The 71533-nt window shown below is 39.6% G+C and overlaps 2 protein-coding genes across 2 annotated transcripts in view; both read left to right on the forward strand.

The window, feature by feature from the left end:
• Positions 1 to 608: 608 nt before the first annotated feature.
• PHF20L1 (PHD finger protein 20-like 1) lies at positions 609 to 50198 on the forward strand. Its single transcript, XM_010019048.1, has 19 exons — positions 609 to 709; positions 9527 to 9698; positions 9843 to 9927; positions 10827 to 10915; positions 16649 to 16856; positions 17518 to 17643; positions 21954 to 22036; positions 25901 to 26153; positions 28120 to 28305; positions 28513 to 28719; positions 36507 to 36563; positions 37739 to 37843; positions 39192 to 39356; positions 39744 to 39925; positions 41828 to 41927; positions 44083 to 44278; positions 44669 to 45038; positions 48334 to 48496; positions 49829 to 50198. The coding sequence occupies exons 1-19, from the start codon at positions 627 to 629 to the stop codon at positions 49969 to 49971; spliced, it is 2973 nt and encodes a 990-aa protein (XP_010017350.1). The 5' UTR covers positions 609 to 626; the 3' UTR covers positions 49972 to 50198.
• Positions 50199 to 58705: 8507 nt separating this feature from the next.
• Positions 58706 to 71533, forward strand: part of TG (thyroglobulin) — a gene marked incomplete at its 3' end in the record, with an annotated part of 20436 nt that continues 7608 nt past the window's right edge. Inside the window, exons 1-8 of the mRNA XM_010019050.1 lie at positions 58706 to 58772; positions 59983 to 60091; positions 60975 to 61072; positions 61292 to 61495; positions 61937 to 62096; positions 66322 to 66428; positions 67485 to 67628; positions 69298 to 69483. Of these exons, the coding sequence (XP_010017352.1) occupies positions 58706 to 58772; positions 59983 to 60091; positions 60975 to 61072; positions 61292 to 61495; positions 61937 to 62096; positions 66322 to 66428; positions 67485 to 67628; positions 69298 to 69483 (1075 nt within the window). The remainder of the gene's footprint in view (positions 58773 to 59982; positions 60092 to 60974; positions 61073 to 61291; positions 61496 to 61936; positions 62097 to 66321; positions 66429 to 67484; positions 67629 to 69297; positions 69484 to 71533) is intronic.

Below are 71533 nucleotides of genomic sequence, written 5' to 3' on the forward strand. Positions count from 1 at the left end.
ATAGCGGTGGCAGTCGGGCAGAGAAGTGATTTGTTTGATGGGGACTGAATTACCGAAAGGCATTAAGAGGCGCCTGTGAGCGGAACTTCCTTAGTGTTAGCTATGAATTGAGAGCGCATAGAAAGGGTTTTTTGTTGTGTTATTTTGTTTATTTCGTCTTACTTGCCCTTCAGGCTGTGTTTATCTTTAAATTTCTATTATTGGTGAGGTAAGTTCTAACTAGTTTTGACCTTTTCGACACCGGAGGAAAGAATGCGCCTTGACTTCAGATAGCTCTTAAAATTATGCTTCAAAAAGGTGTCCTGTTCTTACAATGCAGTACACCTCCAAAAAAAGAACACCGATTCTTTTATTTTATTTTTTAACTTAACGTTGGGGACTTTTTTTTTTTTAAGGAAAAGAAGTCTGACTGAAGAGACACGACTTCTGGGTTTAGTGCCTTCTTAGGGCCTTCACTGTACTTCTGAAAACATAAGTTAGTGGAGAGTTGGGATAGAAATTTCACATCTTCTTCCAGCCACTGGAATATATTTGCTGTCAGTGACGTGCTTTAGGCAGTGTTACGTGTTCTCATATGCCTTTTTTCTTCTTTTTTCTCCAAAGGTAGTGAAAAAGAAAATCTCAAGATGAGTAAAAAGCCTCCCAATCGTCCTGGAATCACATTTGAGATTGGTGCTCGCTTGGAGGCACTGGACTATTTACAGAAATGGTATGGAAGACCTTGTACGCTATGTGCTAAGAGCATAATTGCTTTGTGTATGTTGTATGTTTTGGTGTCTAGTTATAAGATCTTGTGCAGCTGTTAATTGGCTGCTTCACACATGAACTTTATGAATTTCCGTGTAATAAGTCCATTAAACCTGTTGGCTTGTAGGAAAAATTCTCTCTTCAGAAATCAAACTAAACTTTGCTATGGCTTTTCCTTTGTTTGCTTTTAGTTGCTTGTGCAACTGTAGTAAGCAAAGAGCATTTCCAGAGTAGTGTGGAATGCAGTGTCATGTGTGAGAGGATGGGTGTGTTAATGTGGTAAACTTCTGTGACTTAAGACTTAGGTTTAGTTTCAAGGCGTGTGTGTGAATGTGTTTTTGTGTTCAGTTATCAGACTTAAAATCATTGAGAGGCTTGCGTTGGAAGGGACCTTAAAGATCATCTAGTTCCGTAGGTTCATAGAACTGATGTTAACAAAAGAAAACATCCTTAATTGGAATTCATGGACTAGGCAAGTACGACTGCATTTGTATCAAACAGTTGGAGAAGCAAAGTGCTTAAAATGGTGCGTCTGGAACCACCCAGTCATATCGTGAGGAGGAGTCAAGACTCTAACATGGGAATTTGGGCACAAGGACCATGCTACACAGCATGTGTGTTGTGAAAGGAGCTGTTAGGTTGAAATACACTGTTAGGCCAAATGGTACTAATATAAGTGGGCTGCTCTCATGATGTGTACTGGCCATGCTATTTGAGTTTGAAGAATCACTGTTTTTAAGTAGATGACAGAGGAAGTTGGTGCTTCTACCCAGAAGTGTTGTAGCTGCTCTCTGATTAATTAGGGCTAAGAAACGTAGGAGCCTGTACCTGCTTTTCGCTTGCATTCCTGGAGAGCCAAGTATGTGCTTGTAAATATCTGATCCTGCTAACTCCCAAGTTACTTGATAGGGAAGTCTGTGTTTTATTTACATGTTTACTCCAGTAGTTACATGCTCTGTATAAAGAGTTGGGTTAAACTTTTTATCAGTAGAGCTGTGATTTTAATTAGAGCAAAAGTGTTTTAATAAATGGTCTCTAAAGGGAAGTGTGGTTTACAGAACAGTTCTTGTTCTGACCTGTTGCTGTAGAGTGGGTTTTCAGCATCCTGATTCTATAACTGAGTGCTAGGATCATGAAACCAGCTGAATAGTGCTATAAAGGTAGAATAATTTTAATAGAACTTTTAATAGCAACTTTTGTGAATAGAGAAAACTAGTTAATGTAGCTAAAGAAGAAAAGTTAATATGTAAAAATAGCTTTGGCTTAATTGTATCCAAAACCCATCACTGAATATCTAGTGTGTAGTTTGTATCAAGACTGCCCAGCCTTAAGGGTTGGGTGTCAGTTCTGCAGTACTTGTCTAGGCTTGGCCTGGTCAAGGCCCTGTCTTAAGCTCTGCAACTGAGTTACTTGGTATTTTCAGGCAGAAGAGAATTTATCCTTAACTTTCTAGGAGCTGATTCTTCATCTGTACTACTAGGTAAAGTTTATCTGCGTGTCAACCTCTGTGGTGCCATATACAGGAGGTTAATACTACAATCTTGCAGTTACAGCAACACTGAAAACAGGACTATTTCAAATGAAATACTACTCATGTACATAACCAAAGAGCCTGTGAGAGAAAGCCCACTGTCGTGTTCTTGTTATTAGGATGACACGGGCTGGAATAATAGTCCATGCGATTTTTTTCTTAGCCTTCTGTTGCTTAGGGGGGTGGTGGATGTTTTTTAAACTCTTTCTATATATAAGCTGTATGCATTCCCCTCATCTGCATGCAAAAATACATACTTCAAAGAAAATAAAGTTGCTGAACTCACATGAAATCTCTTTCTATTTCTTAACAAAACCACAGTTGAAGCTCAGTAGTATTGCTTAGCTCAGTCTTTCTATGAGTGATGAATTGAGAACACTTGCTGAAAAATAATGTTTGAACGTGGTTTATTTTTTGTCCTCCATTTTTCTGAAAGCCTGCTGCCGTTTAAAGTGTTCATGACCTGTTAAAATGTTAATCAAGAAAGGCTTCTAGAGGATGGTAAAAATGTAGTAAGGTCTGGTTTTGCTTTCTGAGGCACTTCTGCAGGTCTTAAATTTTCATCTGTGCAGTACTTGCTGAAATTCACCTCAGGGAATCCGGTGTTCCATTTGAATTCTGAAACTTTGGAGAGGGTATTGTGTGCCTATTTATTGCTTAAAACCCCTGTAATTTTAAATGAGGTAGTTTTTGCAGACAGTGGGTCACTGAGATGGTTTGGCATGAGCAACTACCGAGCAGAAGAAAGCCTGGTCAAACTGATCAGCAGAGACAGGCTGTCAGTGAGCTTTACTGGGGACATAACTGCAGTCTCTTCTTCATCGAGTGCACCAGAGCGCTGCTGCAGGGGAGGTCATCTTGCACAATGAAATCACTTGTTACTGTGACTGATGTCATCTACCTGGACTTCTAGAAAGCATTTCACACTGTCCCGCATAACATCCTTGTCTTTGAGCTGGAGAGGCATGGATTTGACAGATGGACCACTTGGTGCATAAGGAATTGGCTGGGTGAATGTACTCAAAGAGTTGTGGTCAATGGCTTGGTGTCCAGATGACCACTGATGTGTGGTGTCCCTCAGGGGTTGGTGTTGGGACTGATCCTGTTCAACATCTTTGTTGCTGACATGGACAGTGGGATTGAGTGTGCCCTCAGCAAGTTTGCTGACAATGCCAAGCTGTATGGCTTGGCTGATACATTGGAGGGAAGAGATGCCATCCAGAGGGACCTGGAACATGCTTGTGAGGTGGCTGGTGCCAACTTCATGAAGTTCAGCAAAGCCAAGTGTAAGGTCCTACACGTGGGCCCTGACAACTACAGTCTGTGCAGAAACTGGATAAGGAGTAGCCCTGAGGAGAAGGACTTAGGAGTGTTAGTCAACAAATAGCTCAACATGAGCTGTCAGCGTGCGCTCACAGCCCAGAAACCAACCATGTCCTGGGCTGCATCCAAAGGAAGTGTGACCAGCAGGTCGAGGAGATGATTATTCCCCTTTGCTTTTGTGAGACCCCACTTGGAGTACCTCGTTCAGCTCTGGGGCCCCCAGCATAAGAAGGGCATGGACCTGTTGGGGCAAGTCCAGAGGAGGCCACCAAGATGATCAGAGGGCTGGAGCACCTCTCCTATGGAGACAGGCTGAGAGAACTGGGCTTGTTCAGTCTGTGGGAGAGAAGACTGGGGAGACCTTATAGCAGTCTTCTGGTACCTGAAGGGCCTACAAGAAACCTGGAGAGGGACCTTTGACAAGGGCATGTAGTTATAGGACAGAGGAGAATGGCCTTAAGTTGAAAGAGGGGAGATTTAGATTAGATTCAGGGAAGAAATTCTTCCCTGTAAGGGTGCTGAGGTGCTGGCACAGGGTGCCCAGAGAAGCTGTAGCTGCCCCATCCCTGGCAGTGTTCAAGGCCAGGTTGGACACGGGCTTGGAGCAACCTGCTCTAGTGGAAGGTGTCCCTGCCCATGGCAGGAGGGGTGGAACTGGATGAGCTTTAAGGTCTCTTCCAACCCCAACTATGAATTTAAGTTCAGTTAAGCAAGCTGTGAAATGCAGCTCTAATCAAAATCAGGATCATCTGGCAGCTGTTAGTGAATGAGATGGGATTGACTTGATAGTAGACAATAATTCAATATAAATGAGATGATCAGGGCCTGGTGTATAAGACCTGCGAAGAAAGGGTGAGGAAACTATCTTGGAGAAGGCTAGAGGAGACCCACTATCAGCCTTCCAGCACTTACAACAATGTCATCAAGGACACTTAGCCAAGCTCTCCGCAGTAGTGTGTGGCTGAAGGACAAGAGATAACTGGCAGAAGTGAAAACAAGTAATTCAGGCTAGGTACAAGGCAAATCATTTTCCCCATGGGGCAGTCAAGCAGTGCATCAGGTTGCCCAAAGAGTTTGTGGAGTCTTCTGCATTGGAGGTTTTCCAGACTGGTCTGGCTAAAACTCTGGAAAACCTGGTCTGATCCCATAGCTGACTCTGCTTTGAGTGGGAGGTTGGACTTTTTTTGGTAAGAGGCTTTCTGAGGTCCCTTCCAACTTGGATTATCCTATGATCTCATCCAAAAACTAATACATGTGCACACACCCCCCTATGCCTCTCGCTGGCAGATGAAGCAGCAGTAGAACTGCAGATGTCTGCAAGTACGTGCCCGTTTGGAAGACTGGTTTTTAAGCTGTTAGCCCCCACAAGCAGGACACAGCCTTTTTAGAGCTGCTGTCTTTAAATAAGCTTCTTTTTTTTCCCCCCTGTCTTTTGTGGCTCTAGTTCTCTACTGGTTGTCCCATAAGTGCCAGATATTGCTTTGAGAAAACCAACCCTGTTAACTTTTCTTAGCCAATATTCTATGTTAATCTGCTTGATCTAAACTTGTAAGTTAGGTAATGAAGTACAGATATATGGCCCTTTGTGCAGTTCTGGAATGGAAACAGCTCACTAAAGTAGGTTAGTTATCAAAGCAATAGCACTTTGATTTTAGTATATTTGATTATTTGGCTAGATTAGTATGGAGGAGGCTTTTTGTCCTGAAAGACTTTGGGAAATCTTACTTTGTACAGTCCTTGCTTTGGCATTTCAATTGATTGGGTTACCTGCCAGCCAAGTATTTGAAAGGGCTATGAAGACTGCTTTATATTGATACACTACAATATATGTAATTAAAAGTGAGGTAGAAATAGATGTTTACAGATTTTGCAGATACCTGAAGGCTGTTTGTGGACAAATCAGAATGGAGGGTGTTTGGGTTTGTATCATTTACAAGGTGGAAGGAAAGACTTCTTACGCTGTTACTGTGAAGGCAGGAAGTATGTATGTTTTCAGACTTTGTAGGTGCCAACTTGGGGCAAATTTAGTAACATTTTTGCATCCATTTTTACAGTTTGAAATAACTTGTCCCACGTCACAGGACAATTCACTTCTTTTTTGGTCACTTTTGAAGGGTCAAAAGGAAGATGATGTAAAAATGAAGAACGCCATCCATGTGGCCGGTAATGCGTTGAGTGAGTTGGAGGAGAAAATGGTATTTTCTCTTTTACACTTACAAAAACTGAACACTTCCCATTAATTTTTACTAGATGAACATTGGAGCATTATTGTTGTCTGACCAATGCTTCATAGTGTACTTTTTGTAAGCCATAATTTTGCAGCTTTGCATAAGTGTTGCATAATTCTTATGGGTTGGAATCACTGGAACCTGAGCATGGGGAGTATGCAGTACATAAGCTGGGCAGATACCATCAGCTAACAATAGTTTTCCTGTTCTCTCTTAAAAACAAGAACAAAACTCCCTGAAATTTGGACGAGACTTTATTTGGGACTATTAAATATTATTTCTATTAAAAAAACACATCTAAAATTTTCAGGTTATTGTTTCTTCCCACAAAAAGAGCATTGTCAATATTGAACTGGAGTTTGGTGGTGTGGTTTAGGTTTTTTCCTGTGAAAAGTAAAGACTTTTTCCTCAGTTTTTTAGAGTATGTTTTTCTGGTTTTTACTGAACAAATGTTGGCAAATCTGTTTGTATACCAAATTCATTCTGATCCCTTAGGGTGGGGTACTTGTTGGGTGTGAATGGGGAGAGTTGACCTGACTGGAAGGTTGTTAGGACCTTGGACCCCGTTATCCTTTGGCGCTGTGGAGTGATGTTTATATTCCCCTTTCTAGTACTTCTTCATAATCCCTACTTGCAGCTTTGCCATGGAAGGGACTTCTACATCAAATTTCTCATGTGTATGAGCTGTAACCATCTTCATCTTCTCTGTACCCAATAAATCTAAACATTTCTCTTAGCCACAGTCAAAGCTTTCCTGTATTCACTGTAACTAGAATTCTTTAAAAAGGCAGATAAAAGGAATACGTTGCCATTTTCTCTTCTATTAGCAGGAAATTCATACTTGCCTTTGAAGTATTTGTATAACTTCGCAATATATGGAATGGATTATATTCAGTACAAGCTCGAACTATAACACCAGAAAAATGTTTCTGCGCAGTGTGAAATTTGTAATAGTAAATTCTGCAGTATATATGCTCTGCTCTTTTCCACTGTGGGATCAGCATTGTGAAATATTGTTGTTTATACATATTTGTGGCACATTGTGTGGTTAAATTTAGTGGGTATTGAGGGTAATAGCTTGTTGCTAAATCCATATAAAGTTATTTTGGGGTTGTCTAATAACCAATCATATATAGCTTGGTTGGCTCAGAGATTTGTTACGTCTTCCATCTCCGAGTTTGAATGTAGGTTTTGGATCTATTCATCTTGCAGCCATTGTCTTGTACATACATTGAAGAAACAAATTATTATAATAAAGCCATTATGTGATATGATTATTATAAGCTTTAACTGTGCAAAACCAATATAATGGACTTTGATTTAGAGCCAATAGTGACATTTTAAAAAGACTTTGAGAGCAGAAATTGTATTTATCAAAGAGAAATTCGCCAATAAATATCTGGTGTTGCATTTCCTCTATTGAGTGATTCCTAGTGAAACTTAATATTTTGTATAGTTTTTTATATTAACTGATGCTGGCTTTGCTCTTCTTGTTTTTTATTTTTTTTTCCCCTATATATATTAATGTTTTCATTCTTGGCTTGCTGAATTTTCCTTAATTTCCAGTTTTATGTATTTATGTCTAAGCTCAGCTGCTTACTGTATGTTTACTGTATATGTTACTCCCCCCTCTTACTCAGTTTTCTCCTTACAGGACAATTGCACCATATTTTTCTAGTTTATCCCTTCTATTGTCTTCTACACACAGGAATGGTGGGTGACTTTGCTGGTGATGCCTGGTGAAAGCTGCTGTCTGTAGCAGCAGTTAAAAATGTAGCACCATAATGGGAACAGAGCATTTGCATTGCAGATGCTTAGGAAAAGGAGAATTCCATCTTTTGGCTGATGATTCCTGAATTTAGTAAAATCAGTGTTGTTCTGCACTACTACCTGTCTGGCATGTGATAAACTGGAAATTTCTGACTGTAGTAAGGAAGGAAAGGGGGTTGGTCTTGTTGCTCCTCTGACAGAAGTCCCATGGAGTAGTTGTATCCTGAGAATGATTTTGTCAGTAAAGTGGCAAAGGAGAATCTGCAGTTTGAGACTAAGAGTTTATTTTGAAGTTCAGTGAGAAGTTGAGAACTTAAAAGAATGGCTATAAAGATATTTTGTGTTTCTGAAATGTGTGGACGAGAGAAACCCAGCAGGGAATTGGACTATCTATGCATTCTGATGTGAGGGTGAAATGTGGCTGAAGTAGTTGCAGTAGTAACCTAGAAAATGGGATTTTTTTCTCATTCAGGCACTGCTGAGGTATTTAGATGTTGGGAAGCTGTATGCATCACTGCAGCTGAAGAAGTATGGCTGGAGAAATGAAGAGCAAATTGAGATTGACACCTTTTGTTCTGTTGCATTGTTCTAGTCACTAGGAAATAAGGAAAGCCTGTACTTCCTGAGAACTTGTATTTTAATCAGAAGAGAGTGTCCAGGACTCCTTTATCAGCACTGTCAGTGTTTTGGAGAGAAAGTACTCAATATTGAAAATGTTGACAGGGTTCCTGTATATGCCAGTTGTTTCTAGCTGCAGGAATTTGCAGTAGGACTGGAAGTTGGGTGCTCAAGCTCTGCTCTCTTACTATTGCTCCACAGTAGCACTTTGTTAGAAAAACAAGTTGCCTCTTAACGAAAGACAGGTGTCCCTTCCCTGTGGTCTTTCTTTTCAATACATGTTTTAACTTGAGACCATCCCTAACATAAACTGGAGAAAGCTTGATCATCTACTTAACTTTTAGGAGAGTCTTTGTACTTTTGAATCCATTTCAGTACTTTGAAAGGCAGCAGAAGCTGAATTCTTCCTCATTTCAATTCTCTGCATTTGATACAGTGGAGATAATAGGATCTAATAATCTTGGTGAAGCAAGTTGTGTGACAGAACCAGTTTGTGCCTTGCTCCCATACTACAAACATCACTTTGGGGAAACAGAAATACTGAGACGGAATAATAATTGCTGAAGTTAGAGAAGTTTGCCTTTTTTTTCCCTGCAAATGTAATCTTAACCTTTATGGTTCCAAAACTGTATCTGTGGTACACTCAAAATGAGATGCCTAAGACTTGTACTGGTTGCAGCTCATTCCTGATTAGTTCTGCTGAGCACAGACAATGTTGGCTGAGAGTAAAATCCTTGTGTTAAAGAATCCTGACGTATTTATTTAAGCGCATGTGGAGTTAATGATTGCTAAAAAATAGTTACTATGAACCGAATTTAATGGCAGTGAAATCATAGAAGCTGTTCTGTTGAACATTCTGGGTTTGATTAGTTGGTTGGATTTGTCTAGAGTCAATGGTAAAGTAATGAATGCTCTATTAGTATTATAAACTCTTTTATACCCTTTCCACCCCCAAGCAAACACACACTTTTACAGGATTTTGCTTTAGACAAACACAGTTTTTAAAACTGATAAGCACAAACTTCTAATGCGAGTTTCAGGCAGTTTTGGTCTGAGAGTTTGAGGTTTAAGTCTGTGTATGATCATTGACCAGGATGAAGCTGATGACCTGTTACTGATAAGTATAGATAACTCTTAAATGGTATCCTATTACCAATTTAGTAACTTCATCTTTTTCACACTTGGAGATTTCTCAGTACAAGGTGTTCATACAGGTTTCTAAAATGCCATGTAAGCATTGTTTTATGCAAAAAAGGTAAAAAAAAAATAAAAAGCTTTGAGATTTATCAGTTTAAATTTATCATTCAAGGTATCCATCTCGTATTGAGAAGATAGATTATGAAGAGGGGAAGATGCTGGTCCATTTTGAACGCTGGAGTCATCGCTATGATGAGTGGATTTACTGGGACAGCAATAGGTTGCGACCCTTGGAGCGACCAGCATTAAGGAAAGAAGGGCTGAAAGATGATGAAGAATTTGTTGTAAGTGGCACATTTATTTAATCTTTGACTCTTTTTTGTAAAATGCCCTACCTGTTTTCTTACATTAAATCTATCACATTTAATTATTTTAATAATTTAGATATTTCTCCTAGAAATATTAATGACTAACTTTGTATAAAATAGGATTTTAAACCTGGAGAAGAAGTACTAGCTCGTTGGACAGACTGTCGATATTACCCTGCAAAGATTGAAGCAATTAATAAAGAAGGTATGTCCTATTTGTGCATGGTCTGTTGGTAAGGACTGTTTGCATATATTATGCTGTAGCTGTAGTCTGTTTATGTGCCAGGCATATATAGTTTTTCTCACTGCCTCAATGTTAAGTGAAAATGTTTCTACTCTGTGCAGTTGAGTTAGAGCTTTGACTTTTATCTGTGTAAAATTGGGAAACAGGTATTTCTTCTAGAAGAAAAAATGCTTTATGTTTCCTCAGTGGTGAGAATAATGTCCTGTGCACAGTGTTCCAAATACTTTTGTACTATTGTTGATTTAAAACTAAAGATATATAGTAAATAATACATTATAATACATTTTATATTATATACAATATATATTGTATATCACATACTACATGATATATATTAGTTATATAATGTATTGATTCTAGTATATAATAATGTTATCTTTATGTTCATAATTGTTTTAGTAATGGTAGGTCTCTAAAGTTCTGTTTATTGACGAAAAACCATGGAAATAGGGAAATAAAGGTTAACACTTTAGATACAATATTTCACAATGGTCGATATTTGTAATAAGCATTAGTAGAAGTTTTTGCTGTAGTTTAAAGCAAATGAGGATTTGATTGTAAATCGAACTGTTTTCCTATTGTGGCGACTTAAATGTGACATAATTCTTTCAATGAATTACAAGCAAACGTGACACAGAAGCTTAAACCTGCTTGAAATTGTCCAAATGGGTAAAGAGTAATGATAGAAGAACAAGGTTTCATTGAGATTCAATTTTATCTTAAAATTCTATATCCTGACTATAGGTAACACCTGGTTACTGTGTTCATCCAGCCTCCAAACATTTTGCTAAAGCTTTCATAGTAACAAGGTGTGTTTTGTTTCTTAACTACTCATAATGATTACATCACTCCTTTTCTAGGAACCTTCACAGTACAGTTCTATGATGGTGTTATTCGATGTCTTAAGAGGATGCATATCAAATCTATGCCAGAGGATGCAAAAGGACAGGTAAGAATAATTTAGGTATCTCTTTGTTAGGTTTTATATAGATTCTTTTTTTCTTTAATAACTTGAGATAGAAAAAATGTCTAGTTTTAGATTATAGTCTTTATTCTAGGTCCTGCACTGCCTTGCTTCACCAGTTTTATGGATGATGCCCCAGAGTGTGCTGCTCGAGTAGGCTTGTCTCTATCTGAAATGCCTGGCTGCCCTACACTCCACTGCCAACTAATCTGTTCCCAGAGTTTCGTCTTGCAGAGTTCACAAAACCAGGGGCATCCAGAGACTTTTTCCTTTGGTGTCCTCCCAGTAAAAAGCTACAGCTTGTCAGTAGTCTGTGCTGCTGGGTTTTTATTATTATTATTATTTCTTCACCCCATCTCTTTTGTTTGCTACTGTGGTAGCTTTTTGCCCACATGTTCTTACTGACATGACTGTTCTGTGGGGGTTTTCTCCCTTGTATCAGAACTTTTGGGGATTCAGACAGTTACATATGTCTTTATTTCTGATAATGTCCAGTTGCTTAAAGAAGAGATGCTGAGTAGTAGCTGAGGGAGGCTGTGGAGTACATAATTTAGTCACTAGGAATATCTTTACTTGCAAAGGAAAACAACATTGAAGACTGAGATTAAACTGAAATCCATAGTCACACTAACACTGGCTTCTTGCTGCAGTCTTACAAGAACTATTGAACCAGTATATAATATTTCAATAATGCTTTTAGTATGACAGTAAGATAGGAAGCTAGAGTATATAATTTTACTTCATGAAAAGGAAGACTTGGTTAATGTGGTTGTGACTGAACTGAAATAGCCCTTCTGTGACAATGTAAAGAAGTCCCTTACTGTGTCCTGTGCTTTTTCTAGGGAGCGATGTTGTGTCTAATCTTGAGTTACTACTCTTAGGCCACAGGCATTTTCAGCTTTAAAAAGAATAGTAAATCCATTTCTTAGCAATTATTTTGATGTCCAAACGTGCTTGGTGGCAGCCCAGCTCATCTGCTCTTTCTAATTTTTCTCAGTAGTTGAAAGTTAGGGTGTCAGTCTCATGCATCTCAGGGGCTGAATGTAGGGGGCTTCAATGAAGTCTCGAGAAAGAACAAGGGGGCCAAATTTGCCCTTTCTGAGATTGATTTTGCAAAATTAGAGATAGACATGAAGTTCTGCAGCTTTCAAAAGCAAAGATACTTTTTTCTGCAACACTTCACACATCATTTTGCTGTGGTAAAAGTTTGTTTTTAAAGATATTTTTGTGGTATTTAAGAATAAAATCATAATCACAGAATGATTAGGGTTGGAGGGGACCTTAAAGATCATCTAGTTCTAACAAATAATTGAAGATTTGGTTTGAAAATCAAGTTATCTGAAACTGAGCTTTGTCTAAGAGTAGAACTCAAATGGCTGTTGTTGCTTTTTTGCATTATTTATTTTATAAGGACATTTACTAAAAATCATTTAAAGCTTAAAAAAAAATGCCAGGACTGTACTTGATTTGCAAAATAGTGAAGTTGGCAGATCTAACACTTCATTCTTAGTTTAAACCTATGACTTGGGGTTTTTGTTTCCAACGAAAAACAAAAATACATCTCAAGAGATAAGTGTAAGCTTAAGGTACTTGAAGTTCTAATGTAAGATCTGTTTGGAAGGTGTGTGCTAAGCATGTAGAATTTGAATTACATGGAGACATACAGACTAGTTAATTCTTTGATTTGAGCTTAGCGTGTCTTAAAGGAAAAGATTGTAAACACTGTAACACTCAAACTATTTGAGTTTCAGCAGAAGTGTGTTTTATCAAGACTCAGCTGTGAGGATGGATTAAAGACTGGAAAATATTTGTGTGGTTCAATGCAATGAGGCTATAGGTTAAGTTGCTGTGCAGATAAGCGCAAATTTGTTGAAACTACACACAAATGTGGCTAACGTAGAGAGAGAAAATAAAGGATGGGGGTATTGAGACTGCCCTTGTGAGAGCACATGTGAAGTATTCGGATAACTTACTTTTTCTGTTTCATGTTTTTTGTTTTATCTTCGATGTAATTAGGCGCGCGAGAGGGAGCAGATAGCGCCGGAGCTGAGATTAGTGACGGAAATCGAACCAAAAGAAGTGAGTTTTGAGGAGGGTTTTGAAGGAGAGGGAGGGGACTTGGCACACAGGAAGAGGAAGCTGAGGAAAAAGCATGGATTTGCGATTGGGACAGAGGAAAACAAGAAGATGTGACAGGAGACAATGTGAGCCAAGATGTAGGTGGGGCAGACTGTTTAGAATTGGAAGGTGAAGGTGAGGAATCCAGGCTTGCTGTGGAATCAGCCAGTCAATAGATTGATGATGTTTTTATATATGTGTATGGATGAGTGTGTGGGAGCTGGGAGTTGTGATGTGTCAGGAGAGGAAAACCAGTTGAATCTTTAGTACTGTAGAGAAGCACAAAGGTGGTGGTTGTAGGCAGGTGGAGAGTGTGTGTGCAATTCTGCTATTGGTACAAGAGTTGGATTTTAGAAATTATTCTGGTTTTGCCTTCCCACTGTTGTAGGTTTAAAGTTCTACGAAGGAATGTTTTAAAATACAAGTGTTGTAGCCAATGGATGTGTAAGGCTGTGGGTAATTTCTACTAACGTATTTCTTGATCGTGCATTTTCCTATGCTTTGATTTAGTGAATCTAATAAGCAAAATGACAGCTTTCCTCAGTAGTGATAATGTTTTGTCTTCTAACTGCAGTGTCCCATAACTTCTCTCCTGTCAATTTTCTCAGCTTACTTGAAAGGTGACCTTTAGTGAGAATAAAAAAGGGAAATGTACATTTATATTTTTATGATATATGTAAATGAGAAATTCACTGGAGTGAGATCCTGTGGGAAGTGGGAAATCAGGCTGGATGGCGCAGAGTAGCTAGTGCAGTTACAAAACCACAGCCAATAGAGGAACAATGTTAAGGCATGAGGGAGGAGTAGGGAAAACTTCTCTTAGGAGGATTTTTACTTTACTTAATTTCTAATATGTTCATATTTGGGCCCTTGGCTTTGTGTATACTGAGTGCTCTGGGGAAAAGTCCTGCTACGAAAGATTTACAACTAGTTTCTGTGATATCTGCTATACTTAGTGTCCTGCTGTAGTGGTTGACAGAGTAGATATCTTAATGACTGAGCCAGATTCGTGAGTTCATTGTGCTTTAGGCTCCCACTGTTATTTTCTTACTTCTTTCTAAAACTTCTGAAAAAGGCACAACATATCTTTTTGAAGGACAAGTTCCTGTGCTCTTCAAAAGAAATGTAGTCACCTTTAGCATCCTAGGTGCTGAATAGTTCTCGCACATCAGGAGCTGTGCAGGTGAGCAGTTACGCAGCAGGAGTTCAAGGCTAAAAAGCAGGAATTACCTGTGTCACTGTAATGAGTGTGTGTTCACTCTGGAGCCAAAATAAAAATGGAGCCAGAGGCTTTCTGGTCCATTCAGAGTCACAGAATTGTTGAGGTTGGAAGGGACCTCTTGAGATAATTTTGTTCACCCCCTGCTCGAGGTTCTCTTCACTGAGTTCAAATTTACATGTTAATCTAGGAAAAAAGTATAACTATCACCATAATTAATGTCTCACTGCTTGGGCTTCTGGATGCTTAACCTTTGTTTGCTTCATTGTTTTGTGTCCTGCTGCCCTTTGTAAGCTCCATGTCTTAAGGAAGGTATCCAAACAATGAAATACAATGCAAACAAAAACACTCCTTCATGTTGCACCAGAACAGCTACTACTGGAACAGGATGCTTAGTTCAGCGTGCTCCTTGAAGCTTGATGTCTTCTGAAAGCTTCTGACTTCAGGGTGCTTAGCTTGACTGAAAATAAAAGTGCTGTTTTGATGCAGGCCGCACTTCCTTTGCTTCCCACTTTTATCATACGATCAAGCTCCAGCCATATTACTGATCCTCTTCATCCCTTGACCAGGGTACAGTGTAAGACTTCTACTCTCAGGTGTTCCTAACTCCTCACCAGCACAAATAGCTCAATCCTTTTTTTGTCCTGCTGGATGGGCAAGGCTCTGGATGGACTGGAGCTAACGTGTGTGCTTGTTTTGCTGGCCAAAACCAGGTATGTGTATTTCTGGTTGACTATGCAGCTGGCAGTTAAACACGCTCTTTGTGGCTGGCACATCACTAAATGACCTTGATAGTTGCCTGTTGTGTAAGCATTGCCACAGCACTTCCAAACTTTGCTGCTGCTAGCTAGACTGAGCATATGCATCTTGCACTGACAGTTTGGACACGAAACACTTGATCTTAGAGGAACCAAAACTGTTGGTGTTTCTAAGTACATAGCTTGATGCAAAGTAGAAGCATAACCTATGTAAAGCAGTGATTAAAAAGCATTGAGGTATGGAAAGGAAAAGCATAAAATGAGGAAAAGTAATGCTCTATATTTTGTGTTATGCTTTTCTCATACATCAAAGAAGGCAAAAAAACCCTCAGTAGAACAGAAGCTGGGAAGACTTACAACGTGTAATGAGTGGGACAGAGTTGTGTCGAAACAAGGTTTATAAAATCAAGATACTCATATGATAACAACAAGGAAACAATCCAGCATAAAGTATAGTCTGTCTGCAGCTGGGGAAAAAAAACCCCTATTTATAAAGTGCACATGTGAAGCTAAGCAAATATTGTCTTTATTATATCTTTTTTATATGTGGCAGAACAAATCTCTAAATGCTCTTGTAGCCAAATCGCCAAGTGGTAAATTAATTATTGTTCAGACCACTCAGATGCTTAATTCTTGCTGGTGGAGGATGAACATTGCTCTTGGTGTTTATATCACATACAACTTCTCCATGGAAAAATTCTGAGCATTCATGTTATAGAAAATCTCGAAAATTACTTTGGTAAAAAGGATCGAGTTAAAATTTTTGCCATCACATTGATCCCTGACACTCAGGAGACATAAGGCAGGGGTCTGATTATTCCATAGTGGAAATTTCTTGGCTCAGTTTTGGGAATACTTAGTTCTCTCCATTGACTTCGAGGGTGGCTAGACTTCATCTACATGCCAAAAAGTAAATTAATTTGGGCTGTTTATTCTGTCATTTACTCTTTGAATGTTTCTGTATGGTCAAATAAGCGTTGTCCAAAATGGCACTTTGATTACTTTCAATGTGGATTGTGAAACTCAGTCATATTATAGAGCACTTTATTGAAATTGTTGAATTAAAGTTGTAATATGTACACAGAAAGAGTCCTATCTGTAGTTACTTTAGAAACACAGGTACAATTAGATAAGAATTGCCCCTGCTTTATCAACTGAATTTAGGAAAAACTCTGCCCAATCATGCAGCTGGCTGGACCATGCTTTGAGTTGATGGTGCTTTTGAATAATAGTTAAATTTGAGCAACAATGGAATTGGTGTATTTTCACAGCCAGAAGGGTAAGAACAAAGTCAGTGTTGTGGGTTTGGGAACTCCTGGGTTTCTCCAGCTGTGACACATGAAAATAGATAGCAGGGAACATGTGCAGCCACAATTTTATACACAATGGTTTTTTTGAAGGTTTTCTCTTTTTGCTTTTTATCCATGTGGCATACTGATAATACTTCAAGTTTATGTAGGCAATTTGGGAAACTCGTTTTACCACCCTTTGAGTAGTAACCCTAAAAAGACATTCAACTGCTCTTGAACATTTCTAGATGAAGTTTCACGGGGTTTATAAGTATTTTCTATTTGAATCTCAGGCACTTTTTAATACTTACTTACCATTTTTTCCTTTTTGGAGGATTGGATAGCTTTGGTCAAAGCTGCTGCTGCAGCAGCAGCCAAGAACAAAGCAGGAAGTAAACCTAGAACCAGCGCAAACAGCAATAAAGATAAAGAGGACAGAAAATGGCTAAAAGTTCCTTCAAAAAAGGAAGAAACCTCAACTTCTACAATCATGCAGGAAGTCCAAAAAAAGGAAGAGGAGCCTACATCTAGTGATACATTTGGTAAAAACAAATTCTGTGAAAGATAAAAGTAGGTTTTTCTATAATGTTGAAGTAGAATTCTTGTTGTTAATTTTGCAATGAAGTCATAAGTAGTATTTCTAGAGGAAGATGTCCATTTGCTGTTATGATAGCTTTGTCATGCGTAACATTGATCAGTTCAGAAGCAATTTTTATCAGGTAAATCTAGTTTGGTTAGCATTTACTCCTTGTGTAGAAACTTCTTACTAGCTCTAACAAGAGTATAACGTAGGGGGTTTTAAATGACTTTGTACACTTTGATTCATGTTCCTGCATCTTTTGTTACCTGTAAGATAATCCCTCATCTTGTTCTAAGAAAAAAGCCCCCAAACCAATATGGATGATATATCCATAATTAGGGATGTTTGATACTATTTCTGGGTTGATTAGAATTTGTTCATTTTAAGTCTTTAATACTGATTTCTCATATATTGAGTAAAAATTGCATTTTTGAGGTAATCTGCATCTAATGCTTCATTGTGTAATACTGCATCTTAACACTGTGTAATTTTCATCTTTAATAGAGTTTTAAAGTTTCTTTACAGCAGTATTTGAATAGCAATTCTGAAATACTGAAGTGTTGGTGGTGTTATGTATTTATTGAAATGTGAGTTTATTAGATTTCTCTTCTGTTTAATAGTAGGATTTCCTGTAGTGGATGTTCCAAAGATGGCCTTTGTGCAGGCAGAGAGCACGTTATCACACAAGAGGAAAAGTAATTTAGGCAACTCATTTCAGGCAAAGAGAGCTCGTCTTAACAAGATCACTGGTAAAATACTTCTTTTGTTGTTGACTTTTTCCTTTGTTAATGGAGTGAAATATACATGTTTATGTCTAAGGTACTGAAGTAGATCAATAATAGCACATCCATGAGACAGATATTCACTACAGTCTTTTACTCGTTAGCAATTTAAGAGGGAGACATAAAGGTTAATCTACCTAGTTCATAATTGTTGTTTCTTAGGAAGGTAGCCATCCTGAACTGATGGATTTCTTGAGTAGGTTTTAACTCCAGCTGCACAATTTTCTCCACTTTAGGGTGAATTTGGGGGTTGTCCAACTTCTTAACAGGGTCATAACCACTGTAAAGCTTTTGTTGGCTGTGGAAAAACTAGATGTTTTGTCAGTTTGTCATAAAGTGCAACTATTGCTGGAAAGAGTTTACAGGATTATCTTTTAAAAGTGTACAAGCCTAGCTACAAATCGAAGCAATGCAGAGTTTCAACTTTTTTTCAGTGTTTCAAGGCATTCATTCCCTACATTTGTTAGTCAAAAGTATAAATGGAAAACAAGTATACAGCTATAGAATACCTTTTATATAACAGGAAATGAAATAATAGATAATTGGCCTTATCTTTACAAGTTGGAAAATGCATTTTATTCCAAAATTTAATAGAAATTTAGTTAACAGTGGAAAAAACTATTTCAGTTTGTAGCCCTCCTTCCCCATGCCTCCCAATAAGCAAATTGTGCTGCCAGCATTGATCCTGTCACTGTTTAGGATGAGGCAACATGTTTGCACCTGTGTTGGGGAAGTATCAGATGCATTTCAAAAGATGGGTGAAAAAAAGTTGTGAAGTCCTCCCCCTGTAACAGAGGGGCCTTTGGACAGATGGTAAGGTACAAGTGCATCCCACTCATTATCCTAGTAACTACTGTTTTGTGTGAAGTCTGGCAAACTTCTATGCTACAGATGAGAGGGGTTATTTTGGTTTGTTTATTGTAGTAGATAAGGTATGGTCCTTCATAGAAAAAGTGTTGTTTCTGTAAGATAAAAACCCTCCTGATTTACTAAGCTGTGTGATGAGGTGGTTCTCAGATTTGTTTTGGCTGGTCCAACCTTTCATCGGTCAGCAGTGGAGGACACTTAGTTTTCTTATGAGCCTGGTTCTGTTTCATTGTCTTAATCAGCACTTCAGTCTAAAGGAGAAAACAAATGAAATGGGCTAGTATGGAACATGATATGAAGGAAGCAGCTTTCAGAAGAGCCTGTCTTCTGCCACCAGGATTTTCTTCCCTGGAAGGCTTCTTACTTGGTACCAAGTTTAGTTAACGGGTGTCTGATTTATCAGCCTCATTGCTACGCTCCTTTGCCCATACTGTATACATCCTCAGTTAAGTCTCAATTTAATTGCTGCCATGAGCAGTAGAAGATTGTAAATATGTGTCACTAGTGTGTGTACATTCATATATATATACATGTGTATGTATATATATATCTATCTCCCTGCTAATTTCCTTCCTTTAGCAGCTAGTAGCAGAAGATACCTAAACCAGCTGAAAAAACTGTGGCCCTAGAAATGATATTTTTATGTGCTTGTGGATACATTCTTTTTTCCTAAGGAGCTTTGTGAGAATAATAGCAGTCAGACAGGCTCACGTAGACTGAACTTAATAGTCAGTAAACATAATCTTGCAGCCATTCTAAAAACAGTGTGTCTATCTATGAAATCATGTTCCGCTAGCAGACAATATGTTAACTTTCAGTGAAAGTGAATTAATCCTCTCTAATTACAAGATGAAATTTCTCATGCTTGGCAGTTACTTTGCTTAACTGTTCTCAAAATAGCACTTTTGCAACTTGCACCGTAGTAGTTGTTTTTATTGTTGCATATAATGAAGTATTTTGCGAATGTAACTGCTGATGATCAAACTTTCCCTTGCTACATGCTAATTTCTTATGCTTGAAGTACTTGTAAATTGTCATTTGTGTCTCTGGGATGAGTTTTTAGATTTGAGGGAAGGTTGGGATTTGTGCTGGTCTACCCATCAGAATGGCTACCGAAGAATGATAAAGCATTGTAGCTGTTAGGCAAACAGACATTTACCAAATGTCTTATGGCTGTTTTGGGGAAATAGAGCAAATAATGTGGTTGTAGGAGGCTGTTTGAAGGGTACTGCTTTCTGGATGTCATTTCAGCATTCAGTAATTGTTGCAGAAGGTTCTCCTTTCCACCACAAGGGACACAGCTCCTTTGTTCCTTTTTCTTCTGCTACTGCCACTGGGGGAAATTGTATTTCCCAAAAGGTGAAGGATATCACCTGCTAAGCGTGTATTAATGTCTTCTTCAAATTAGATTTGCCTTTGTTGGAATGTTTGCTTCCACATCTCCTGCTGCAGTGTTGATACCTGGAAGAACAGCTAACATCTGCAGCAACCTTACAGAACACTTCTAGTTCACTGTGCCACCACATGCTTTTTATTTGTTAGGTGGTGTTTACTGACAGAGGATGGTGAACCTGTAGCTCTGCTGAGGTTGTAGATTGTGGAATTGTTTTGTCTTTCTACAGACATGGTAATTGGCTAGAAAGATACTTAATGGGGTAGAAAAGAAGAAAATAAGAAGGGTTATGTATTCACAGGCTTGACAGATTCTGGGCTCATTTTATGGCTTTACTTTCTGAGCACAGAGCATCAAGCTGGAAATAAAAATCATAGAATCATAGAATGGTTGGGATTGGAAGGGACCTTAAAGCTCATCCATCCAGTTCCAACCACCCTACCATGGGCAGGGACACCTTCCACTAGAACAGGTTGCTTTAAGCCGTGTCCAACCTGGCCTTGAACTCTGCCAGGGATGGGGCAGCTCCAGCTTCTCTGGGCAGCCTGTGGATTGTAGAACCACAAAAGCTGCCTTATAGACTATAGTTTGTTGTTTAGTATTTAAAACTCCACTTTAGTTAGATAATTATTTCATCCTTTTTAGTGTAGATGCATGATTGTCAATATGAAGAACATTGCTAATTTTGCAACTTGATTTCAACCAGATAATTTGAGTCACAAATGTTTATTTAGGTCCATAAAACCTAAATCTTTTATGAAGCCTGATGGAGAATTAGTATCTTACCTGATAGTTTTATTCATATGGATGTAATAGGGCTAAGTAAGTTTCTGCTTTTCAGTTAACCTATTTAGGTGTAAAATCAGTTAGTTTACACCTTTTCTTGGGGACATGGTGTTCTGAAAAAGTTTTGTTTAAAACATAACTACTTTCCAGTGAACTGAAGCATAACTTATTCTAACATAAAGAATAAATGAAACAAAGCACCTAGCATTTATTGTGGAATGCTGAAATGTAATAGCTGTCTAACAAAATACCACAGCTTTTTGTGTGTGCTTGTTTTTAATGTCCTACAGGCTTCTCTAAGTTATAGTTCCATGGGCATCGTGCACTGTAAATTAATTTCAAGCATATCTAATTTTTCATGGAAAGCAATAGGAATTCCCTGTGCATTTGTCAAATCAGGTTATTTTTGAGAACTTAAATTCTCCACCTCCAATATTGGCATTCCCAAGGATTAGTAGAGTAACTTTTATTCAGATTTGTGTTTTTCAGGTTTTATCAGTTGTGCTTTGTCTTATGGCACAGAACTTTGTCTTCATACTTAGGTAACTGAAGTTATTGTGTGAAGCAGAACTGAAACTATTGCTATATGCTTGGCCAACAACAAACTTTCTTGAGTTTATATTGCCTCATCCTTTACGGATTTATTTCCTTTTGTAGTAATAGTGATATAGTATGAGCCTATGAATAAGTGACATATTCTGATGTATTTGCTCCCAATACAGTCTTGTTATTGAGGTAATTTGGGAGCACCACGGCTGACTATTAATTTGAAAATTAAAATCTTTGTTGTATTCTGTCTAAGAAAGGTTTTGTATGTGTTAAGAAGTAGTAATATGAATTTCTTAAAGACTGGAAAGGGGAGAGATAGCAAAGTCTTGTAAATAATTTTAATCTCTCAAAATGTACTTACATATCATAGGCTTGGTTTTAAAGGCCAAGTGTTTGGGCTGCAGAATGATGCCGAGGCATTATTTTACAGTTTATATTTTCATCTTCTTAGTGGAAACACCAGAGAAGTACCTCTTGTGAAAGGACACCATTATGGGAATGTCCTTTAACTTTTTGTTTCTTCTAATTTAAATTGTTCAGTTTTATGTGGAGCTGCTTCAGAGGGAATTACATTGTAGATATAAGCAGTTCATATTTCTTGTCTCACTGTTTTGCTTTGTTTTCCACAGATTCTTGTTGCAAGCTGCTTCTAACTCTAAATCTTTGCAACTTCTCTCCTAAGGTTTATTGGCATCCAAAGCTGTTGTTGCGGATGGTGCTGAAAAAAAGGAAGGCAACAAAGAAACAGCTCCAGTCCTGGAGCAGGTATGAAATGGTAGAGTTTGATTCTTTTGCAAAGTTCCCACTGGAGTGTGCCATGGAGATATAGTACCTACAACATTAAAATTTGCCCCTTCAGATATAACAGGGAACTGAAAATTGATCTTATGTTTACATTTCTGGCAGAGCCAGAAGTACAGAATTTAGTTGTCTCTAAACACAGTGTTGACTTGAATTTCAGTAATGAGCTTTTGTGTTAGAAAACTTAGAGAACCATAGAATCATAGAATGGTTTGGGTTGGAAAGGACCTTAAGATCATCTAGTTCCAACCCCCCTGCCATGGGCAGGGACACTTCATGCTAGACCATGTTGCTCAAGGCTCTGTCCAACCTGGCCTTAAAGAAACCCCAGGAAACAGGAAAATGAAGTCTCCATGCAACAAATGTGAGGAGACCAGTGTCCCAGGGTCCAGTTTTATAGCTGGAACCATGACTGGCTTAGGAAAAGGCCCTTACACAAATTAAATTTGTGTTTGAAACAGGGTTTTTGACATCATGTAGAACTTCTTTTAAAGGAAGTTTCTTTTATATTGTAAGAATTTGGTGTTGTAGGCTTGTATGTGTTTTACGAACTGCTCAATGAGCCATACGTTTTGCAAGGGTGTGTATTTTAATAAATACAAAAAAGAAACTTTTAAATAATGTTAAGGGTCTGATTTTTAAACCTGCATGTTTGCAGGACCTGAAGGCTGCCATTTTATCTTTGGCTTATTCCATTGTGTTCAGGCATTGCTTGACTCCGAGTTGTGCATTATCTTGCATATTAAAAGGGCTGAATGCCTAAGCATGGTAAAGCAAGCTAAGGATGAACAAGTAGTCTTGATTCAGGACATCTTTGTTTTCCAGTGATTTAAATCAGAGCCTTAATGTAGTTTTAATACAGCTTTTTTGTATTCATTTTCATTCTTCTTTAACAGCAGCATGTGAGTAAACCAGCCTTGCTGCCCGCAATTCTTTAAAAGAGCAGTTCTGTTCTTAAGCCCCGGCACACTCTATGAACAGTCCCTACCCCAAACTTTATTTGCTATTTTGGTTGTACTGGTTCTTTAGAGCTGATATATAATTGCATTGCTGTGGTTTTTCCATTGGCCTTGTCAATGGAACATGGTTTTCTGTTTTTAATGCTGTCACTGTAACGGCGAACCGAGCCACTACGGTGTCAATGCATTGACTGATATTTTGCATAAAGGTTTACAATGTATTGACATGACATTCCATTTCTCCAATTTTTTGCATATTAAAGATGCTATGATTTTTTTATTGCTACTGTGTGTGATATTTTCAATGTGCAAAAAACTGTGAAATGGCTTACAGCATGTTGTTTTTGGAAGACTCATTACAATGTAAATCTTACCATGCAGAATCCCATTGCGGTGAATGGGACTTTGTGGTTTACATAGACTGTGTATGCAACAGTATAAACTACAGTGCATATTTACTAAACACTTTTTGTTACTTCTTAGACTTAGTAACTCGGCTGTTTCTGTTTTGTTGATTAGATATACAAAAGATGTCTCTGTGATTGTTTACATGCTAATGGTCTGAAAAACCTCATTTTTGGAAATACTTAGGAAGCTCCTTTAAAGAGGCATCGAAAATCCCAAATTGTCCTATTCCTTCGCTTCCAACTAAAACCAGAAACCTCACAAACATTTACATGATTAACCGTGGGGAGGAGAATTTTTGAGCTTGAAGCTTTTTTCACTGAGTTCCTCCCAAACTCCAATTAAAATGGCCGAGTTAAAACCTTCCCAAAAGGTTTTCCAGTAGCAAAGCTGACATTCCTTAGAGGTTTTGTCTGCTATTGCTATAAAATTGAATGGGTAAAAGATCTTGTAGGGTTTTTTAATACTGTCATACAGAACATGGTAGAAGTATTCAGGCCAATAGCCGAAAACTGACTTTGTTGATGGAAGTTGATTTTGTTTCTATTTATATATTTTTAGTTTACAGTTGTCTTAAACCCAAAACCTCAGACGATTAGTTGCAGATACAGTAGTTTATTTAACTGTATTAGGGTATGTCATGTTATATTTCCTTTGGACCAAGACCTGATTAGATGAATAACATTACTTCATTAAGGTTTTTAATGTTAATTTGTCCTGTTAAGAGGTTAAGCACCTTATCAAAATATTAATTTAATTTTTTTAATCTTGTTTAAATAACTTTGTAATTTGAAAGTAATGGATGCTGTAGTAATGTCTTTCACATCTGTGAAGATGAACAATAAAATTGTTTATTTACAAGTTACGACTCTAATTAATTTCTGGTAATACCTCTCATAACCAGCATAGGTATTCTCTACAGTTCATGGAATAAACTGCACTTAGTCCATGTGTAATTGAGTTATTCAAGGTAGAACTGATGCCTGCTGAATGTGGGATGTTTTGCACCGGATCTTTACATGATACTTCCAGCAAGCTATTCATGCAGCATTCAGGGGTGCCCTTTTACAGACATAGAATGTGCACTTGTGGGTTTTTGGTTTGCCCTTTTTTATTTATTTATTTTTTTTCTTCTCCATTGGAAATTTTCCAGTGGGAAATAAAACTGTGATTTATAACAAAACCCAGTAATACCCTCAGGCCCTCAGAGATGTGACTTTTTAGTTTGGATAAAGCGGTGCACACGTTCTAGAAATATCTTTCTACTTTGTTCTTTCCACTTTGTTCTGGTTTTATTTAGATGGTACAATGCTGTGTGATGTAACTGGGACAAGAAAGGGGACAGGTTTAAGAAACTGTGTTCAGATATTGTAGCTTGCCGTTATTGGGCAGGCTATAACACATGCACAGTTTATTCAGTAAAGTAGGAAGAACATCCACTTAAAAATCCAAAATGCTAGTGTCTGTCAATGCATGCTAATTGTCTGAAATAATACTTTCACTATGTGTGTTAAGAAGGATGAAAATTGATGAAATTGGAAGGCTGCATTATGTGTTGGGTTTTGTCTCTTCCCCCCCCCCCCCTTCAAAAACTGTTTTAACTCTTTATCTGCTCATTTTTCCCAACAGTTAGAAATCTGTTTAACCCTGTGGTGCTAGAAGTTGTGATTTCTTCCTCTGTTTGCACAAACATATAATGTGATGAAATCCAGACTCCCAGCACTGAAAGGGGTTGTGTGAGAGGTTGTTCAGTATTTGGAAACTTTTTATTGTTTTCAGCCATTCCTTAAAGGAGCATTATCAACTTTTTCAGGTTCTGCGCTAAACATTAAATCTGTGTTTAGTTTTCCTGAGGAACTTTTTATCTTGGCAACTGTTTTTAGAACTGCAATCCTCTGAGCAAGGATTGCTTGCTCGTAGCAGTGCAAAAGCCTGACAGAGTTCAAGAAGTATCTGGGCAATGCTTTCAGTCATATGGTTTAGTTTTAGGTAGTCTTGTGAGGAGCAAGGAGTTGGACTCAATGATCCTTATGGGTCCCTTCCAACTAGAGATATTCTGTGATTGTACATCAGTGTACTTGTACACTTGTAACAAGTGTTCTCCAAGTTACGTTTTGAGACAGCACTGACAGTCCTGGTCTACCAAAGATGAAAGAGACAGTTCTTCTTTGTTGAATTTTTCAAGTGAGAGTAGAGGAAAAATGTTTGATTTCAGGCTTTTTTGCAGGTATTAGAAATACTAAGAAATGAGGGTGTTCTGAATACTGAAAATACTTGATAGTGCTCCTTTACAAGCAAGAGTTTAATGTGATGCATTTTAAATAGCTTTCATTTGTACTGAAAATAATGTTGCTTTAAAATGTGCTTTGAATACTAAAGTTGCTTTTAAAAAGATCAAAATAGAATACAAGAACTACAGCGAAGAAACTGAAATAAAAGTATCAATTTTTTATTATTTATTCAGGAGATTTCACCTAAACCACAAAGTCAGAAAAAAAATGAAGCTGATATTAGCAGTTCTGCCAACATTCAGAAACCTGCACTGTTATCCTCAACTTTGTCTTCAGGAAAGGCTCGCAGCAAGAAATGCAAACAAGAATCTGGAGATTCTTCTGGGTGTATAAAGCCCCCTAAATCACCACTTTCCCCAGAATTAATACAAGTCGAGGATTTGACGCTGGTCTCTCAGCTTCCTTCTTCTGTGATAAATAAAACTAGTGAGCACAGACATTTTAAAAACCATACCGTAACTACTTATAAGAGATCTACAGACTTTGCTTTTGGTTGTAAATGGCTATTGCTTTTAAAAATGAATCTGCTTTAAATAAAAGGGCCAAGTGGGAGAATTAGGGGTAGCTCAGTATTTTAAACGTCAAGTCACATAATAAGGCATATGAATTACTCTACCGGAAATAAGACATTTAAATAATACATTTATATTTATAGTCGTGGCTTTTAATGGTTGGCTTTCCCTCCAGCTTAAATCTCCACATTAGTATTAACAGTGATAGAGGAAAAATCAACCCTCCCTTCTGAAGAGGCCTGATTCATTAAAAAGAAAAGACATACACCTTGGTTGTGGACCTTTCCTTCTCTCAGAAATCCCGCCTTCAGCAGGCTGATGTGCTGTGCCTGTTGGCTGTGGTGTTCTTCACCTTATGTGATATTCCCTCCAAATATGATGTGAAAGAGAAGATGGGTTCAAGATCTGTGGTGAGGTTTCTTTGTCTCAGAAAAGTACCATGGGTGTCCAGCTTCTTAACATGTGTGACTGATTTGCAAAGTACCAAAGTACTGGATATCAGCAGAACAGGGGAAGGTTGATGCTGCATCCTTGAGTAGGCTATTTTTTGTCAATATTAAAATATTCCTATTTATTTTTTGAGATCACACTAGGTTTTTAGTGTTGCTTAGTTAGGGTCAGGCTCTTTCTACCCTGAAGAACAGGCCAAGAATTAAAAATAAATACGGGTTCCAATAAGTTGAAAGCTACATTTTGGTTTCATTTTTAGAATAGTGGTTGAGGATGGAAGATTAAACCTGCCTCATTTGTTCCCCACAACCTTGTTATGATATTTTTCTCTTAAGAGAGAAGTTTCTTTTAATTTCTTTCTCACATACAGCTTTAAACGAATGGGAGTGGGAGGGGTGCAAATTTAGCCTTCTTTCTTTATTCAGGATACACTGGTATAAATTGTTTCTTATCCCCATAAATCTTTATTTTATACACCTTCCCTCCCCATCCCTAAACCAATGGTAAGTAGTTTTCCTTGAGCATGTTTGTATTTCGGATTAAGTTAGGCTTCTCTGTAGCAATAGTTTAAAAATCAGGTAATTTAAAACTTGGTTACTTAATAGCTTAGGCCTTGTTAGTGCTGTCTTTTAGTCTTTTGCTTCTGAGTCTTTACCACCTCTAATGGAAATTCAGTTTTGCTGTGTCTTTATTTTTATATCCGTACATCTTGGACTCTAAAACTGCTTAAGAAAAGGAGAGAACAGTGATTTACAGTGGAATAATAACTTAAATGCTTTAATAAGGCAAAGGTTTGTGAAATTGGAGAGGTGTAGGGGAGTGTGGGTGTTTTGTTTTTAATGAATCAGGCCTATATTAACCTATATCAATCCTCCCTTCCCCTCTTTTTTTAAAGTACAAGGTTCTTGACCCTTCTTACTGTGCCACGCGTTGGCAGTGTGTGCTTGACACATAGTTGGGGTATTGATATCAGGTTAGCAGAAGACAGGAGGTGGGATATAAAATTAACCACTGTTTTTTGAGTATTTTTTTTTAAGCTGTATGTTAACACTATCCATGACTTTTTAGATCCTTAACTGTGATCGTATGTTCTGTTTACTGTTAAATCCTATTGCCCCCTTCCATTATAAGTAGCCTGATCTCATGGGTTATATGGGGGGTTGCTTACTGTAAACCAACAGCCTACATCAGTGGGGAAGTAGGTGCCCTAATAATGTATAATAAGCAAAAAGCAGACTCATGTCTTGAGCATAACTCTTTTTTTGCTCCTGGTAATCACAGTCTTTTAATTACTCTTACCAGTTCTGCTGTGATTACCAGCTTTGCAAATAAGAGCTATTTAAAGCACTCCCCATCTTTAGATCTCAAATACTGCGGTAAGATTATGGTATATCTCTCTGCTTCATGAACATTGAAAGATCTCTTTTTAGGTCCATCACAGCCAGTGAATTCCCCTAGATCCTACAAACATAGCCAACGGAGAAGAAGATCACAGCGTTTAGCCACTTGCTCCTTGCCTGATGATTCTGTAGAAAAAGTTTCTTCTCCCTCTTCAGTTACTGATGGAAAAGTGTTCTCCATCAGTGGTCAAAACCAACAGTCATCAAAATTGGAGGGTAATGTATCTTAATCTAATAAAGAACTGCCCAAGAGAAATTGAATCATAAAAATGAGACCTTTCACGGTTTTCATCTAAGGGGATATTTTTGACTTACCGTAGCTAAAGCTGAATGCTGTTCCTATGTTATGTAACGCTGCAATCCAAACTGTTGTTTGTTGGACCTATGTATCTTTTTTAATACTACATTTTTTCTTTTATGTAGTACCTGATGTTGCTCATATGTCACTTGAGAAGCGTGGACCATGTCTCCCTCTTGATTTAAGCCGTAGTTCGGAAGTTACAGCACCATTATCCACAGAATCCACTTTCCGTAATGAATATCCCAGTAAAGACAAGGAAGATATTCAGATGATTACATATCTTTCTTCCAAAGCAGTAACTGATGGAAGAGTAGCTACAACAGCGTCAGGTAAAGAGATTCAGTATACAATCAGTTAGGTCTATAGTTGTAGGGTTAAAACGTGCAAACTTGCAACTCCTCCTGGGGTCTGTCCATCTGCATATTCATCTTCCTCTGGCTTTGAGCTGCACTAGCACTTTTTCTAACACACTTTAAGGAGGGTCTGAGTTTATGGAATATACAAAGCAATATTTATTTTAAAAAGATTTGATTTTGTTAAAACTCGTAAAAATAATCTATGAAGCTACTAACATACTAACATACAGTAAATCTAGGTGTACTCACTTCTTTGCGGCTTCACCTTTAAAACTTAGTAGCGTTTTCAAAGACTGTCACCATTCCTCTACCTTTGCTTCTGTTTGCAGTGGAAATTTTGTCATTTGCTTGCTATGAAATGATTATTGAAAATGTTTATGAAAAATCCCCTAAAAATTACATACATAGTCTTGGTTCACCCTCACAGAGTCAGCATAGAGCCCAGTACTGGAACTCTGTGCTGCCTCTCACTTTGTAACAGTTTCCTGGCTACCATGGTTTAAGTGAATCACGTGGATAGAGGCAATAAAGAGATTTTAGTGTTGATATAGTGGTTTGCAGACCCTTAAAGTGGGTTGTTTTCATCCAGTGTATGTTAGGTGTCTTTTTTCATCTGGGTGAGTATCATAGCATTTTTAATTGGCTTTCAAGAAGGAATTCTCTCATAAGCCTTTTTTTTTGTTGTTATTTTGCATTTAAACGAGAAATTAGTTCAATAAAGTAAGAGGAGAAAAAAATCCCATTATTGTACCTTGCTGAGGAAGGTTTTGGTAAATATAATCAATGGTAAGGAAGACAATGTAACCTTGAACTATGAAATTATGACACTCAAACTATAACTTAGTCTTGTTCGGGGGTGGAATAACAGCTTTGCATTAAGCTGCAGCGCTCACTAGGGCAGTGAAGTATGCTGTTTAGTATGTATAGCCCCTGCTTGGGTGTCTGCTCACACTGACAGTGTTAAGGTGATTGCTTCACTTTAAAACAAAAAACAGGACTCAGTAGCAAAATAGCTACTGAGTTGTAGCAAAGCTATTTACCTGGTGTAGCAAAAGCTGGGTAAGGATTCTGGGATCGATATTGTGTAGATTAAAAGAGATGGTCGTAATTACCCTTTCTCTTTCTCTCTTGTGAAAAATCTATTAATCTCTCAGACTAATTTGTCAAAATAAGGGCTATGGGAATTTCTAATGAGATTCCAGTTAAGCTTTTAAGAAAAATATTACTTAATTTCTCAAGTGAAACCGCGTGACAGTCTTCATTTGCCTTTGATACGTTGCATAGCAGTAGAATAGCACATTCCTGGGAAAATTACTGTGTCTAGTGCCACTAAGAGAAGTGCTTTTGGGAGATGTATATTTGCCCACTCCTAGAACATGACTGTAAAAGAAACTAACAGCATCCAGCTACCATCTGTTTCTTGTTTATTAGAACTGGTTTCAGTTACCAGGAATTTAACTTCTAGTTTTTCTGATATGTTTTCTGGATCATTTAATGTGGAGTTCTTAATGCTGGCAGGTATTTATTTTGCCTGCTTCCATCATGGCTTGCAGTCTGAGGGAGCTGGTTCTAAACCCAGCATCCATGAGTACACCTGTAGCTGTTTATTTGTTGAGCTGGGTCTTGGCCACAGCCGAGTTTTTAGTTAAATAATATGTTTCAGTTATAGCCACCTTTAGTTATGACTCTAAAGTATTTGGTGTGTCCATGCACTTTGTGTTAGGGGAAACCACTCCCTAACAAAACTTACCTGGTATTACTACTTGAGCCCAGAATATGAAGATGGAAGCACTTGCAATCAGTGCTGGAGAATACAGTTTATACTGCTTAATGGAGCTTTTGGGGATCTGTATAATTTTAAGAGGTCTCAAAGAACTGATTTACCAACTGCCTTTTGTCTTCTGGGTTTTTGCCTTCTGGACAGGTCTGTGTTTTGTTCCTAATTTTCATATATTACAGTTTTCCTCCATGCAATCCATATAACTCTGTCTTGAGTTTTCATACCAACTTCTTGTCCAAATCTTAAGAGTTTTCAGAAGGATGCAGCCCAGCATCCACTTGAGCAGTATAAGCTTTGTGGGCTGAAAGACAAATGTAAGCAGTTTGGTATCTTAAATCCAGAGATTTCGTGGAAAGTTTTTAGGGAATCAGCTAGGTTGGAAAAGACCTTTAACATCATCAAGTCGAACTGTTACCCCAGGACTGCCAAGTCTACCACTAAACTGTGTCAGTTTTGGAGCTAGCGGCTTCTGTCAGGAATACCTCTAGGACTAACTCAAGTTCCTGTGTCTTTTGGGTTCATCTCGGTCTTTTAACTCTGGTGAAACTCATTTGTCTCATAGTCTTCTCATAGGAAGAAAAACTCAAATGTAACTTTTAAGTCCAGGTTTGAAACCTCTGTAGGTACTTTACACTTCTGAATAGCTTTTGTTGTGTTCTCTCTGTTAGAAGGCATGTTTTTGCTTTAGACATGGCACAGATTCTCAAGTCGTGTTACTTGAGATTCACTCATAATTATGCCAAATTCTTGCATGCTTCAGGAGAATGAAAAGAATCCACTCTATCCCTGCTTTTCTAATGAACCTGTTTAAGCAGTTGCAGGCTAATATATAAAGGAGAGGTGCCCAAAGCTTTCCTTTCTCATTCCTGTCAAAGCTTGAAATCACTCAGAAAAGTTAATTTGCATTATTCAGGAATAGCTGCCTGCCTAAGTGTAATTTGGTATGCTGCATTATTTAGTTGAGGCACTGTGACTCTAGCCATTACAATTTGAGATCCCTGGTGTAAAATCCAAACTATAGTGTAATTGTCTGCCTTTTAAAAATCTGACCAAACTATTTAAAGTCTATGTCCTTTTATGACATTTCTGCTGTTTAGATTTTATTGACAGTCTGGACAGGTCTGATTTTGACAACACAATAGAATTTGCTGAGTGCATTTATGTTGGACTTGATGTCTTCATAATCACTGAAGTAGATAACTGTAGATACGTTCCGAGATTATGGAGGTAACAGAAGTACTTAGACTGAAGCAGTGTCTGTATGATCCCTTCTGTGAAAGAGCTGTACTGTTTTAGACCCAGGGATGTAATTTGTGGATTTGGAAGTTTAGGCTTCTAATGGAGTCTATCAGTTGAGTCAGTTGAATTTTATGTTGCTGAAAATGATGTATTGTAAAGACTTTTTTATTCAAAAGATACTAGGTCTTTTTCAGGGGGGAGGTATGAGGTGCCCTGAAGTGCAGAAGCATAAATGGCAGCTCATTAACACGTAGATCTCAAAATCATTGCTCTAAATGAACAACTTGTCATTTTGTAAAGGCAGCACTGATCAATCCCTTCAGTCCATAGGCTACCTGGGAGTACAGTGCATGTTGGTAGGTACTGGTACACTACCAGTTAATTATGGAATGGAGGTACTGCTTTGCCTACGCTGTTGTATGGGCTTACTTGGGATCAACTGATACTGTACACACATAACGAAGAGTCCTTGCTTTCATTTGTCAAACTGTCCTTTCTGACACTTAGCTTTTCATAGAGTTTCAATTCAGTATCAGGCGGAAATACACGCAGAGTACTGCAGTTACCCCAGTTCTGGCTACCTGAAGTTCAGATCTTTCTGTAGTAGTAATTCTCTCTAAATTTGTGATAATTTTTCTTGGTTTCTGTAACTCTACACCATTTGTGTTTAACTATTATGTAGTGAGCAAACATAATTTCAACAAGCAATCTGGGGTTTATAATTTAATTAAAAGGAAAATAGTTATATTTATGAATATCGCAATGTTATTAGCTGTTCTTTCTTGTTCTAGCTCAGTCTAGATGATTTTACTGGTAGGGTAACATTAGGTTCACTATATGGAACACATTTGCACTTACACTAGAAGAAGGGAACGTATATTTTTACATAATTTCATGGATAAGTTCACTGCAGCAGGAACAGAAATGGCTGTTGGACAAAATTGACAGAAAATGAGATAAGTTGCTTTTTAGTAAACTCTTGTCAGTGTTATTTGTTACCTGGCTTTTAAGAGGTATCTAGACTCTTGTGAACTAAAGCTCTTGTTACTTTAGAGCTGTTTGTTTACCCCAAACACCCATTGACAGTCAGCTTTGCTCTCTGATTTGAGTATCTGCCATTCTAATCTCTGCCCTGAAGTTCCCAGCTGATTCTTTGGGTAGTTAGCTGAAGGCGAGAAATTTCCATATTCTTATCCTTCCAAAAGAGATTGTTTTGTGTAGGATCTGGTATTAATCTGTGTATGTATTTAAAGGGCATTTAGATATAAAATTCATCCTATGCACTGGGAATTCAAACTACAAAATTAATTATGATAGAACCATGAATCGTGATGGTCATGTTATGATTTCAGTTCTGTTTTAATGCAGATTGTGATGCCTGTTAATAGGAAAGTTGAAACATCAAAAGCCATGGAGTAGACTATCATGCAACCAAATTAAGTTACTTCACATTGGTGCAGTTTAATGTGGTGAACTGAAATAAGCAGTCCCACACTGAAAGCCCATCTGTGCTGCTGCGCTTGTGCTTTGGGCTTGTGGCGCTTCACCATGCCAGACCAGGAGAGATAGCACTGGGAAAGTGTTATAAACCAGGCTGGAAGGTGCTGTCGTTTGCATTCATTTTCAATCTGAAATCAGTCTTCTGGTGATAAAATTGATATTAGAACATAATTAGACATAATTAGTAGTTTATCAAGTCTAATCTCTAAGCATCTTTCTCTCTGCTGAGTGTTAATTGCAGAGCTCCCACGCTTCCCTGTGTGGGAGATGGCTGACTTGACTCCACCAAAAGGAATAAAATTGCAATTAAAAGTAACAGTTAAAAATATGGTAATAATGCCATACAGGAAGTCTTTTATAAACTGGTATTTTTCTTGCTGTATTTGTTACTTGCCCTTAAGACTGTGATTGCTTTGTCTAATTCCGCGGTTACTTGTAAGACACAGTGATTGAAAATCAGGCTTTGCAAAACTTAACACTTTATTTAGGATCTGAGAATTTGAGATTCTCAATCTAGAATGATTTCTGATTCATAAAAGTAAAAGCCAAGAATAATGTTGTAGTGTATGCAGACACTATAGTAACTTCTCTTTTCAGGTTACTATAGCAAGGCGGTCTGGTGAGCTCTGTCATTGAGGTGGATATTTGTGTGACTGTAGTAGATCTCTGCCCATCATAAATATTCTCACAAACAGTTATTTAATTACTAGCCGATTACTTTGTCAGATGTGCTTGTGTTGAAAACTGAGATTTCTTGTGTTGTGGCTGTGAGAGCACGTTTGAATATCTGAGGTCAGGATTTCTTCTGAATAATGAAGTTTAAATACTGATTCATCTAATATCGAGACTAAATTTCCCTTGATAGTTTGGATGGAGTATTCTCCTATCTTTTCATCAATATGGCAGTGACCTAACCAAGTTATATGTGCATTTGGGCGATCCTTTTGTGCTCATTTCAGAAACAAGACAAGACGTTGATAGCATGATGATGTGAAGAAATGTCACTTTTCTTTTACTGAGGTGCTAAAATATACTCGCTGTTCCACAGATGGCAAAGCAGTTCATTCCTGTAGCAGAGACAAATGTTAATTAGGAAACCCAAGAAAGGCATAATTTGGATAGTGTTTTGTGTCAGTGATAAGTATCCCATCAAGCTAAGTCCACTTGAAATACAGGCAAAGGCAAGAGCCTGAATGGTCTACCAGTCCTGAAAGGATTATGGTCTTAGGTGAGGTGGCTGATTTGAGGTAGTGGAAAGGCTCTGGTAGCCTCAGCTATGGTCGTGCAGCTCATGTCTCGTGTTAGCAGCCAGCACATGGAACTGAGCAGCTGCTTCTGGCTGCTGGCTAGGTTGCATGGCATGGCGATGTCTTGCGTCTTGCAGCTGGGAACATCTGGCATGTAAAAGGGCAGTGTGGTACATGAGGTACGACTTCCCATTGCACTTGCTGTTCCCGCAGCTTTCTCACTGTGGCATTTGGATTATTTTTCTGAGAAGGCTGTCTAGGAGATGGAGTAAGTTTCCTGTAGCTAGTATGTTGTATTGTAGCAGAATTGGGTTGGTCTGTCCACGCCTGGAAGGCAGCTGTTGGAATCAGCCCTGAGATGTTCTTGCCTTTTCCCCAGAATCCTTTTCTGACTGATGAATTTACTGAATTACCTTAAAAGTGCTTATTTAAATGCTTTTTCTTGTTTTATGACTGAATATTTTGTAAGAAAGAGAAAAGAAGGGGAAGCTCAAAGAGCCCATTCCAGATCAGGTTCATATTTTGTATTTTTACTATCTTGACTGCTAGTAGTTATTTGTCAGGCCACTTCCTTTTTGAATACAGCTCTTTAACCCACAAGGGTATTTTTACAGGCAGGTACTTTTGTTGGGCTCATAGGTTGAGATACACAACTGCTGCCTCCAGGTGTTTACAGCTGGCATTCAAAACCCTGAACCCCATATGAGTCTGTAGAGGTGCATTTTTGTACAGTATGTCCTTGGCAAGGGCCTGAAATGTCCTCAATTGTCTAATGAAGGTTACATATAAATGAAACTTAAAGTGCTCAGAATACTGATGAACACAGTAATAGTCTTGAATGACCTCAATAATGTTATTTATAAATAACTTTTATTCTAGTTTATTTGACAATTGTATTGTCCTATTTGGTTATAAATATTAGAAATGAAGTTGTAAGTTTTGTCTTGCCATGTTATTTCCTAATTTGCATCACAAATTAAAGATTTAAAAACAACTAAATATTTCGCTGGATAAACTTTTCTGAATAGTGCAAGATAAGAGTTGTCAGTATATGATCCTGGATTCTGATAAGTAACCACAGCATTTTGCATGTAATTCAAATGGATTAAATACACACAGGAAAGACAGTGAATGATTTAAATGAGTGAAAATTGCAGTAAGTGGAAGTGTAAATCTTACAGCACTAAAAATGTTGTACCAAAGCTTAGTTTCACTGTTCATGCATTGGAATGTTAACTTAAAAGATATTGACAATGTCAGCACCTTCAACCCTTGCTGCTGAGGTGGGTTTATATTACAGTGCAATAAAAGGGAAAGAAAAAGGCTTAAATGTAGCAGCAAAAGTACACTTTAAACAGCGCAAGTAGTTTAAATGTGAGTGCAGATTCCAAAACAAAGAAAGCTTGTGGCATGTATTGTCTTGTATGTAAGACTAAGACAGAGGCATTCATGTGCAGTAGTTATGTGTTAAGTGTGATGATATTATTACCAATACTTGACATTGCAGTGATCTGACCCAGCCAGTGACCTGGCTGCAGTCCTTACGGAATGCCTAGGAAATCTGTCTTCTTGTTTTCAGCACCCTTGTCCCAAGTACATGCCTTGCATCTGGAAATGCCTTTCACCAATAGTCTAAAGTTACCCAAAGGGAATAGTAAAAAAAAAAAGAGGTCTTCCACATCAGTGAGCTCTGAAGGGACAGAGGTACAGTGCTCTGTGCCCATAAGGGAGAAAAGTTTTGGGAGTCTGAAGGAGGAAATATTAAAGAACATGATAGAGAAGGACAAGCATTCAGAAGTTGGTAAACTACAATGCTTTTTGTTTCCAGTGCTTTAGACAATGAAAATAATTGTAAAGTGACATGGAAAATACTGTTTATATGTTTCTTCTTCTTATGTACCGTTAGGGCTTTTTATGATCTAATGGCTTTTACAAGTAAGTGGGTCATCAGCCAGACGTTGCGCTTATGTCATGTATTCTTCTTCAATTGGCAGGTGCTGTGAGAATGGAGAGAAAAGGAAAACTGGAAGAGAAAAGTTCTTCAACATATGGTATGTGTGGAGCAATAATATTTTTAGGAAAAAAAAGAAAAATTCTCTTAACACTTGATGTCTCTGAAGAGCGAATGTTAAAGCATGAAATATTTCCTAGGCCCAGCTGCACTTCTTTTGTTTAGGTCTTAAAAATAGTTTGGTTGCTTGAGTGGTAACTGCCTTTATTTCCTTGTACTGACCAACTGGGAGGGAAGGGGGAAGAGGAGAAAACGGTTCAGTGTTACTAGCAAAACATTTGGCAATTCTTGAAAGAAAATACAAACTAAGAGGGCTTTGGTCTTATCCTGTGTTTTAAAAAATAGAAGAAAATTATTAGAGATGGACAAGAATTCGTAAGTGATTTTCCTTTTGTTTTTTCCACAAGGTAACAGTTCTATTTCTGTATTTCCAAAGAAGAAAATAAGACTCAAATTTATGTGCAGGAAATCCTTAAATACTGACTTTAAGGATTTATTTTCTGTAACAAGTCAATTTCCTCATTATTTATCTCACCGATTACTTAGAGAATGATTATGGAGTGAAAATGTTGTGGGATGTTTGTCTGGGGAGAATTAACAGGATATAATAGCATGTTTCTGAGACAAATTGCTTGTCCTCATGCATATAGCAGCAGTGGTTAGAAGTGAAGCATGGTGTAGAAAATGTATCGTAAATTTTAGTCAGAATCAGTTTTCTGTGGGCATGTCACTGTGTAGTAGAAGGCGCTGACAGCATCACCCATTTTGTGATACTGGAATTGCCTTCAAATGGCTTTCTACAGGCCTAATAAGTGTTTTTAAGACATTCCTTTCTTTTTAGTTTGGAATTTTGTACTTTTGAAAGCTTTTTCTCTTGCCCAAGCCTTTTTGCTACAAGCGGTAAGTAAAACAGATGTTACAAGCTATCTAAATAATGTCACTTATTTTGTGTGCTTTGCTATATCTTCTTCTGCTACGATATTTCATTTGGAAGTACTTAAAATGGTAAAATGCTATTTGTTGAGAGAGATTCATTTGACCCATTCTACCAGCAATTAGTGAGACATGCTCAGGATATCAACTAGATTAACTGCATCATTCTGATCAGACTAAGCAGCTGGAATACTTGATTTTGGATGTCATGTTTAGGTTAAACAAATGAAGCAGGTAATGTGGACTGGTACTGCTGTGTTAAAGTGTTACATTCTATTTCAGGTAAAAAGAAAGAAAAGGAAAAGGAGAAAAAAGAGAAAAAGGAGAAAGATCATAAATCAAAACAGAAAAAGAAGAAGAAAAAAAAGAAGAAATCTAAACAGCATGGTAAGTTCAATTTCCTTTTTATTTTTCTAAGTAAGCAAAACCACTTGGTGTGTTTCTGGCATTAAATGTTAAAATTTGTTTCTAAAGAATGCAAATGTTGAATTTTAGAAATTCCAAGAATAAATGTTGAAAGGATCCTCTTTATCCAAACTGATTCAATTAGAGAATCTCTTGCAAATTAACATGAGAGCCATGTTCTTGTGCCCAGTATTTGCTTTGGTTTTTATGTTGTTGAGGTCTTTTTTGCCAACTTTTCTTGCAACGGAAGCTTGGCAGAGGTACCATGATTAAGTTCCAACTTCTAGGGGCCATATCCAATGCTTGTAAATATTAGGAGAAAACTATATACCTCCCAATGCCCAACAAATAGCAGTCATATATCTAGATGCAGAAAGCAGTGTGAGTGAAACATGAGCTTTTTATTCTTTGCTACAGTGAGGTTAACAGCCATACAACATGAAGTAATCAACTGCTCACTGACTTGACTCCTGTACAGTCAATATACTCAGGAAATGTGGTAGATAATTTATTTTTGACACAAGGAGACAGTAAATATGAAGAGTGGCTTTATGGAAGGTGTTTAGGAGAGAAGCATACTGTGGAAGCCATTGCAAGAAAACTGTAGCTTTTGGGATGAAAGTGTAGAAATGTGATTACTCACTTATATTCAAAGTTATAAGAGGAGCAAATGGGTAGCTGCTCTTAGTTATCATTTGACCAATGTAAGACAGACATGGACCTGCTCAAGTGGATCCAGAGGAGGCAACGAAGATGACCAGGGGCTGGAGCAGCTACCCTGTGAAGACAGGCTGAGTGGCTGTTAAGCCTGGAAAAGAGAATGCCCTGGGAAGACCTTGTAGCAGCCTTCTAGTACCTAAAGGGGTCCTACAGCAAGGATGGGGATGGATTGTTTGTCAGGGAATGTAGTGGTAACAGCTTTAAATGGAAAGAGGGTAGATTTAGGTTGGATATTAGGAAGAAATTCTTTATTTTAAGGGTGGTGAGGCATTGGAACAGGTTGCCCAGAGAAGTTGAGGATGCCCTATCCCTGGAAGTGTTCAAGGCCAGATTGGATGGGGCTCTGTACATTCAGAGATGGGAGCTGGGGGGAGTTAAATGGGTAATGCTTGTCTTGGCTATTAAACTTCATGTTTCATACTGGATTTTTTTAAATATAATATTATGTAGAGCTTCAGCATTTCATATTTAGTTTCAACATCTTCATATCGCTGTGTTGATATCCTTTATTTCTGAGTAGGATGCTGCAGTATACTTAATCTTTCTTTTATTTTTATTTCTTGCATTTGTCAAACTTTGCTTTTGTAACAGCAGCTTGTTTTCTTTTCAGATTATTCAGATTATGAGGATAGTTCTGTTGAGTTCTTGGACAGGTGCTCCTCTCCATTAACACGGTCCTCAGGGAGCACTCTGACTCTGCGCAGCATGTTCTCAGAGAAGAATACATCGTACCAGTATCCAAGAGCTATCTTGTCTGTTGACCTTAGTGGAGAAAGTAGGTTGGCTGAAGAGCAACTTTCAATTTGTAGGTTTAATAATTTAAGAAAGAGATTTTTAAAGGCAGTAATTTGGTTAATCTTCGGGGCTGGAGCTATAAATATGGTAACTGATTTATGCTTCATCTATTTAAATCAAAATTCTTACACTCCTCAAGCTGTTCTTCATTGTACTTGCTTTGGATAAGAGTTGTTCCTCTGCTTCTGAGGTGATCATGTTAAAAGTCTTTTGCAGAATTCTTCAAGAAATGCAGCATGCCAGCAGTGTGTTTGAGAGAAATTTTTCTTTTGCTGTATAAGGGTTTAGATTTTCAACTGATGCCCTATATTTCTGTAAGTTATTGTGTCTCTGCACACACAGTTTCACATGTATTTATTTTTACTAGACCTTTCAGATATGGAGTTCTTGGATGATTCCTCTACAGAGAGTTTGTTACTTAGTGGCGATGAATACAATCAGGATTTTGATTCAACTAACTTTGAAGAGTCTCAGGATGAAGATGATGCTCTAAATGAAATTGTTAGATGCATTTGTGAACTGGATGAAGAAAATGGCTTTATGATTCAGGTAAAGAAATTTGGGAGTATTTTTTGTGTGAATGTCTTGCTTGTGAAGGTGCCCTTTTGATGTATTGGGAACTAAAGTTACGTAGAGAGCTGTAAGTAGAAGTGAACAATAACAAGATTATTTCTACATTCTGCATTTGGCATTGCTTTGTTTGATGTAAGCGAAATTATAACTTTAGGATGGATTTTCTCTAAGAATTCAATATGTAGAACAGGTTTGTAAGGAAAGGTAACTCTTTTCTTTATAGCCAGTTAGTAAATCTGGAATAAAATCTCCTTTCTTGCACACGAATCATGGCTTCTGTCCACAAACCATCCTGATTATACCAGCCCTTCTGGTTAGGCCCGTGTGCTTTGCAGTACCAGTTGTAGAAATGCCTCTGCTCACTCTCAGTGTGCCTCAGCTGTATGCAAGACCTCTGCTGTACAGTTAATATCATCAGTACTGTGATGTGTGCGTGGTGTGCATGCTTCATCTTCAGAATAGTGCTTCTCAAACTAGAATAACTAGCTGGTTTTAGAAACCACTAAGAATGTAATCTTACTTGGTAGAGAAGAGCAGGAAGAAGAGCATATGGTGTCTGCACAGCATTCAGGTGCTGATGGATTGTAAATCCTGCTGCTTCTTGATTTGTACTCCAATGAGGGGAGCATTTCCCATCTAGTAATGAACAATTTAAAGTCTTTGTCTCAAGGAATTCATAATACAGCGATTAGATCAGATGAAAGCAACAGTGAGGAAGAACTTGGTTGTCAGTAACTTTAAAAAAGCCATGAACTTCCTGTGTTTTTATCCCTCACTCAAAAACCAGGTTTGTATTAAACTATTGATGTGGTACAGTTTCTATTGAAAATATGGAGCCTTTTTAGTTGTGATTTGAAGGAAGCAAGTATGGCTGTCCTGTGTTACTGGACTTAAAGTCTTTTGGAAACGACAGGAGTTAAAAATGAAGGACACAAAGACTGACCCTGGGAACACACTGAAATGCAGTGCTGTGTTGGAGGAGCTAAGCAGGAGTTCAGCTGTGGTCTTGATGTGGAAAAATGACCTGGTGTAGAAACCTGTGGAGAGAGGGAGGGAAATTGTAGCCCTTGCAGTATGACAAGAGGAAAGGTGATTTTGGTGCTTTGAATCCTCAAAAGCAAAGAGGAGAGACTTTCCGAAGTAAACCAGCAGTTACTTAGGACACAGGCAAACGCTGAGTTGAGAAACTGAAATGTATTTTTAAGTGGTAGTTTCCTGCCCATTTCTTGAGCCTGATTTTTTTTCCTCTTCATGCCTTGTCTGACTGAGAGCAACCAATTTGCTGTTTCTAAGCCCTCATGTCGTACCACTTCTATTTTGCTCTCCTATTCTCTTGTTTCTCCTCTTTCATTTTCTCTCCATTTTCTTTTTCTTTTAGATTTTCCATTGGTGCGATATTAAAAACACATCTTTCTAGCGCACTGGAGAGATGCTTTGTAAATATAAATATTTAAACTGAAGAGTTTTCTACTTTTCACTGTTATGCTGTAATGTATTACATTATCTTTCTACTTTACTGTAATATTATACTCCTGTCTTAAGTTTCACTACTAAATATGTAGGTGCTAAAATATTGGATTTTGTAATAAAGTATTATTAAATATTACATCTTTGGTTTTTCTATGGTTTGGTTCCCCCCACCCCCCGGTCTGGAATTTGTGGTTGAGGTAACTTTCAGAACTAGAGCTCTTCTTTAGCCTGATGTCTTTGCCTACCCAAACACAAATTGCCCAACTAAAATAATCTTACTCAAACCAGCTGTTTAAGTTAAACTGCTGTTCTCTGCATTTTGACCATACAAGAAATAGCTTCTGATTTTTGCATCTATGATCTCAGTTTTAGTTTTTGCTTCTGTTTTTATTTTGTTCCTGGTGGCAGTGCGAAGAGTGCTTGTGTTGGCAGCACAGTGTATGCATGGGACTGTTAGAGGACAGCATTCCAGAGCAATACATCTGTTACATCTGCAGAGATCCACCAGGTACGGGCAAACCACTTTTATGTGCAGCTGTTTGCTTGGAATTTTTAAGCAGAGATGTTGTGCGTCGCTTAAACTGTTAAAGCTTTGTCTATTTTGTGTTACCTGTCATATTTCCTTGGCGCAAGTGATTCTAAGTTTGGCTTTTAGCAGAGACTTACTTTCCTGTTAGTAGCACCTTATTCAGCTATACTAAATCTTATTCATGATCTCAATTACCATTGCTTTACTTCTTAAAACTTAATTCCTCCAAACCCTTAGTACTTTTCCATGTTGGTGTAGTCTGAAAAGCCTCTTAAATCATTCTTTTTTGGCAGTCCATTTGCCTATACTTGGAATCACACCCATTCATTTAAAGATCTTTTAGAAAGGACTCATCTCCCCAGTACACTCAGCTATGCTGAGGATGCCAGTTCATATTAAGTGCAATTTTATAGTGTTTGCATTTATAATGTGTAAAAAAAGGTGTGGAAATGGAATATGACAATGAAATATGGAAAGAAAATATGAAAAGATGAAAAAATCTAGCACTTTTAATGGTAAAAGTGCACAAACAGCACATCTTGGAGGTTGTTAGGGTAAGTTTGGTAAGAATTAGGGAAAGTCTGTTTACTTCTAAACTGAATTATGTTGGATTAGGAAAAGGCTGATTTATAATTATTCTGTCCATAAACCCATTTTTCCTAGCAGTTACTTGGAGAAAAAAAATACAATTTGGGAGAAAGTTTTTAGTATTCTTCCTGATAATTGATACAAATGCAAAGACGTGTCTCCTGGTGAAATAACCAACAGTCCAGGTGTTTCAGAAAGGCAGCGAGACAACACTCCAAAACTTACTTTTGTTCTGAACTTAGGAATTGAAACCTGAAAAGTGTTTGCAGGGTGTAAAATAGCACAGTTCCTATTAGTTATTTCTGAGAAGAAAATTCAGGAAAATAGAGCTGGAAAGATGTGACTTTTTCCATTTGCCCCAGTCTGAATCTCAGTTGATGATGTAGAGTCTTGTTTGATAGTTCTGTGTGGTGTATTCTTTGAGCAGTCAAGCTTTTTCTTATTAAAACCAACTAATTTGTCTTGTGCTCTTTCCCGGCGCTATACTAGGTACTTTGTTATCCGCTGCTATGCAGAGACTGTGTCCCTAATTTTTACCTTCTCTCCCTTCCTAACCATCACTTCTTTTCTTTCTATGTCAGGAGAAAAAGGTCATTCACAATGTCAGTATTTTAAAGTGTATTGGGATAATGGGCAGAAAGGAGATAGACAGGGTATTCTCCTGAAAGGTATGAAGGGCTTCCATCAACCCGTTCTTTGTTCTGTGTATGATGATAGTCTGATATGAAATTGAGTGTAAGATATTGCAGTCACTCTGTTTGTCCAAATTCCTTATTGTAAACAGTAGTACTGGAATAATTAGCATTATACATCTCTAGTTTTGTTTTTTGGCTTTGCTGGTTTTGTTTTTTTGAATAGTTATGAAGTTACTATAGAAGCAGTAGCTAAATACTCGTCTGTGCCTGTTAGGTTAAGAGTGTAGATGTTGCCATAGCATGGGAGACCTAGGGGTGCACTTACATCAACACCCTGTCTAGTAGTATCTGGTAAAAGGCACCTCAAAGGAGAGTGCAAGAGCTCTGCTGTCAGGTAACTTTGAAATGTCTGCTTTTCATGAAGCCTTTTCCTGGCTTAGTCTAATAGATAGATATTGACTTCAGTATTGAAACAAACCAGCTGGTTTGGATATGTCTGTATAAAATCCACTCTGACGTTTTTCTTGGTAACTTAGTTTTCTTTTCAAGTAAGTTGCAGTGGTTAAATAGAGAAAATGACAACTTAAACAATTTTTTTGTCAGATTGATCATAGCACAGTTCTTGGTATCCCTTATTTGATTGCAGAGGTGATCAGATTTTATTTTCAAACACCATTTAGAGAGGACTTGAGATTTTAGGTGTATTTTTTGGTTTTGTAAGTGTTAAGAATTTCCTCTTAATCCATGAAAACTAAACTTTAATTTATTAATAACGAAATCCTGAATCATTCTTTCATGTACATTAAGAGACATTTAGGAGATTACAGCATATATTTATAGCACTCTAGTTATTTAAAATTAGTTCTGCTGTGGCTTCAGATGGCCCTCAATTTGTTTCTTGCTTACCCCAGGTCAGAGGTGGAGTGCCAAATATCTGTATGATAAGGAGTGGCTAAACAATGGACACATGTGTGGATTATCGTTTTTGAAAGAAAACTACTCTCATCTTAATGCCAAAAAGATTGTGTCAACACATCACCTACTGGCAGATGTATATGGTGTAACTGAAATACTGCATGGATTGCAGTTGAAGATTGGGATATTAAAGTAAGTATCAGTCCAGCGTTTATTGTCTCTCTTTATGCATTCAGGTAGAAGAGACTACCATTATTCCATATGTAGTAAGCTCTCACATTAAAGTTCTTTCTTGTATAATAGTTCAAATACTTCAAGTGCAAGATGTAGAGTTCCCTCAGCTTCAGTGGGAGTTGTGTTCAGCACAGTATATTAGGTTTATTAGTGATTTTTAAAAAACTATTATTTTTCATAGTCAGTTTAGTGTTAAAGGGACATTCTGGATTTATTCTAAATTGATAAGTGACCTAGGAATACTTGCATGGTTCATAATGGTGCTTATCAATAGCTGTGATCCAGCAGAAGTGAACACTTAATAGTTCATTCTCTGTAACTTGCTTTTTTCCCTCCCCTTTGTTGCAGAAATAAGCATCACCCAGACCTTCATCTCTGGGCTTATTCAGGGACACGAAAAGAACAAGAACAAATAACTGTTGGGGTAGAGAAAAAATCAGTGACTTTGCCAGATGCTGTTAATCCAACTGAAAGGACATGTCGCAGTCATAACCATAAAGAGCCACCCAGTATACCCAAGAAGATGGAAGAAACGTACATCACAAGTGAGCACAGTTACCAAAAACCACAGAGTTTTGGTCAAGACTGCAAAACAGTCACTGACCCTATGAGTTCAGATGATGAAGATACAAGTAGTTTTGATGAAGATCAGGAATTTCACACAGAGAATAAAAACTGTTTACAATATTCTTTTAAAGATGGTGGCATGAATGAGCAGGTAAGTATCATTCTTCCTCTGGGAAGTTTCTTAGTTGGAAAAACATGCTCAAGCTGATAAAACTCAAGCACATACAAGTATTTAGAAATGTTCATTGCCAGAAGTCAACATCTTCTGTCAAGTAAGTCAGCAGAAATCACTAGAAGCAAAAAGTTGGATCACTGGAATAGTTTCAGGTGAAGTATACCCATTTCAGCTGGTGAATGAAATGTGAAGTATGGTTAAAGTACTGCCTCTGCTAAAACTGTTTATGCTCAATTCAGTGGTTTGGGTGGGGGAAATTCCTATGCTTAAAATGCAAGATCCTGGAACAGAACTTTTAGGTGGTTTTTGCACAGTGAGGAAAATGGGTTTCTTTTTTCTTCTCAATTCTGTTTTCTACATTTTGGGCTTGTGTTGTTGTTTGTTAAACTGCTACTTTTGTTATTATTGTACTGTATTCTTTTTACTAGCAACACTATCTACAATTCTATCCGCAAGGAGTGACCAACAAGTTTGAGTCTTTTATATTGTGTATTTCTTCTCATTAAACATTTCACAGGTTTTTAGTCAGGATTATATTGTCTGTTTCAACATCTCGGGTTTGCATTAATGGTTTAAATCTATTGCTTTGTGGAAGAGGTCTGAAACTTGTTAGTCTAGTTCTAGTGAAGAGTTCTCTTTGAGCAAAAACCCAAAGTGAAACAATCCTTTCTGTTTTCTATAATACCAACTGTGTGAGAATAAATTGCCCAATTCATCCCCATTTTGAAATACGATTTCTGATGTGGAAGAAATGAGTAAGATATGTCTCTCTTTCTTTTAGTTTTAAATGCGACATGTAAGCTATATAGGCTGAACAGGAAATTATGGCTCATTCTAGATAGGAATAACTTTGTTAAATTGCATGATTATATTTAGTTTTATAGTAAGGGGACATGCAGCAGTGTGAAATAGACTTTCCTTCAAACAGTAGCTTAAATAGTATAAATAAATCTAAACTTAAAAGTAAATATATGTGAGCAGTGAAGCAAAACTAATGTTTCTTTCAGATACTAAAGCATATATCTAAAGCTCTCTGTTTTGGGGGTAGTACTAGAGTACTCTTTCCTTTAGTACACCTTGTTGTCAGTAGTCAGCCTTGATACCTGAAATGAGGCTTTCTATCTAGACTTAATATGCATTGAAAAGCTCTCCTTGGTTTCTTCATGAACCTGTTTGTACTTGCCTTAAAGCCATGAGGACGCTGAGATTGAAGTGCCAGTTCACCTCCTTGTCAGAGTTTTGGAGCTTTGGGTTCTCCTTCTAGCATCTTGCAAAGCCTCGAATATTCTGCTTTACTGTTTTGTTTTGTCCTAATCTACAGTTCTGTGTTACATACCCTCTTTTCTCTTATAAACAGTATTCGGGTTGATTATTATCAAGGCCCTTTTTGGACTATGCATCATTTTTAAAATTATACTTTGTTTCCTTGTTCTTGCTTTTGAAAGAATGAGCCTTCCCCACCTGAATCTCACATTTCCTTCTTCACAAGCTGGATCCTGTGCTCTGCTTCTCTTACTGCCACTGCCACCACTGATTGCCTGCACTGATCTTAGAGGAGAACCTGTTTGATCTTGTGATTTTGTTGCTTTTCTCAAGGAGCATTTACTAGCCATTTGAGTAAATACAGAGGTCATTAAAAGCATGTGTGTGTGTGGGGGAATTTTGTATGGTGGTGTTTAGAGGTTATTTAGCTTTAAGATGTTCTCTAACAGTGCAGGGGGCATCTAAAAGAATCACCTAACCAGATGATCTTGGTTTTAGAATGATGCACTTGGGTCGTCATAAGCACTGGAAAAATGGCATTCGTGCCTTGTGCTTTTAGAGAGGGTCTGAAAATTGCAAGAAATAAGGCATCTGTTCCTTATGTTTGAAATACCCTATATAAGATTAATAACAGTTTGAAGAGTGAAAACATTGTGGAGGCAAACCTGATGTCTTGAGAGAGGAAAAAATTTTATTGGAAAGGTTTGAGAGTTCAGGGTCTTTATATGACTTTTAAAATCTCTCTGTGATAAATAACTTTAACTTCTTTAATGCATATTTTGAGTATTAACCATACTTGTCCCCCAGATTTTCTCATAAAGCTGCCATCAGGTTGGCCCAAGTTTGATATGGGTTCTTTTAGTTGATTTTAAGTATTTTTGATGGGGTATTTTTTCTTAAGAAGTAACTTAAAATCCATCAGTCTCTATTTTCTTCTCCCCCTCTCTTCTCACTTCCTGTTCTTGACTGAAAGAAATACTTTAAGAATAAAATGGTGTTTGGCGTGTTTTGTTATGTGATGTGGAAAAAAATTAGCTGAGGACTTCATCAGAGAAGTGTATTAATACGATAAAATTAACTTCTTACTCTGGCATTTGCTATGAACTGACACTGTGAGCACACATATCCAGCATTCTGGTTCCTAAAATAGAATCATCAATAGTGAAAAAACATCAGATCTGAAATCACAGTGGATATTAAATAGGAACTGTGAATCCTGCTAATTAGTGGAGATACTGAACATTTAAACTCATTAAATCTGATATATTTCCTTTGGTCATTTTCATTAGCTGAAATGCCAAATACAGAAAGAGGAGGAACTTGCTATGAGGATACTAATTAATTCAAAGCAGTTAATCTTCCTCAGAGACTACATTTGCATAACTGCATATTTTTGCCCTTGTAACTATCCCCAGGCGTGTTCAATTCTGACCCAGACTTGTGCTTGCAAGTTACATGGGGCCATAGCGATGGCAGGAAGAGAAGTCTTTTGTCCTAATCAACAAATAGAAGGGCCAGCTTATGTGTGCAAAAGAGTGCCTTTTGACATCTTGGATATTGATGTATTTTAGGCATGTTTCCCTTCATTCCCTGGAAACAAACCTTAGGATTTCACACATTTTTGGTGATGGTGGACTAATTCAGTTCCAATTTCATGATTTAAGTCATGCTTTATATAAAAAGAGCACAGTATTTCTGTGCTCTTTTTATATAAGGTCTGTCTTACTGCGTTAAAGTGCTCGAGCTGGTAAACTTTACCTCTTGCTTCACTCCCCCAGTGCTCCATATACACATTTGTATGGAATTTGCTTTTTGTTTGGTTTAGTCTATTGATGTATCATGGTACATGGTGTTTTGACTATGCTTTTTGTCAACTAGACAGAAGTACAATTCTAAACCAGCATAGTTTGTTGTGTGACAATGTTGAAATCAGCACCAGAAAGCAAAGCAAAAAAGAAAACCCTCTTAAATGGCAATTTTTTTTCTTTCTGTTGCTCCTATGAAGAAGAATTCTGCTGAAGGAAACACTGTGTTTGTTTGTAATGAAAGAAAAGGCTCAGAAGAACAAGTGGACACACATCTTCAATGGCAGCTAAACCTCCTCACCCATATAGAGAATGTACAGAATGAAGTCACCAGCAGAATGGACCTGATTGAAAAAGAAGTTGATGGTAACTGCATTGCCAGATACTTGTTAATACACCTGTAACAGCATCTTTCATAGCCACTGTATTGTGTGATCTGAGGCACTGAGGATTGATTAAGTGTTGTATTCAAACTTGGGTACCAAAATGATAACCAGAGCTTGTACCCTTGATCCCCCCACCCTTCCACAAGATTTGATGCCCAATAACATAGCTTAAGCACTCAGGATCCCTGAAAATTTAGCTTAAATTTGTGATATTAGGTAGACTTCAGAAAGCTGAGATAACTTGTCTAATCTTTGTCCAGATATAGATCATAAAGTTGATGGGTTTTGGTATGCCTGGAATGGTTCTGGCTTGATTGTTCTAGCAATTGATAATATTCAGGGGAAAAAAAGATGTGTTCATTCTGCCTGTAGCTTTGCTTTGCTACATATTAATAAGACAAATCAGGCTTCAGGAGAAAACTTCTGTGAACTTGTAGCAGAGGAGTAAATATTACAGCACCTGAGTTTACTCACCAGTCATAGAAATTAAGAATGAGGTGAGCTTTTAGTCTACTCATAGGAGTCCCTGATTATCTTTTGACAAATAAAATCGTCTTATTTCTATCTGCAGTTCTACTTTCAGTATTGCTGCTAGTACTGGTCAGTATTTCTAGGCTAAGAGGGTTGACCTTTTCCCTTCTCTGTCTCTACAAGCATAGAAATTCCTTGAAAACATTTGTTGAAGATTGGAAAACCATTCTGTAATCTGGACCTTTTAAACAGGAGCCTGTTAGAGTGACAGGAGCAAGCCTTGCATTTAAGGATTGCGTTTTCTGTTGCAGAACTGTCATAACCGGAAGATCATGAACTGAGGTTTCTTTTATGTGTGTAGATGAATTTTTAGACAAATTGTTAGCCACAAGTATAATTTGCTCCCAGTAACTTTTTATAATAACAATCAAATCAGAATATATGTTTGGAGTGGTCAAGTGAAGTGTGGAATTAGTTGGTGTTTCATAGAATGGTTTGGGTTGGAAGGGACCTTAAAGCTCATCCAGTTCCAGCCCCCTGCCACGTGCAGGGACACCTTGCACTAATTCAGGTTGCTCCAAGCCCCTGTGTCCAACCTGGCCTTGAACACTGCCAGGGATGGGGCAGCCACAGCTTCTCTGGGCACCCTGTGCCAGCGCCTCAGCACCCTCACAGGGAAGAACTTCTTCCTTATGTCTAATTTCTTGTGTTAAGTAAAAATCACAGCCTCAGTATATTTTCCCTTTGTATAAAAGACAGAATAAGAAAGAAAAGTTTAATTGTTATGAAAACTGTTTCTTGAAGACTTATTCTAATCAACTTCTTCCTTTTCCTTCTGTAGTTCTAGAAAGCTGGCTTGATTTCACTGGAGAACTGGAACCACCAGATCCTCTGGCAAGATTGCCTCAGCTCAAGCGACGTATCAAACAGCTCTTAATTGACATGGGGAAAGTACAGCAAATAGCAACGCTTTGCTCTGTATGACAAAAGGAAGAATAAAGAAATAAAAATAGGATCTTTACGGTGAATTTTCTTACTAGCCACAAGACTGACAGGAAGTCAGCAAAAAGCTGAGCATTTATCTGGTTCTTTGCTGATTAGTAGCCTGAAGCTTTAGAGAGAGGAGAGGGAATTTAGAGTAAGGAATCCCTTGTACTGAAAATCTGAATATTCAATGTCCAAACTTCAAAATGTGATATATTTCATTCTGAAAAATGCTGATACGATTTTAACATGATAAACAAGAAAAAAAATCCACACAAGGAAGCTGAACAAACAAAAACTCAGCAAAGAACAGTGTGTGGAAACCTTTGGCAAAAAAATCTACCTTAGCAGAATCCAGCTGACTAGATATTCTTGGGAACTGCTTTTTTAATGAATTCCTCTTGTCTTGCTAGTGAAAGATAGACACAGAGAGATGTGTATCCTCTCTACAAGGAAAGTTTGTAGATTATTTCCTTCTCTCATGAATGTTCAGAAAAGCAAACGTAATAGCTTTGAGTTTTTGAAAGAAACTACTTATCATGGTCTCCTTTTTAAACTATTTTTTTAAATAGAAATCCTTATTGCAGCACCCTTAGGCTCCTTTCAAACATAAGTGGCAAATAGTGGTCAGATGTGCCAAATAATACTAAAACCACTGGGATGAGAATTTGGTTATGACTTACATGAAGGTTTTTTCCAAAGTCCTACTTGGTGCCAGCAATCCATCCAAAATTGATCTAGTTTATATTTTTTTATGTTCTATTGCAGTATTCAGGGTTCAAGGTACAATTTTTGTCCTGGATTAAGCTCTCTTCTGGTGTTGGCCCTCTGAAACTTTACCATCCTCAGCTGGGATGAGGAACGACAAGAGCAGCAAATCTGTCTGTGGCTGGGAATATGCTAAACCACTAGAGTAAATCTCACAAGATACATGATCCAAGATGTTTTAATGAAATCTTTCAGCTTCAGTGAATGAAACGTCATGAAACCAAAGGCAACCTACTTGCTCTGTTAGCTCTTGCTGGATTTTGAGGCCAGGACTTTCCCTGTGCTTCTAAGTTGCCGCTGTACCCAGTGCTACACACACATTTGTATGTGTATGTATATGTGTATAGCTACACATGTACATATATACATACTCTACACATTTATATCTACACATGTCTAGTTTTGTTACAATAGACTCTAAGAACTGGTGGTTAACATGAAATGTTACCTTTTAACAAGCAGTTTCTAAAATTGAAAATAATGTATGTACAGGTTTTGAAATTTGTAAAATATGACTGTTAAAAGGAGGCTATTTAACTGGTGACATTAAGATACTTGAACATTTTATGCCTCACGTCTGTTTATCAGTTCTAGTTATCTGTATAAATGCATTTTAGAACCGATAGACAGTAAACTTGAATTTACCTTTTGATAAAGAGTACAAGCCACTGTACATTCAAAAACTATTTAAATTTGCAAACACACTGTTCTATATGTAAGGTACTGTATGTAAAACTGTTTATTAAAACTATTCTGCATACTCTACATTTTCCACTGTTCTTCCTGATCTGCATACAAATGTAAAAAAGAAGTGTTTGTCCTAATGTACAGACCATCAAAAAATCTTGGAATGCCTTTTGAGGATGCATAACATTGAAATATGTGCCAAAGATGGATTATTTGGGAATGACTTTGCAGCCAGTGCATTGAACTTTCGTGATAGAACCATTATTGAGAAAGCAAGCAGCATGGCTGGTTCATTGCTAAAATAAACCTACCCCGATGTTTCCTGTTTGTCTGTCATATCTGCAGTGAGATACCACTCTTGATGTCCAAAGCAAAATGTAAACCCCTGCTACAGGGTGGTTGCTATTTAAAAAGTCTTGCCACATCAAGCTTGTAGGAGACATTGCAGAGCTGCATGGGAACATGGAAGTTAATTATGAGATGATTGGCAACTTCATAATGCAGAAAGAACACGAGCTGAGGAGTTGTTGACGTTTTTGTAGCAACTGTTAATAAATGAAATACTCTGTTATGTAGCTGGATGCTTAAATAACTGCTTCAAACAATATGAATAGTTGAGTGACCTACTTGCTTTGGGATATATGAGACTCTTTTCTGTTGTTCACTTGCTGCATAACTTCGAATGTGTGAAAGAAGTGTAAATCCAGATGAATTACTTTGAAACAAAGTGGAGTGTATTTACAGAATCTATACAGCATATACTGTAGCAACATTATGCAATGTGTGTCATGTATTATAATTGTAAATGTTACTGAAGGGAAGGTGGACCCGGAGATTCTAGGTGCGAGGATGGAGGTTTCATTCTTAGTGCAGAGATGAAGGAATGGTATCCTGAAAAGGAAATCATAAGGTCAAAGTTAAAGTTGCCCTTGCAGCTTTAATTTGTCTTCTGTTTGCATTTGTAATGGTCTCTACATTTACCTGAGTATGTAATTGTATCCCTCAGGATCCTGCCTTATCAGGATGGACTGTGCTTACAAGAACAAATAATCTGTTCAGTACTTTTTAGTCTTAATTTCTTGCATAGTCACGTATTAGAAAAGTTCCTGCAAGCATTCATGTCTTCTGAGGCACAACCTCAATGTGCTTTTGGTCCGTGCTGTGATACATCACGTATTGCTTGAATGCTTCACAGACTTGTTCGAGTTTGCTTTCTCAAACTGTGATCTTAGTCTCTACCATGCGAACATTAGTTTTGGCTCCAGATTCTCAAGCATTCAAAGGTTTGGGATGCTTCTGAAGTATTTTCTTTGAACACTTACAGTCAAGTGCCATACAAATGCTGAGTGTTTTGCACAGAACGTAACCTACAGTCGATTGCTTTGCTCGTGTGCCAGTCAAACCTGATGTGACCTGGTTCAGACCAGAATTACTTCCAGTCAGCCTTATCGAGAATCTTCTTCCTGTAGGCATCATTTTCTGTCTTCCTCTGTAAATAAGCCAGGGACCTACACACAATCTGTTTTCAACATCATTTATCGAGGTGTGAATTGCAGTCGTTTGTGCCGTAGAATGGAGGCAGACCCACTTGGAGAAAGAAATAGTATCTGGCAGTGTGAGGGGTGGTTTTGATCCTTGTGCACAGAAGGGTAACAACTGTAAATTCATAGCCTTTTAACCTATTGTAAGTTCTTCATAAACAAAAGGGAAATGCCACTGTACAGAAACCTCTTGTGATTTCACAGGGCTAAATGGCAAACTTGTGGAGCCTTGAAATGCCCAGCTTTTTGCCTGGGGGTTGTTTCTATTCATGGTGATTTTATTGAGGGTGATTTGTTTCGAAGCCGCCTTCCTCTGACTGTACTGTAGGCATCTCCATCAGGAATTTGGCATTTTCAGTTGCAGTGATGGCAGTAGGACATCAGTATTGCAGTCATGAATGAAATGTAGTCTTGGTGATGTGGTCAGACGGGCTGGTTATCTTTGAGTCACAGAATGGAGGTACTTCAGCTCATGTGGCAGGGAATGGGTTGGAAGATGCTTCCTGCTAACCCTTTTCTTGGGTAGCTGTAGTTGAGTAGTGCCCATGTTTTGGATATTCTGGCCTTAGGTGCAGAGGTGCTTGTTCAGCTATAGAGTAATTTACAGTGGTAGAAGCCTATTTTCTTTAAAATAGTGGAAGATGATGGGTTGCAACTTTCTGATAGATATGAAGTATTTGCTGTGAGGCAAAGAATTGAAACTGTTCTTCCATGGGTGCAGTCCTCTTTATGGCTGACATCCACCTGTCTCTCTTGATTTCGTCTCTGAAATTCTCCGTGTGCTCCTCACCTGTTCTGCATCTTGTATCTGTTTTTGTTCTCCAGCTTTCAGCACTCTGGCTTCTTCTGTGGTGCCTGAAGGGTTTCATTCCTCTGTTCTTGTGCCCAGTTCTTTCTGGCTGCTGTGGGAAGCACTCGTAGAGGAAGGTCTCCTCTGCTCTGCTGGCCTCAGCCTCCAGTGTGTGCTACAAGTTGGGTACAGTTGGAGTGTGTGCACCATGATCAAATCTTCAGATGTTTTTGCTGCTTCCCTTTAGTAAGTCTCTCCTGATCTCTCTCTCCTCCCGTCTGGCTTCTGACTTAACTGAACTTCAATGACTATGACAGCAAAATCTCTCTGGCACTGCTGGGCTCCAGCACTTCTTACCAAACTGAAAGGCCGGATGTGAAGGAGTCACTCGAACATCACAGTAAAATTAGGAAAGTATTTTGATGCTTGCAAACCAGAATATTGCTCTTTTGTATGTGAAGGGAAACTACAACTATTTTGTTCACTGAAACTTCAACAGACACAAAACAGATCCTGAGCTGAACTGGAGCTTGATGTAAATATCAGTAACAAAAGTAAGGGGTGAGGACAAACAGGGGCTTCATAGCTAGAAGTGTGTGGTGAGACTGTCTGGACTAGCTTGCCCTGTGATGGTTCTGTGGAGGGGCTGATGTGTAAAGGGGTGAATGCAATGATGCCATTCATTTGCAAACAGGACCCATCTTTGTCATGTTGATACACAACACTGGAATTGTAGATTTTCTCTTTACTGCTTAGAAATGTTACAGTACATGCACCTTAATTTTGGAGTGCTTATTAAGGCCAGAGGATTAATCCGTTTGAAATGCCCATTGCTATTCTCACATTTCATGAGCTGACACTTTTTCCCCTGTTGTACTGAGTGTATATGGCTTTAGGTGATCATTTTACAGAGGATGTTTGAAATACTTCAGCAATGATTTTTGTTATACTGTGTTATGTCCTGGGCACTGGGTGTGGGGAATCTGTCTTTAGCAATAAGTATTATACACTATGTGTATATCTGTTTATATATGGAAACCAAGTATGAAGCATGTAATGATGGTGAAAATACACTGCACAAAGAGCAGGCTGTGCATTTGGCAGCCATTCTGCACCAACCTGAACAACCCAAATGAAAGATTGGAGACCACATGGAGAAAAGGAACTCCATGAAAAACTGCTCATACACACTGGGCCTGTGTGTAAATGGTAGATGAGCCAGCCTTATTCTATGAATTGAATAACTAGAGCTAGTTCAATTGCTGTTTACTTCTGACAGCAGCCTTCCTTTCTTCAACACTGGCCAGAGCCACCTCCGTTCAGCTGTAGCCACTGTGCGTCAGTGTATTGTCACTAAACACTCTGAGAGAGGCAGCAGTGCACTATTATTATATCTTCTGTGAGAGAAGCAAAATACTTTCTCCTGTGATTTGTTTTTTTATAATAGCAATAATGTTGACTGCATTCTAATACTCACAATAAAGGTCTGTTGAGATTGTTACGTGCCTGGGCTCCCATTCAGTGGACTTTTGTTCTGGCGACCTGGTGAGTGCTTGTGTGTGTTTTAAAACATTAGGGAATCTTCAGCTGCGTTTTTAGCCTCTAGGCAGTAAGTTATATGCAGTTGATATTTATTTATATGCGTTGGAAAGCTTTGGGGAATCTTCAGTTGTATTTCAGCCTGTAAGCAAAGTATGCAGCCACTAAATTATTTCCAGTGCTCGCTCACTGTGTGGCAAAGTCATTAGAAGGTTTTTCTATTCCTGAACTACTTTGGAGTTTAATGGTTTCAGTCAGGGTTTGAGTTCTGGAATGCACTCAGTTGTTAAAAGATGATGTCTTTCAAGGCCAGGTGAGACGGGGCTTGGAGCAACCTGCTCTAGTGGAAGGTGTCCCTGCCCATGGCACCGGGTTGGAACTGGATGATCTTTAAGGTCCCTTCCAACCCAAGCCGTTCTCTGATTCTGTGATTCGCAGTGATGGCATCTCTTCTTGAGGGCACGTCTCTATCTGCCGTCTAAGGGTGTTTCTAGTTTTGTGCCTTTGTACAATGACTTTACAAAATAGCTTCCCTTTCCTTTTAATTGATTTACTTTAATACTGCCTCCAAACTGTTCTTCAGTAGTAGTAGAAAACCAATAAGCAAACCAATGCTAAGAAAGTTCTTCTGGACATCCTGTGCTCCAGGGTGTAAACCATGACACGTTTGTTTTAAGGCTGTGTTGGTCCCAGGGACCTTTTCTGCTTACTCCTTTCCCCCCCTTCATTGGTGAGCTAATTTAAGATATTCTTCCATCTTTCCTCAGTGCTAAAAATAGAGGTCAGTTCAATTGGCATTTCACTGAAGGTTATGCAGTGAGGCTTTCCTTAATTTGACCAGCCGTAGACAAGTGCTTTTTTTCCCTCTGACAAACAGGGATTGCACATATTGCTCTGTAAACAGCTTTTTTAGTCCACGGGCTACTGCATCCCATTGAACTTGCATGTACCAAGATCCCCATCTTGGTTTGACGCACATCTAGGAGTGGTTTAAGTGATGCCAATTGCCAAAACTCACTTTCTCACTTTGTTAAGAGACTTTTAAGACTTGGCTCTTCTTCCCAAGTTGCATAGTTCAGAGGTGGTTTTCTGAGTGTTTCTGAAGGAAATAAATGTAATCTTGGGCATTTAGATATTGTGGATTTGTGCTTCATTCTGTTAGTAATAGCCTTTTGGTACCCCTCTGGTTCTTTATCTGCCTTACTCTGTTATCAGCTGCTAATGACCTAGCAAAGAATAAAGGAGGAAAGTGAGGAGCTACTTTAAGAGCTCGCTTCACTCCTCATTTGCTGCATAAGGAACCTGAATGGCACTATTATACTAACTATAGAATACTGGACTAAATTGGTCTCTCTCACATACACACACCCCTTGGGTATGTGTTCCAGTGCTTTGGAAACATCACTGACCCTGCTGCTCTGGAGAGCCCATGGCATGGGGCTGGGCTGTCTCTGGTTGCGCTCCTGTCAGTACCCCACTGCACTGGGGGTCAGACACAACCCAGGGACTCTTGGAACATAATTGAGACAGAAATACATGTCATGGCCAAGCATCTTTCCTGCTGCAGCCACCCTATGGCTAATGCTGGCAATTCTCTGTATAGGCAGATTCTTTTGCTCTGCATGTGCATTTCCCTATAAATGCTATGCTACTCCAGAAACTCGTTTTCTTTCTGTGCCTGTTTAATCAGTGCTATTATGTGATTTGTTGTCTTTATGCCTCTGAAGGTTGCTTTTTTGGTCTGTCATCTACACTGGACACTTTCTTCATCTTTCCCCAGCTTGATTTTTCTGCAGGCCCAGAGTAGGCTGCTCTAAAGTAAAATCCAGATATAGTCCCCTGCATTTGGAAAAGGCTGCTCATGCTAAAGCAAGCTGATGCTGCTGTTTGAGATAACATTTCCCTTATGTATCAGACCCTGTAGCACTGCGGTGGTTTACAGCCCACACAAAAGGATGCTTGGATCACTGATGGCACAATCTTGGTCCATAGGAGAGCATCAGTAGAGTTGTTTCTGTCTAGTACCCATGAACCACAAGCAAGAGTGCTGCTCTCACTTGAAATCAGCCTAAGACCTCCCTCAGGGGTGTGCTGCTGTTATTTGGCTTATTATTCAAGGCCCATTTGTCCAACCACATTAGCACAAGTGAGGGTGAGTTCTCCTAGTTCCTGGTGCAAGTAAATCCAAACTGACAGTCATAAGAGGTGGACAAGTGAGAAGTCATACTCTGGAACCAAGGAAATAATAGTTCTGATGTGTTTCAGGTTGAGAATCTTGCATGTAATTAGTACCAGGAAGCTGGAATTGACATGCTTGATGTCTGGTATTACACCTGGAGGATGAAACCCAAGAAGCTAAGCTGCTTCCTGTTGGATACTTGACTCTATTAAAGTGCATGGTGCAAGTGGGAGTAAAACCAGAAGGTCGTATGAAGACAGGCTGAGAAAGTTGGGGCTGTTCAGCCTGGAGAAGAGAAGCTGCGTGGAGACCTCATAGCAGCCTTCCAGTATCTGAAGGGGTCCTACAAGGATGCTGGGCAGGGACTCTTCATTAGGGACTGTAGTGGTAGGACAAGGGGTAATGGCTTTAAACTTAAACAGGGGAAGTTTAGGTTAGATATAAGGAGGAAGTTCTTCACAGTGAGGGTGGTGAGGCACTGGAATAGGTTGCCCAAGGAAGTGGTGAATGCTCCAACCCTGGCGGTGTTCAAGGCCAGGCTGGACAGAGCCTTGGGTGACATAGTTTAGTGTGTGGTGTCCCTGCTCATGGCAGAGGGTTGGAACTAGATGATCTTAAGGTCCTTTCCGACCCAAACCATTCTATGATTCTATGAATGCAATTTATTGACCCTCAATTCCCTTCATAGTCAGGGGAGCTGTGTCCCTCCTGGTTTTCACTTAACAACCACTTTAAGAGCTATATTTACTCCTAGTGCTGTGCTGTTCGGAGGCCTAACTCTTGCCTATCCCCTGTCCCCAGACTAGGCTCTCCAGAAACACAAAGAAGTGTACTTCTAATACAAAGTCTGGTTGCACTTCGGTGAGAGCCGGAGCTCCAGGCAGGGTCACCCCAATACGCCCAATGTGCATGTTGATTTAAGCAGGTCCCCCTGCCACTCCCTGTGCTGCTGCTGCTGCTTTTCTCCTCCCAGTGACTGGGCTCAGCAGTGCTCCCTGGAGCGGGGATGAGGGCTGGCTGCCGAGCACCTCGAGGGCTGTTCCGGGTGAAGGGGCCTCTTGTGGGTTTCTCAGGAGCATCATATGCGTCACTCGCCCGATTTCATCTCCAGTCCACCAGAGCAGAAGTGAACCCATCCGAGGACGGCTGCTATAAAAAGGCAGGGGAAGCCTGTAAGGGGTGTGCAGGGCTGTGGTGCTCACAAAGGGGATGGAGCTCTCCCATCGCAAGATGGGCTCCATCCCATTTTGCACCCTTCTTTGCTGCTGTATTAGCATAGTAGCAGGCAATATATTTGGTGAGTATGCTTGTTCTTTTCCTTTGTGTGGCCGTGCCCCCGTGATCTTTGTGCTGCTCTGTATGTTATCCCAAAGAAGTACTAATGATCTTGAATCTTACACTCTGCAGACGTAGCTAGTTATTGTGTGCTGTGCGAACTGAGCTTGGGTTAAATACCAAGCTGTAAGGATTTTAAATGGTCAGGGTTATCTGATGATTTTGGGTGGAAAGAAAAAGCTTTTCTGGAAGAACGGGCTGGGCTAGGGAAGGAGCTCGGGTAAGAAAAGGTGGTGCTGCAGGGATGTGAAGGTCAGGAGCCATCCGCGGTTCAAGAAGTCTCTAAGCTGCAAATTACTGGAGGCTGAAAAGTATTCAGAATACTTATGTGCTTGCACTGCTATGTGCAGTCATGCTCAGACCAAATACTGGATAAAGTGTTCTTTGGTCTAAATTGCTGTAGCTGTGGGTTTGTTTGTTTGCTGTGTTCTTACGGAACTAGTCAGTGGAATTAAGACCATGACATTCATTGGATTTTGAAGATGGAGAAGTGTCAGATCAACTAATCTGCTCTATAAAAAGAACCTACTGAATTCCATCATTCTCCTGAAATAGCATCCAAATGTGATTCTGAATTCATTAGGAACTGAAGTCAACTGTTTTCTTGCTTGGTGGCTTTAGTAGTTTATCACTTGCCCTGGTAAAAATTGAGAAGTGCTCCTAATATGAATTATTCTGGTGCTGACTGCTAGACATTGATCCTATTAAGTCTTTCATGAGATTAGGAAAAAATACCTTTCCTTTTGGTGGAGTAGAGAGTTACCTAGCTTCAATAAAGAATAAATACTCAGAAATACTAACGGTGATGTGTGTGGTTATGGCAAAGAGTTGTTTTGTGGTGATAGGGGCAACAAACTCTAAGTGAATTACCCCAGAAAATGATAGTCATACCAGTACAGAACAGAGCTGAGACTAATAAACAGAAGCCTTGGAAAGGGTTCATGAGCATCTCCATTTTGTCCTTATCCTGCAGCTGGGCAGACCAGTGAGTTTGTTCAGTATCCCCCTGTGCAGCCCCGTGCAGAAATGCACCCAGCAATCAATGGGGAAACAACTAGGAGGACCCATGAGCCTGGGGCTGTTATCATGCAGCTTTGGCACTAACAGGGTTTTGATAAGAACAGGCTTGTGGTGAAACCACCCTTACGTGTTTCCCTTCTTGCTGCTTTCAGAGTATCAGACAGAATCCCAACCATTACGTCCATGTGAACTGCAGAGGGAAAAAGCTTTTTTAGAAGGAGAAAGCTACATTCCTCAGTGCTCAGAAGATGGCCAGTTCAGGTAATTCATCCCTGCTTTTATTCTGCTGTTACACAATGTACCTTTCATTGCTAATGAAAGCTTTGCTTTAGCCTCTGTTTTGAGGAGCCTCCGTACTGGTGGACTGAATGGTGAGGGCTGCAGGAGACTAAAGTGACTTCATTGAGCCATGTTGCAGATCCAGCCTCTCTTGAATGAATTCCATGTTACTGGAAATAATGTCTGGGTTTAGAGGTCAATCGAACACCAACAGGCTAATCTTGGCAACATTATTTGCGTGTTAAATACCCTGTGAAGGTTGTTGTGTACCTGTGTCTTCCTACACATGCTTGTGGGCGCTTGGTCTGTGATCAAGTGTGCTGGCCGGCACAGCTGAGCCAAGGTGACTTGAGATGTTTTCCACTCTGCTGTAAGTGACACAGTTTGGTTTCCTTCTAAGGCAGTAAAAAGCCCATGGAGAGCAGTGATTTAGAGAGCAGCGTGTTGATTGGAGATGCAAGATGTTAATGAGTTAAAGCTGAGGCTGTGTTGGGGAACAGATTCTAATGTTCTCTACTACTATCTTACTGTTGTCAAGGTGAGGGGCCTTGACCATTCTACATTTGACTTAGAAAATATCTCAAAATGTATAGTACATCTCAAATGCTGAGAATCCAGATTGTATCCAACCTGCTTGCTTCTGACTTCAAGTCACTTACCTGCAGTTCCTTCACAGAATTACTAGAATTAAGAGCTCCCATCAGGAAGAGTTAAAGTCACCTGAAACAGCCCTTTCTGATTCCATTATTTGCAGTGTTAAAGTACTTGAACTTGCTTGGCTTGCTGTATGTTTTTGTTACTGTCCCATACTGATTCAGGACTCTGTCACTAGCAAAGTAAAATAGTTGCTTGTGATCTCCTTCAGGACTGTACAGTGCAGTAGGAATGGTCTTTCCTGTTGGTGTGTGGATGAGAATGGCATTGAGGTACCTGGTAGCAAACAGAGCGGATATCCTGTATCTTGTAAGTCACAAGCTTCTATTTTTGTTCAGATGATTGTGTAAAGAACCATTTAAATCTGCATTTGAACTGCTGAAATCGAGGACAGGTTAGCCCCAGGCTTTGATGGACTCTGTTGTAATCAGAACTTGCAGCTCTCAGAAAGTTCATTTGATGTCTTAATAAATTATTCAGTGCCCAACAAGTACCTTCCTCTAACAATGCCCCTCTCTGACACTACAGGCTTATCCTTCTGCCAGCTGCAGAAGCAGAGGATCTTGGTGAGCCGATACATCAACAGCAGTAGCATCTCCTACATCCCTCAGTGCCTCGATTCAGGGGCTTTTGATGTGGTGCAATGTGACACAGAGCTGGGTCAGTGCTGGTGTGTTGATCCAGAAGGAATGGAGATTTATGGCACCAGGCAGAAAGGAAAGCCAAGGCGGTGTAAGTAATATTCAACAAGATGATGGGGCTTGTAGGTTTGAAAGGTTTGATGTGCATGAAACGTGGTAGGTAGATCAGGAGCTTGGACACTGCAGCCTACACTTATCGTATAGAAGTATAAGTGCTTAAATGAGGCATTTAAGTCACTATTTCATGGAATCATAGAATATTTCCCTGCCCATAGCAAGGGGGTTGGAACTAGATGATCTCAAGGTCCTTTCCATCCCAAATGATTCTATGATTCTATGATAATATCTCAAGTTGGAAGGGACTCATAGGATCACTAAGTCCAACTCATTGCTACTCTTAAAGACAATACAAGGCACCTAGGTGTCCACATTCAATGTAATGAATCTAACCCCCTTCCAAACCATGGGGTGGCTATTCAGCTGCTCGTGGGAAGTTAAAACACCAATAAATGTTACCTTTGTTTGCCATCAGGTCCAGGGAACTGTGAGATCCGAGACCGCCGCATTCTGCACGGGTTTGGGGAGAAGAGCCCACCACAGTGCTCAGCAGACGGAGAGTTTCTGCCTGTCCAGTGCAAGTTTGTCAACACAACAGACATGATGTTTTTTGACCTCCTTCATAGTTACAACAAGTAAGAGCACAGGATTCTGAACACGGAAACAATCCTGCATACCTCTTCAAGTCACTGTATTACTGCACCTTTTTCCCCACAAGGAGCCTTTCTTCTGTGACTGCACACGATGCTATTTCCTGTTAGTCACTGGACCAAGTAAAAACCTTTTCTTCTGACTTGAATTTTCTCATTTAGAAAAATCTGATTATTTCATCCCTGAAGTTCAATTAGTGTGTCCTCAACACATTGTGATCTGTATTTGGAAAAATAGCCAGGGCTACTTTTCAGACAGACACACAACAGCAAATGAGACATGCACAAGGAACAGAGGAATTCAGGTGTAAATATGAAGTAGGAAAGATGATTCCATGTGGGAGATGAAAACAGATGGTCTGACAGACAAGTGGCAACATGCAAAGAGCAAGTTCCATGTGACGATGGGAAACTCTCATCCATTTAGGTAGTGCCAGGGTTGTTCACGCAGGTGAATCAGCAAGTGATGAATGGGTGTGCTGACATGCAACTGGCTTTGGGTGGTTGGAGAGGACTGGAAAACACTGGATCAAATCCTTGTCCTGTGGAGGAACTGGGAATTAATGTTCAGGTGAAGAAGTAAGGGCTGGGCAAAGGGAACTGCAGGGAGAGGATGCTCAGACTTCCCAGGGAAACCTTTTGGTCCCTGGTGAAGTGCTGTTAATCTTGGCCTCTCAGTCAACACATTTCTCCAGTGGAGGGCAGTGGAGTAAACGTAATGTCTCGTTCTGACTTGGCTCAGGAGCAGCAAAGGCGTTTTAGTGTAAATGGCAGGTTTGCTGGTTTGAGGATTTTCTTTCTTAATTTAAGCAGACCTGAAAGGCAGGCCCAAGTGCACAGTGCACATTTGTCAGAGCTTCAGGAGAGGTTATTTTGGCAGGAGCAAAATAATCCGTCTGCTGGGTTTGTTGGCCTGTGGAGTGTGGAAATTCTAAAAGAGCAATTGCTGAGGAGAAAGCAGTGCTTTAAATGGTCATTTTTTCTTCCATTGGGAGACTTGTCTGCAAAGACCCAAGAGGGTGGCATTTTCTTCTGTCCATGTCATGTAATTAATCACAGCAGGGTCATTTCACTCCCAGCTGTCTGCCTTTCTAATTATGGCATTGACTTAACCCGTTGCCATCGTATCTGAGCATCTCAGGTCATTAATGTATTTATTTTTGCATTATTCCTGCCTGAAATGTCATTATCCCATCCCATAAGCAGGAGGTCAGAATACAGAGTTAAAGGGATGAGTTCCACAGTGAAAGACTATAGCAGAGCAGGGATTTAAACCTGTGGTTTATGTTCATGTAGAGCAAGTGGAGCAACTTTCTGTGGTTCCACAGACTGATGTTTGAAATGTAGACATATCGCACCAACTCCCTTCCCAAATTGTTTCCTTAAACGTTCACAAATATTCCAGAGTAAATTAGTATGTTAAAAAATAAAGGGGGGTGGGGTGGAAGGGGGAAGGGGACAGGAGAAATTCAGAAGCTTGGAGCTAAACCTTTCCCAAAGGAAGACTTTTGGAAGGAAAGAAAGATGTGCCCAGTTTTCCTGCCTCACCCCAGTAACTTGGCTGCTGTTACTTGTTTTATACAGGCTGTGCCAGGGTCCTACTTGGATGGGCAGCCATATAGGAAACCCTGAAGCAGATTGATGGGAATGATCAAAAAATCAGGAGTCAAAGAGGATCTTTTTACTGTCTTGCTCTAATTTTCATCAGACTGAAGACCTTGTGTCAGTGTCTTTATCCAGCTCACTGAAGGTTCTGCCCTATTATGTCTTTTTTCATTGGCAGTGGGAAAAAAACATGATTTGGTTTTCTCCCTGGATTTCTGAGTAGTCAATGGGAAAGGCAGCAGTAGCTTGAGCTACACATATGAGACACAGAAAGGGTTACTTGCAAACCTGCTTCTGATAATCAGTGATGAGTTGCCTTTACTGGAGGCCAAGAGCACAGACTCACAGTTTGAAGAAAAGGTCACCAGCCTCACATTTATTTACTTTCCCATATTTTTAAGTGCAAGAATTCTTGTTGAAACACACGGATACACTATAAATTTATCTATAACTTAGACGTAGCCATCTTTGCTTTGGCCATTGTTTTGGACTGGGTTTGACAGATGAGGTACTTTGTGTTACCTCTACTCGTCTCAAGGGCTGTGATTAAGAAGAGGCTGAGAAAAGAAAACGTGGTAGGAAGTGAGATTTCCCAGCTAAGGTGAGAAAAGTTCTGTCCTCTTGTTTGTGTGGGCCTAATTTATACCCGTTTGTACTTTATCTAGCTGTGCTCTCAACCTGGAACAAAAATAACCAGAATGACAGGATGTGACTACACATCTGCCCCATGCAAAAAGTAGTGTAATTATGCATGTGAATTCTTAATGTTGAGAATGCAAGAAAGCAGCATGAAGAATTTTCTCATTGCATCCTGTTTCACTCAGCTAGATCACAGAATCACAGACTGGTTTGGGCTGGAAGGGACCCTAAAGATCATCTAGTTCCAACCCTCCTGCCACAGGCAAGGGCACCTTCCACTAGACCAGGTTGCTCAAAAACCCGTCCAGGTTGAGGCAGAGGTGATGAGCTCCAAGGACATGAGCAGTGCAGAGATCTGTCTTTGCATATAAGGAGTATTGCTTCTAAGAAGAGAAAAGATCCTATTCCTGACTGGGCAGTAGCCATAATTCAAGGGAGTCGAAAGCTCTTAAAATATCCCGAGCTATTTATGTCCATGTATACATAGAAGACCGTAGAAAGATGGTATTTATCTTTCAAAAGGCATTGTTTTAGTGCTGGCAGAAGCCCCTTTGTGCCCTGAAGTATGACATTTTGATAGTTCTTCTCATGCCAGTGTCAGCAGTGGAGCAGGATTTGACAATCCAAAGTGGAGGGAGTCAGTGGGCTTTTAATCTGAAGATATCGAAGAGTGCCAAAGCGAAGCAGCACGATGCAGGGATGTGCAAACTCTGAGACAGGATAACACTGGGACAACTGGAGGTTACCAACCTCTTCCTCTCCAAGAGGCTGATGTTGCTTCCTCTGTTCCCCATCTTGTGCTTTGGTGTGCTGAGGAAGCAGTAACGTCTTCAGCTCTGCTGCCAAAAGGTGGCAGAGCAAGACAAGTTAGCCTCTTTCCCAGCTGATCATGGTCTAATCCACCATTAGTCTTAACTGCTAAGTGTCCTTCCCTGGTAGAAAATGAATTTAAGTAATTCTCCAAATGCCTTGCACAGAAAATCACACTTTCCACTTGCTAGATTTTCCCAAATAAGCCACATGCAGCTTGGACACCAGGCCTTTATCATATTTCAGGGTATATGTCTGTAAAATAATATGACTGGTTTGGAACTTGGCACTTCGAATCTAGAACAACTGATCTTCTGCTTGCTTGGAGAAACCCTGGAGTGTCTGTCAGTTAAGATCACATTTATTATGTTTTTTCCAACTTCGACCTATTAAGTTTCCTTCCTAAATCTGGCTCTTGTTGCTCCTAGAATATTATTGGAAACTACTGTCTCTATGATCTCCAGAAGTAAGAGCCAAATTTTACTTGTAATATGTTTAAAAACCCCTTTCTCCTGAATCTGTTGAGCCATGCTCTGAAAATGAAAAAGATTCATGAGGTTTTTATCAGCTTTAGTACTTAATTCGGTGCAGAAAGCATACGTAGCATGTAGGGAAGAGGAAGCAACCTGTTCGTTTAGGCATTCTGCCATCCTCTGAAGATTTGTGGAAGGAGATAATGAACGGGTGTTGTAATGACATCAACCATAGAATCAACTAGGTTGGAAAAGACCTTTAAGATCAACAAGCCCAACCTTAACCTCAGGTCTGCCAAGTCTACCACTAAACCGTGTCACATCAAGCCAACCTCTGTCTATTTAATAGTCTGACAGGCTTTCAAGCATGAGAATAGAATTGAAAATGAGTTAGATGTACCCAGTCAGATGCTGGGGACCTACTTAGGAAGGGACAGAAATCTATATGGAGGGAGGTTGTCTTGTTTTCATTTAAAAGAATGGCATTAAGGAGACTTGTTACCCTGCTGAAACATCGATCTGGATCATGTCTGGTCACCACAAGGAGACCAAAGGCTTTTGTAGTGTCTTTGTGCTCTGCTGACTTCCTCGCTGTACAAGTTTGGGAGGGAAACACAAGTGATGCTTTGTTGCTGTTGACAGCCCTCCCCAGGCTCTTGACAGGAGGCTGCTTTCCCTTCCAGGTTCCCAGGGGCTTTCCAAACATTCAGCTCCTTGCGGGAGACGTTCCCAGAGGTCTCTGGGTACTGTTACTGTGCGGACAGCCTGGGGAGGGAGTTGGCAGGCACTGGTAAGTACCCTCCAGCATCTGATCCTTTAACTTGAGTGGCTTTGAATTCCCAAGGGAAAGGACAAATAACAAGTATCAGTTGTCAGATTCTTTGCCACTTCAGTTTCATTCTTACAAGGAATAAGACCACTGTGACCACAGGAAAGGCTGGAGCACCCTAATGAAATCCCATCCTTAGGATCAATGCCTCATTCAGCAAGTGGAGTTGCTGCATGGGAGCTAATCCTGTCCTTTTTGAGATGGTGGATTAGGATTTCTGAATGTCCAACCTCTGCCCACACTAGAAAGCTGTGTCCTATTCAGTAAGTCCAGTTAGCAAATGCAGGGGAGTATAAAGGGCCTGGAGACTGAACAGTTTTCTTCTTGCTCAGATAGAATCATAGAATGGTTTGGGTTGGAAGGGATCTTTAAAGATCATCTAGTCATAATGCCATGGACAGGGACATCAGATGGTCCTTCCTTTGCTCTCACAGCCCCAGGGTATCTTTTAGGCATGCTAATAATGATGGGACACCTTGCAAGAATTAATGGTTTTTCCAAGAAGGAGGAATGAGGAGGTCGAGGACTTCCAGCTCCTCTTCCTGAGATACCATGGTTTTAAAACTTGGAAAATGCAAAGCATGATCGCTTAAAATTTAGGTGGTAGGTGAGAACTTCAACATTCAATTCCCACAAGGGTGAGAAGTTCTCAAAACGTTTATGCATTCAGGGCAACTACCGCAGATGTGGGATTTTTGGTATGCGACCAAAATGATTGGGAATTTCTTTTTTTGGTAGCATCAGTTTCCAAAATTCCATCAATTACTCCATTGCAGACTGAACCTAACAAAACCACAGCACAGTGCCAGTCACAGGGTGTTCCTCCTGCTTGTTTTGATAGACATCAAGGTGTAAAGTGGGCATTCAGCAGTGGGCTGCATGGTGCAGTGTAAGTTCATATTTGGCCTGTTTAGATGTCTAGTTTTCTCTTTCCTGATAGGTTTGCTGCTCTCACGTAAAGCAGGTGACTTCTCTCTGTCTGAAACCAGGCTCTATGCTAAAGTCTCTCTTTCCCAGGCCTGGAACTGCTGCTCAATGAGGTTTACGACACAGTTTTCTCTGCGCTGGAGCCTGCCCGCACGTTCACAGAGAGCAGCTTGTACCGGATCCTGCAGCGGCGGTTTCTGGGGGTGCAGCTCGCTACCTCTGGCAAGTTTAGATGTAAGTAGCACCCAGGCGATGCCCTGTAAAGAAAGTGGCAGTTTTGGCACTTACGTGTGGCAGCTGCCCTTGGAAGAGTTGCTTTAGGGGGCTCCTGCACTACAAGCATGTGATATCAGTGTTTCAGAGCAAGAATCAAGACCCCTGAATTGCATCTGGCTGTAACCTTTGTATTGTATATTCTTACCAGGAGATTGTACCTGGCCTCTGATCAGCACTTTCCCATACACTTGAAGTTCCCATTAGTTGAAATCCCACGAATTCCCAGCATCACTTGCCCTGAGATTATAGAGATGGATCTGGTTATTTATTAAATGAAAAACCTGAGAAAATGCTGCCTAATTTATGTTGGAACACCCAGAGGTAGGAAGGATCTTCCACTGAGAAAAACACACTCAATCCCCAGAAGGCTGCACGAAGAGTTTATAGTGCTTTAGCCAGCAACGCTGGACTTCTGGAGCTGCCCTTGGGTCTATTCCCTCCCTGGTCGGGGCAGGTAACTGGGGAGTTTCTATGGGACAATGAACTCTGTGTGACAGGAGGTCGGGTACCTCCTTCTTCTGCACCAGAGGCCAAGAGAATGCCTTGGCTGGGGAGAGTTTGAGCCCTGTGGTGTGATCCTTCATCCTCCCATCCAAATTCCTCTGACATTGCTGCCTGGCCCTCTCTAGGGAGTTGCATGACCAGAGGTATTAAGTAGATACCGATGCAAGTCTTCCAGCCACACAGTCACAGGGGTTTTCTTGTTCTGGGACAATCTGGAAAGCATCTCCCTGCTTCCCTGCTAAGTGCTATTGAGTAAGCTCTGACTATAGCTGGGGATGCCAGCAAAGGTGAAGCTGTAACAGCCACAAGATGGAGATGTGACCACGTTTGTCAGCCGCCGAGGGGGTGACTTAACCACTGCCACCTGTAGCCACACGCATTAGGCTTCCTTGTTGTGAGGTTTCCTTGGTGATCAGGTTGCTCTGATGTGATGCTCTTAGTGCCTCAAGCTGGTAGCTGAATGTAGCTGGAAAGCTCTTGAAGGTGACAAACGTTTAGGTTTTTGGACTGCAGGTTCATATAAACAAGAAAGATTTCTGTTGCAGTATTGGAGAAAATTTGCTTTATGGAGTTTTGGCTTCTCTGCCATGAAGGGCAGTTTGACAGGAATAGGGTCTTCAAATCCCTGAAATTGGGTGGTCCCAGACAAAATCTCCCCAGCCAAGTGCAGATCCTTCTGCAGGAGCAGTGCCTCATTCTCTTCAGAAACATTGGTGTTTGCCTTCATCTCAGTCTCTCAAGCTGCACATCTATCTCTGCTGACCAGCACTGCGTTTGCATTAGGGGACAGAGCTCACCCAGCCTCCCACAAGGCTCTCTGAGAGAGATGCTGCTGCTCTGCCTGCCACTATGGCTGAAAAATGTGTTGAGGCTTTATTTTCTGTTTAGTTTTCAGAACAGAACACCTACAGTAGAAAACACTGGGTCCAATTGTCCAGGGGAAAAAAGGATGGAGAATTTGCATTTGGGGCTGGCAAGTGCCACTGAAAATAGGCAGGAAATTAAAGTTGTTTTCCTATTTTTTCTCTCCCAAATAGGCAAATGATGGGATCAAGCAGAGATGGGTCTGAAACTTCAGCATTCAGAAGCGTTCCCTCCTTATCACATCCTGTTTTCCTTTCAGGCCCCTCAAAGTGTGAGGCAGAGCGGTACACAGCCCTGCGCTACCAGCACGTCTATGTGCCGTCGTGTGATGCTGATGGGGGCTACACGCCAGTGCAGTGTCAGCAGGGAGGACAGTGCTGGTGTGCTGACACCAAAGGACAAGAGATCCAGGGCACAAAGAGACGAGGACAGCCCCCTGCCTGTGGTACGTGTGAGGTCTGGAAAAGTGAGCTCATCTCCTGATGGCTTTAGAAAGAAACTCAAAGGACCAGTCCCCTTCTCAGCTCTGGTGTTCAAAAACTGACATATGAAAACCTCCCTGGGGTTAAAAGCCACATTCTAACAAATTATTAAATATCACATTAATTTTCCTTTATGACCTTTTAGTTTTGCATACTGCAAGGCTTTTCTTTGCAGCTGTGACATCTGCCTCTTGCGTCCAGGAGGTGGGGTGTTAGGTCGGAATATCTGGGATGACCCAGTGATGGTGGTTTTAGGTTTTAGCTCTGTCCTTTGGTGAAATGCTATGGAATTTCTAAGGCATCTCTCATCCTGAGCATTTTTTTCCTTGTCTCTGACACTGCATATTTGGCCATCAAAATTGTTAAATCCAGTAAAAAAACAAGCCCCCAGACAGTTCAAAAAAGGTGTACGGGTTGGGGCTTTGAGAGATCTCATGAAGAATACACCATCAAATCAGTGCACCTAATGGAAATGACAGCAGAAATGTCCAAGGGCCAGAGGGGAGGAGGAAAGCTAAAAACCTTCACTCTGAAGTGCTTACCTAAATCTTCAGGATTGCGCTGGAGGGCTGGGGCAGAGGGTCTTAACACAGGGGCTGCCTTTGGGGAACATAATTGCTCTGTCTGTGAGACGCAGTCTTACCATGCAGCTAGAGGAGGAGGAACCCACTGTGGGTGTCATGCTCCAAGTCACTCGGAGTGCTCTGAAGAGGCTTACTGTGAAATGAGAACGTTAGCATGCCTCCGAGGCTGATCACCAAGGGTATTGCGAGAGAACCTCCGAGGGGCCTCGCCGTATGTTGGGATGGGTTGTTTTCTCTTCGAATGTGCTTTGCTGAGCCCTCCTGATGATTTTCTTGGTGTGGGGGGGAGCAATGACTTGGGGCTGATTGTAGCTTTTATTGGCGGACTCAGGAAAGTTAAGCAGGGAAACATTTCTGCAGAGGTTTTGCAGACTGGCTCCTGAGAAGGCTGTTTCATGGAGCTATAGCTGCAGTCTGTACAGACAGCTCCCTGCCATGTGCGTGTCTCCAGGTCTGCTGCTTTACTTCTCTTTAATATCTCTGGCTCTCACAGTCAGCAGCGTGAAAACTGGAGGAGGAGGAGGTATAGGTGTGGGTAGCACGCTGGGTACTCGCATGGCCTGAGGCATCAGGCAATCCTGAGAGGGACGTGTCTCTTTTCAGACCTTTTACAGTAAATTTACCCCAGCAGTGCTTTTCTGTTTATTCCTTCTCCCTATGCTTTGATTTGATTCAACAGTGGGTAGGAGGGGAGAGCATTTAAAGACCGTGATCCTACATTTGCTTCGTATTAGTCTACTTGTGGGATTGTGGCTTACCCTAACTTATTGGTCCCCAGAGGAATGTTCTTCATCCCTCTTACCAAGAGCTGGAAACAGAAGGGGCCTATCCTACAGAAAATGCCTTTACAAAGGAACCACTGTGAGGCACCCTGAGCCCCAGCCAGGAACCCTAGAGCAGGACAAGGGTGCAAAAGGAGGAGTGAGGAAGGTGCTGATTATAGAGTCTCAGATTTACCTGCTGATCTATTTTAACGGCTTTCAAGATTTCCTGCTTTTATCCTTACTGTTAACAGGATTTGTGACTGCCTTATCATATTGACTAAACGTGGAGTAAATGGGGGTGACGTGGGTGAGCCCAAGGGAGGCCAAGGACCGCGGTGGTGCTTAGGGAGAAAGCGTGAGAACCATGGGAAGTGCATATAGCTTCCATATATCCCCCTGCAGGAAGGCAAGGCCTCAAACTGGAGGCTTGAATCCAGATCGTTGTGTTCAGCACATCATCTTCCAGGCATTTGCTTAAATGCCCTTTAACCTTTTATCCCTCCAAGCATCCTCTGGCAATACACTTCATGGTCATAATTATGTGCTCTACCTCTGACCTATTCCAATTCCTATAATGTGAGAAATACCTAATAACAATTGTCTATTCTGAATGATGTGAAGAATCCTGTTTATTAAAACCCGTTAGATTATTTGTTTGGTCCAAG

This window comes from Nestor notabilis, unplaced genomic scaffold (genome assembly GCF_000696875.1).
Source record: "Nestor notabilis isolate BGI_N333 unplaced genomic scaffold, ASM69687v1 scaffold12767, whole genome shotgun sequence".
NCBI lineage: Eukaryota > Metazoa > Chordata > Aves > Psittaciformes > Psittacidae > Nestor > Nestor notabilis.

Bases quoted from the DNA above. Each gene is read 5' to 3' on its own strand.
- PHF20L1 (XM_010019048.1), top strand. From the start codon at position 627: ATGAGTAAAAAGCCTCCCAATCGTCCTGGAATCACATTTGAGATTGGT. The intron at 28,720-36,506 runs GTAAAGAGATTC...TTCAATTGGCAG, and splicing joins AGTAGCTACAACAGCGTCAG to GTGCTGTGAGAATGGAGAGA. The intron at 48,497-49,828 runs GTAACTGCATTG...TTCCTTCTGTAG, and splicing joins GATTGAAAAAGAAGTTGATG to TTCTAGAAAGCTGGCTTGAT.